Genomic DNA, 72,089 nt, shown 5'->3' on the forward strand with positions numbered 1-72,089 from the left:
TTCCATGTACCATTTAATTAAGTGTGAATTCTTCCACTTCACTTCACAAATTCTGATTTGAGGGAGGCATAGAAGCTTAGAGAGAACATGAATGAGAATGAGGAGGAACAAAGGCCATCTTCCTTGATCTAGAGGATTGCATATGGAATTAGAGAGGAGATCAAACCTAAACAACATCATCAACATGCATGTGTGTGAAACTTAGTGATTATGGAGGAAGGACTATAATCAAGTGTAAGGATCAGCATCATCATCTCTACTCTCAATCAAGCAACTCAGAATCTCCATCAAATTGAGGTGAGTTCCATAGTTAGAACTTGGGTAGGATTTGGGTTTTATGAAATTGCATGATTAAGGGTTTAGATTGTGATCAATACCTTGCATGTTGATTTAATATGTGAAATATGTGTTCTTTTGATGAAATTGTATGCTATGGACTGTTGAAATAAGATGGGATTCGAATTTGGATTGTTGGGGAACTTAAGGATGAGTTAGAACACTATTGGAACTGGTTTTATGCAAGAAAAATGTGATTTTTGCTTCTGGTTCAGTAAGCAATCGATTGCAGGGGTAAAGCAATCGATTGCACTGTGAAAAATTGACTTTCTGCGCTTCTGGTTCAGCGAGCAATCGATTGCACACCAGTGCAAATCGATTGCACCTGACAGAAAATCATCCTTTTACTGTTTCGACCATAACTGGAGTTCCGTAACTCAGAATTGGGCGCCGTCGGAGGCATTGGAAAGCTAACGGAAAGGGATACGAGATGTCTAAGCTTCCACAACCTTAGCATACTCTTAAGTACTAATTAAATCCATGTGAATATCCTTGTATCTTGATTACTAAAGATAATGCTCGGATAATTGATTCGTTGATCATTCTAAAGGCCGTAGTGCCCAAGTGTTCCTTTAAGTAGGTAGTAGGCATGATAGAATGAGCGGTGATGAAAATCAAAGCTAGCCATGTTCACTAAAGAAGTTTAGGTATTATAGCTTGTGGAGCTAAGCAAGTGAACCAAGAGGCGAGGAGGCCTTACAACTTGGCGTAACTTGTGTACGTCGATTAACAAAATATGGATATGGTAAGGTGAACCTTAGGATACCTAAACCAAGAGATATGAATGGATGTTAACCTGATATTCCTTTTCCTATCAAGCGGCTACTTTCGAATCCTACAATCTAATGGTGTAGTAAGTATGAGACGAGGGGTTAGAGAACAGACATAAGGATAGTAACTGCGAGTAGGCATGTTACATATATGTTGGCTATTTCTTGTGAAGTATTTCCAAGGATGCCCATGTGCCACATATATTGCAGGCATTCCTCGAGTGTGTGATCTCAGGAATGGGCCGTGCTCCGTAGTTCAGGAGCTATTCTTCGGGGATGAACTCCCGGAGATGTGGGCCACACCTTCTCCTTTTGTCATCTCCTTGAGGGTGAATTTCTATGTGAGATTCAGGCCCTGGGATATTGGAGGAGTTGAATCGTGTGATACGATTCAATGTCGATTCCATGGTTCTCTATAGTCATATGAGTTACTTACCATGTAGATTGAAAAGGTATGTTTTGGGGTCTTGTTTCGAGAGCAGATAGGCAGGTAAACCCAGAAGACCAGACCTTAAGGGTAGCTCCCGACAAAAGGTTGGCGGGTAAACCCGGAAGACCTATTCTGGAGGAAACATGTACCTAATATCTGAACAAGTGATGTATTCTCAGAATATCTAATCGGGTGGTTAGTGGACATTCAATCGTGGTGCTACGAGTTGACATGCTTTCCTGTACTGGATAGTGAGGAAACCTTAGGATCTGTCAGGGATCTGTAGTTGATGTATGTACCCTGTAGAGCCGAGAGAACCCATAAGATAGGGGAACTCACTGAGATTTAGTAATCTCACCCCATTCATCTTATTATTTTTTTCAGGTACCGTGCAAGATCGAGTTTTGTTAGATGCTTGGATCAAGAGCTTTTGACCTGATGCTGTGAAGACTGTGCCTGATCTTTTCTTCCGCTGTGTATTATTATCATTGTGTAGATATATTCATTGTATCCATCTTCAAGATGATTTTGAAATGTATACATCTTATGTTATTATTCCTGACTTTTGTATGTACTCAGTACCAGTTATTACTATTCTGCTGATATGATTCTAGACACATATTGGTAGGGTATTACAGTTGGTATCAGAGCAGGTCGACCCTCGACCTAGCTGTGAGGCATCATTAGCAAACTTCTTTCTTCCTCACAAGTGTGCGTTGCTGGCTCGATTTTACTGTCATGTTATTCAGTTGTTGAACTTGATCAACTCACCAACTGGGTACATGATAGGCAGGATCACGGCAGAGCCACCACGAGGATGTGTTAGCCCCGAAGTGACTCGTGTGGTAGAAGAGGTCCAGTAAGGAGTTGGGGTGAATTGTCGGACATGGATAATGCTGTATATGCAAGGTGGTTGCAACAGTAGTCTCCACGAGAGAAGTCAAGGGAGTTGGAATTTCCGAACACCTTTTGGGACAAAGAGAACCTTTAAGACGGAGTGTATGTTAGAGGAATTAGTTGAAGTGGTAGAAGTCGGTTAATTTGGGAGAATGTTGGAATTGTCAGACATAAGAGGAAAAATTGTCACAAAATAGTTGACACCCCAACTTTTGTGGTAAGGCCTAAGACGACTAGAGTTCTAAGATTTCGATTGGATGGAGTGAACCTTCTCTGGAATCTATGTAGTAGTAAAGTGAGTCTATGAAGCACCTAAGTAGGAATGATGTATGGGAATTCCATGATGAAGCTGAGCTTGAATCTTTTAAGAATTCGTTACTAGATAATGATGCCAGTAGCAAACATGGATAGAGAAACGGTTGGATGGAAGACTTTGGGAGTTGGACAGAGGTATTGGATCTTTCTAATTACTCATGCCTAGACAGTATTTGGAGGGACAAGATTATTACCTCTGACTCGTTTTGGTGTACCTTAAGATGCGGGTAGTTATCTAGTGAATGGTTGGTAGAACGAGTGGAAGTGGTGATCTCCAAATTGGGAAATCTGAGATGCCGGATAGGGTGGAAGAAACTACTGCATCTCCTTTATTATTCTGAAATGCGTGAGTCCTAGAACTACGCTAGGAGGAAACCGAATGGAGGGATATGCAGAGGGCAACAATCCATGTTTCCTGCTAGTTATGAATCATCTAATCCCGAGTGAAGCCGTCAAGCTACGCTATGCATTTGGTACTTAGGTGAACTACACTAATGGTTGTCTGAAGCATCGGTGAGTTGACTGCAGTGGGTGACTGTTATTTGTGACCATGATATTCCTATATGGTGGGAGTTAACATTGGGAATCTCTTCTGCATGCCATGTGTGAGTGAGTACACACCTAGCATAGGAACTCGAACTAGATTCGTAGCAAGTTGATCCAGTTTGTTGCGTTTAGGGGAGGTAAACCTTGAACGTGTGACTAAAAGGATCTAAGTAGCGATAACCTCAGTTGAGACATGTTCAATTAGTCGTTCGTGGCTATAGGATACAGGTGGAGATCGTTATACGTTACTGGGTAGGTTACTTGAGTGCATGGCCTCGGAGTTGGACCACCATGTTAGTACTACCAGACATGTATGTTGCCACAGTATCGTTATCATGCACGAGGCGTGTGAGTCATTCTTTCTTGACAGATGTGGGACATGTTGATCTGGAACTCAAGGTAGGATGAGATTGGTATTCGTGAGATGCGGATCCATATTCTCATAAGGTATGAGGGATAAGAATCCACATGTTGCACTCGATGATTGAGGATTATGCGAGTAGGCGACGACAAGGTGGATTAAGTTCTGATACTACACTCTGATGAGACCTTGGGTGGTCGTGATCGTGTGAGAATTTTAGATTCTACATCGTGGATGCTCCTTGTTCCGTTGGAGTCAGTGAACCTTTATGCATATTTCTGAGATGGGGATGTGTGTGTAATCATCATACTCCGACCAGCGCATTATGTGACTACTCATTAACATTGGTAATTAATGTTAGAATGGACGAAGTATGTCTTGGGTTACCTCGATGTGAGATGAATCGAGGGGAGTATTTGTAGATCCTAAGAAGTTAAATAAGGTCAGACTCGGTAAGCAGAGGGACTTTCGTTTTGGAGTGTTGTGGAATCTCAAAGGGGAATATCCAAGGCACAAAGTCTAATTCCTTGCATTGTGATATACACTTAACTGCTAGAAACGATGCATTAGAGAATGCGACCGAAGAAGTCAATTTAGTGTCAGTTTCGGAAATGAAAAGGCATTAGATGACATTATAGTTGAATTGCGACTATGAAAGTATTGTTATTTCGGTTAAGCCATATGAATTCTGGGAAGTGTTGTCATGCCAACCGTATGAAGTCGTATGGTTGAGAAGAAACTATGGACAGGTTGACAAAGTTATTGTAGCAGCTATATGATCCGGGAATTAGTAAAGTAACATGAATTCATATTTGGCGAGTATTCAGTTTCAGAAGTTCGGAAAATGAAATGTATGACAAGGGTTGTATTCTAAGGAGAATTTTCCAAGGATGACGGAGTATTTAGTGACTTGATGTTAAGAATGACTCGATCTCGACTAGTAGTGTTGGTGAGTGTGGTTAAAACTCTAGCACGTATTATAATTGGAAGAATGTCGAGAAGGAATTGTTGCTACCAAGGGATTGAGAGCAATAGAGTAATGAAGCCAAGTGGATTATGGACACAATATGGCTTAGAGGGTTCCGTGAATTGTGTGATCGATTGAGATCAGAATAGTGCATCAGACAAGACTGGGATATGCCTGTAATAGGTAGGTATGGGGATACCTTCCGAAGATGAACTCGACAAAGTACTGTTTCGTTCATCGTAGACTCAAGGATCCACCATAATCTTGAGAAACCCGCCGATGGACCGGTATAGAAGGACACTGTGGTCGAGGTATAATCGGAAATTTCATGGGCTAGCTTGTGAATATTGGAAGGAGTATTGTGACCATTAGAGATGCTGGAAGTAAGTAGAGGATTTTACTTGACGAAGTCTTATTTGACTATGTCGGGTAAACTTGTGAGCGTATGTGGAGAATTTGAGCGATGTTGCAGGTCAACCGTTAGATCTTTCTCTTCATTGGAAAGAACTTATGTGAAGTAGTTAGCTATCGAGATAGATAGTCGCAGGAATTATACGCTCTTGTGGATTTTGGAGTCAGTTGTTCCGACCAAGATCGAAGGGAGGATCGAAGTGGGAAAGTGGTTGTTGTACAGTGAAGGTGAACTTGGAATCAATCCTCCTAAGCATTGGGAATTAGAAGTCAAGACCCAAGGACTTAGCAGACACATGTGTGACTCCATATGGATTCGTATAGCTTTGAATCTGGATTATCGTTGCTAGATGTGAAAGTTGTAGCAGTGATTCCTCATATATAGCAGGCATTCTCATTCTTATTAGAAGAAAATGTGAGGAGCTTATTTCTCATGGTGATTGGAAGGAATTCTAGGGCGAATTCTATTTAAGGGGGGGAGAATGTAACATCCTTATTTGTCTTGGCATAATTTTATATACTAGAAGTTGCTAAGAATTAATGGATTAGTTGGAATCAAAAGGAATTGATTAGAATCTAACTAAATGGCAAACTAGTAATTATTGCATGGTTGGAGGGTATAATGGACATTTCCATGTACCATTTAATTAAGTGTGAATTCTTCCACTTCACTTCACAAATTATGATTTGAGGGAGGCATAGAAGCTTAGAGAGAACATGAATGAGAATGAGGAGGAACAAAGGCCATCTTCCTTGATCTAGAGGATTGCATATGGAATTAGAGAGGAGATCAAACCTAAACAACATCATCAACATGCATGTGTGTGAAACTTAGTGATTATGGAGGAAGGACTATAATCAAGTGTAAGGATCAGCATCATCATCTCTACTCTCAATCAAGCAACTCAGAATCTCCATCAAATTGAGGTGAGTTCCATAGTTAGAACTTGGGTAGGATTTGGGTTTTATGAAATTGCATGATTAAGGGTTTAGATTGTGATCAATACCTTGCATGTTGATTTAATATGTGAAATATGTGTTCTTTTGATGAAATTGTATGCTATGGACTGTTGAAATAAGATGGGATTCGAATTTGGATTGTTGGGGAACTTAAGGATGAGTTAGAACACTATTGGAACTGGTTTTATGCAAGAAAAATGTGATTTTTGCTTCTGGTTCAGTAAGCAATCGATTGCAGGGGTAAAGCAATCGATTGCACTGTGAAAAATTGACTTTCTGCGCTTCTGGTTCAGCGAGCAATCGATTGCACACTAGTGCAAATCGATTGCACCTGACAGAAAATCATCCTTTTACTGTTTCGACCATAACTGGAGTTCCGTAACTCAGAATTGGGCGCCGTCGGAGGCATTGGAAAGCTAACGGAAAGGGCTACGAGATGTCTAAGCTTCCACAACCTTAGCATACTCTTAAGTACTAATTAAATCCATGTGAATATCCTTGTATCTTGATTACTAAAGATAATGCTCGGATAATTGATTCGTTGATCATTCTAAAGGCCGTAGTGCCCAAGTGTTCCTTTAAGTAGGTAGTAGGCATCATAGAATGAGCGGTGATGAAAATCAAAGCTAGCCATGTTCACTAAAGAAGTTTAGGTATTATAGCTTGTGGAGCTAAGCAAGTGAACCAAGAGGCGAGGAGGCCTTACAACTTGGCGTAACTTGTGTACGTCGATTAACAAAATATGGATATGGTAAGGTGAACCTTAGGATACCTAAACCAAGAGATATGAATGGATGTTAACCTGATATTCCTTTTCCTATCAAGCGGCTACTTTTGAATCCTACAATCTAATGGTGTAGTAAGTATGAGACGAGGGGTTAGAGAACAGACATAAGGATAGTAACTGCGAGTAGGCATGTTACATATATGTTGGCTATTTCTTGTGAAGTATTTCCAAGGATGCCCCTGTGCCACATATATTGCAGGCATTCCTCGAGTGTGTGATCTCAGGAATGGGCCGTGCTCCGTAGTTCAGGAGCTATTCTTCGGGGATGAACTCCCGGAGATGTGGGCCACACCTTCTCCTTTTGTCATCTCCTTGAGGGTGAATTTCTATGTGAGATGCAGGCCCTGGGATATTGGAGGAGTTGAATCGTGTGATACGATTCAATGTCGATTTCATGGTTCTCTATAGTCATATGAGTTACTTACCATGTAGATTGAAAAGGTATGTTTTGGAGTCTTGTTTCGAGAGCAGATAGGCAGGTAAACCCAGAAGACCAGACCTTAAGGGTAGCTCCCGACAGAAGGTTGGCGGGTAAACCCGGAAGACCTATTCTGGAGGAAACATGTACCTAATATCTGAACATGTGATGTATTCTCAGAATATCTAATCGGGTGGTTAGTGGACATTCAATCGTGGTGCTACGAGTTGACATGCTTTCCTGTACTGGATAGTGAGGAAACCTTAGGATCTGTCAGGGATCTGTAGTTGATGTATGTACCCTGTAGAGCCGAGAGAACCCATAAGATAGGGGAACTCACTGAGATTTAGTAATCTCACCCCATTCATCTTATTATTTTTTTCAGGTACCGTGCAAGATCGAGTTTTGCTAGATGCTTGGATCAAGAGCTTTTGACCTGATGCTGTAAAGACTGTGCCTGATCTTTTCTTCCGCTGTGTATTATTATCATTGTGTAGATATATTCATTGTATCCATCTTCAAGATGATTTTGAAATGTATACATCTTATGTTATTATTCCTGACTTTTGTATGTACTCAGTACCAGTTATTACTATTCTGCTGATATGATTCTAGACACATATTGGTAGGGTATTACAGTTGGTATCAAAGCAGGTCAACCCTTGTTGGTATTCCAGATTTCTGTCTTCGACAAAGGTTTCGTGGATGCAACATTTGTTGAACCACTTACAACTTCATCCTCAAGGGTATACAACCCTTGTTGGTATTCCAGATTTCTGTCTTCGACAAAGGTTTCGTGGATGCAACATTTGTTGAACCACTTACAACTTCAGCCTCAAGGGTATACAACCCTTGTTTCATCACGCCTCTCAAGACTTCCTTCGACCCCTTCATGACTCTTAGGATATTTTTCTCTCCTTGGAAAACATATCCTTTCTTGTCGAATTCTCCAAGAGAAAGTAGATTTCTCTTCAATTCAGGAACATACCTGACTTCAGTCAACAACCTTATTGACTCATCATGGAGTTTGAATCTCACAGATCCAACACCTGCAATTTTGCAAGCTTTATTGTTTCCCAGCAGTACTGATCCACCATCTTGATCACATAATTCCTCGAACAAGTCTTTGTTTGGAGTCATGTTCCAAGTGCAACTTGAATCCATAATCCACTCCTTCCTAGAGTCACTGCTCGAAACCACAAGGACATCAGATGATTCGAAATCATCTTGAACAATGGCTGCATTACCATTATCCTTACCTCCATGATATTTCAGGCGTTCAGGGCACACCTTTCTTGTGTGACCCTCCTTCTTACAATGATAGCATCGAATGCCAGATGCTTCGCCACTGTAAGACTTCGACTGGCTTTTGCCCTTCTTCTTGTCAAACTTACCATCCTTTCGTAAGAGTTTTCCTTTAACGGTCAAACCTTCGCCAACAGTCGAAGGTTTATGCTCCTTTTGTTCGTTCAAGTCTTTAGAATACAAGGCTGATTGAACTTCTTCAAACGTCAGGGACTCCCTTCCATACAAGAGAGTTTCTTTGAAGTGAGCATGTGATCGAGGCAAAGCGCACAATAGTAACAGCGCTTGATCTTCATCATCGATCTTCACATCAATATTTTCAAGATCAAGAATCAGCTTGTTGAACATATCCAACTGCTCAGCCAACACTTTGTCTTCAACCATCTTGAATGAATACAAAGCTTGCTTCAGGTAGAGTCGATTTACCAGCGATTTGGTCATATACAAACTTTCAAGTTTCACCCATAACCCTGATGCCGTCGTCTCCTTTGATACCTGTCTGAGAACCTTATCACCAAGGCTCAACAAAATTGCGCTGTGTGCTTTCTCGATCATATTCGTCTTCTCCGCTGCCGTCAATTCTGCATTCATGGCTGCTTCTCCCTTCAACGCTTCCAAACAACCCTGCTGAACCAGTAGGGCTTTCATCTTCAAGCGCCACAGACCGAAATCATTCACTCCGGTGAACTTTTCAATCTCATACTTTGTTGAAGGCATCTTCTCCACGCTCACCGCACCAATTTGTTGTGAATTCAATGCCAAGAACAAAGTATAAAATAAGGGATGAATAAAGGACAAGGAAGAAGAAGAACACAAGAATTGGTTATAGCTGTTATTCTTTTACTTTCTCTTAAAACAAGATTACAAGTTTACAAGAATAACAAATAACCTCTCTCACCCTAAATTAGGATTTGCAGCTTAGCAATGATGAGAGACTAGTATGCTATTTATAATAAAACCTAACATACTAACTAATGGGCTTTTTCAGCAAGGCCCATTACACAAGCCAACTTAATAAACAAGCTAACTTAACAAATTAGGATTTAAACACTAAAACCTAATTTAACATGCTAACAACCATAGCATCTTCGACATCTGCATGCTAGACCCATCTTCGACTACAGCATGCACACTTCGACACCAGCATGTGAACAATCCTTCGACTTCATGCTTAACTCTGTCGAACTGTCGAACCAAGAAGCTACCCTTCGACCATACTAGAGTTTGATCCAATATCTCACAATTATTTTATAGTGTGTTAGCGCATTATTTGATTAAAATTATGAGTTGTTTAGGATGGTTTTATTTTGTTAGAAGTTAATTAATTAATAATAGTAATATAATGAAATATGAACATTTGGGCCTATTTTGAAGTTAATAGTAAAAATAGTGGGGGTGTTAAGCTAAGCCCATTATGAGAATTAGAAGTTGGTGAGAATAACAAAATAAGAAAAAAGTTAAGAAAATATTAGAATTGCAAATTTTGGAAGAACGTAGAAGAGAGAAGAGCAAAGCGCTAGGGCAACCCCATTGGAAGCTTAAAGCAACCTTCAATTCAAGGTAAGGGTGGGGTTCTTACTCTATAAGGATTGATATGATAATGGGTATGGTAGAGATTAAGTTCCATATTTTTACATCCATGTTTGTGTGAATAATTGGGTTTTTGAATGTGTTTATGTGTGATTTTTGTGAAATTGGTGGGATTGATGGTGTAGATATGAATGATTTCATGATGCTTTTGTTAGACTTGATAAATTGTGACCTATAATGATTTTCTAGTATGAAAAAAAAGGGTTTTTGGAGGAAAAAGATCGTAGGAGAAAAATTGCAGAATTTTGGCTCTGCAATAGTGAAGTAAGTGGTTACCTGGTTTGAGGTAACTGGTTACCTCACTGAAAAATTGGGAATTCGGCCTATGGAACTCCAAGTAACCGGTTACTTAGTATGAGGTAACCGGTTGCCTGGGGCAGATTTTGTGAAACAGTAGCAACGTAGGTTGAGTAACCAGTTATCAGACTTGAAGTAACCGGTTACCCTGTAGCTGATAGCACTTTTGTAAAACTTTAAAAATTCATAACTTTTGACTCAGGTGTCCGTTTGACGCGCCATTTGAACTTTCGAAAAGCTAAAAAAAAATCTATCCAATGAAATTAAATTAAAACCTTTTGAAAATAATTTCTGAAACTCGTGTTTTTCCAGTATTTTGTGACGATGCGAAGTATGAACTTTTTTGTATGATGTTACCAAAACGATGTAATTATAGATTGCAGATTATTACGATGATAATGATGTTGTTGGTGCCACTAACTATTGGTGATAGAGATGGGGGTATTCCTCGTTGTTGTTTAGTTGATATTGTTGTATTTTATGGTGGTGCATTATGTTGTCGCATACATAGCATAAAAGGTTGGAGCTTATGCTCTGATGCCTCTATTTATTGGCAATAATAAGTTGAGGGCTTATGCCTTGTTGTTATCATGAGATTAAAGTGAATGATGAAGATGGACATTATGAGTATTCAGTGATGTCTTTCGGTGTTACTAATGCGCCGGGAGTATTCATGGAATACATGAACCGTATCTTTCATGCTTATTTGGATCGGTTTGTGGTAGTGTTCATTGATGACATTTTGATTTACTCTAAATCAGAAGAAGAGAATCCAGAACACTTGAGATTAGTATTGCAGGTTTTGAAAGAAAAGAAGTTATATGCAAAGTTGTCCAAATGTGAATTTTGGTTAAAGGAGGTTAGTTTTCTTGGTCATGTTATTTCAGGTAAAGGCATTGTTGTGGATTCATATAAAATGGATGTTGTGTTGAAATGGGAAACTCCAAAGTCGGCTACCGAGATTATAAGCTTCTTGGGATTAGATGGTTATTTTAGAAGGTTTATTGAAGGCTTTTCTAAGTTAGCTTTCCCGTTAACTAAGTTGACTTTTAAAGGTAGAGCTTTTGTGTGGGACATTCAATATGAAGAATTTTTTACCGAATTAAAGAAAAGATTGACGACGGCTCCGATTTTGAAATTACCTAATTCGGGAGAACCTTTTGTTGTGTATTGTGATGCTTCTAAATTGGGTTTAGGAGGTGTGCTTTTGTAGAATGATAAGGTAGTGGCTTATGCGTCAAGGTCGTTGAGAATTCATGAAAGAAACTATCATACGCATGATTTAGAGCTTGCTGCAGTTGTTTTTGTGCTGAAGATTTGGAGGCATTATCTTTATGGTTCTAGATTTGAAGTATTTAGTGACCATAAAAGTTTAAAGTATTTATTTGACCAGAAGGAACTGAATATGAGACAACGAAGATGGTTGGAGTTATTAAAAGATTATGATTTCGGTTTGAATTATCATCCAGGTAAAACTAATGTTGTGGCTGATGCTTTATGCTGAAAGAATTTACATATGTTGGCAATGATGGTTAAAGAATTGAAATTAATTAAACAGTTCAGAGATATGAGTTTAGTTTACGAAGTGACACCACAGAGTGTTAGGTTGGGAATGCTGAAGATTAATAATGATTTTCTGGACAATATCAAAGAAGCTCAGAAGTTAGATGTGAAATTAGTAGATTCGATGGTTGGAATCGACCAGTTCGAGAATAATGATTTCAAATTAAATGTGCAAGGTGTGTTGAGATTTTGCAATCGAATTTATATTCCTGATAACGCGGATATGAATAAGATAATTCTTGAGGAAAGTCATAGAAGTAAGTTGAGTATTCATCTAGGAGCTACTAAAATGTATTAGGATTTGAAGAATTTGTTTTGGTGGCCTGGAATGAAACGTGAGGCATCACATTTTGTGTATGCTTGTTTGACTTGTCAGAAGTTAAAGATAGAACATCAGAAGCCTGCGAGATTGATGCAACCGTTAGAAATTCCAAAATAGAAATGGGATAGCATATCGATGGTCTTTGTGACAGGTATTACCGAACACTTCAAGAGGGTATGATACCATTTGGGTGATTGTTGATAGACTTACGAAGTTGACTCATTTTATTCCTATTAACATCAGTTTTCTAATATCAAAGCTGGCAGAGATTTATACTAGAGTAATTGTAAACCTGCAAGGTGTTCCTTTGTGTATTGTTTCGGATAGAGATATGAGGTTTGCTTCTGATTTTTGGAAGAGTTTGCAAGAGGCGTTGGGTTCGAAGTTGAGGTTGAGTTCGGTGTATCACCCTCAGACGGATGGTTAGACGGAGAGGAATATTCAGTCGTTGGAGGATTTGTTGAGAGCATGTGTTCTTGAGGAGGGAGGTTCGTGGGATACTTATCTTCCATTGATAGAGTTCACTTATAATAAAAGTTACCATTCTAGTATTGCAATGGTACCTTTTGAAGTGTTGTATGGACGAAGATGTAGAATTCCTTTATGTTGGCATGAATCTGGGGAAAGTGTGGTGCTTGGACATGAAATTGTTGGAGAGACTACTGAGAAGGTGAAGTTAATTCGAGAAAGGATGAAAACTTCTCAAAGTAGACAGAAGAGTTATCATGACAAGCGAAGGAAAGATTTGGAATTTCAAGCGGGTGACCATATGTTTTTGAGAGTCACGCATGTGACCGGTGTTGGGCGAGCATTGAAGTCTAAGAAGCTCACTCATCGTTTTATTGGTCTGTATCAGATTTTGGACAGAGTTGGAAATGTTGCTTATATAGTGGATTTACCGCCTAATCTTTCAAATTTTCATGATGTGTTTCATGTGTCACAACTCTGAAAATATATTCCAAGTCCATCTCATGTGATTCATATGGATGATGTGCAAATACAGGATAATCTTACTATGGAGACGATGCCTGTACGGATCGCGGATCTTAAACGAAGACTCTAAGAGGAAAGGAGATTGCTTTGGTGAAAGTAGTCTGGTCAGGAGCTTCGGAGAAAGCAAGACGTGGGAATTGGAGAGCAAGATGCGGGAGTCTTATCTCGAGTTGTTTGCATGAGGTAATTTTCGAAGACGAAAATATTCTAAGTGGGGGAGAGTTGTAACGCCCGATTATTTAATTAATTATTTTATAGTGTGTTTGAGAATTATTTTATTAAAATTATGAGTTAATTAGGATGGTGTTATTTTGTTAGAAGTTAATTAATAAATAATAGTAATATAATGAAATATGAACATTTGGGTCTATTTTGACGTTAATAGTAAATATAGTGGGAGTGTGAAGTTAAACCCATTATTAGAATTATAAGTTAGTGAGATTAACAAAATAAGAAAAAAATTAAGAAAAGATTAGAATTGCAAATTTTGGAAGAACATAGAAAAGAGAAGAGCAAAGAGCTAGGGCAACCACATTGGAAGCTTAGAGCAACCTTCAATTTAAGGTAATGGTGGGGTTCTTACTCTATAATGGTTGATATAATAATGGGTATGGTAGATATTAAGTTCCATAATTTTACATCCATGTTTGTGTGAATAATTGGGTTTTTGAATGTGTTTATGATGTTATGGTTTATGTGTAATTTCTATGAAATTGGTGGGATTGATGGTGTAGATATAAATGATTTCATGATGCTTGTGTTAGACTTGATAAATTGTGACCTATAATGATTTTCTGGTATGAAAAAAAATGGTTTTTGAAGGAAAAAAATCGTAGCAGAAAAATTGCAGAATTTTGGCACTACAACAGTGAAGTAACCGGTTATTTTGTTTGTGGTAACCGGTTACCTCACTGAAAAATTGGGAATTTGGCCTCTGGAACTCCAACTAACCTGTTACTTGGTCTGAGGTAACCGGTTACCTGGGGAAGATTTTGTGAAACGGTAGCAACGTAGGTTAAGTAACCGGTTACCAGACTTGAAGTAACCAATTACCCTGTAGTTGACAGCACTTTTGTAAAACTTTAAAAATTTATGACTTTTGACTCGGGTGTCCGTTTGACGCGTCGTTTGAACTTCAGAAAAGCTAAAATTATTTCCTATCCAATAAATTAAAACCTTTTGAAAAAAATTTCTAAAACTCGTGTTTTTCTGGTATTTTGTGATGATGCGAAGTATGAACGTTGTTGTATGATGATATTACCAAAACTATGTAATTATAGATTGCAGATTATTATGATGATAATGATGTTGTTGCTGCCACTAATTATTGGTGATTGAGATGGGGGTATTCCTCGTTGTTGTTTAGTTGATGTTGTTGAATTTTATGATAGTGCATTATGTTGTCGCATACATAACATAAAAGTTGGGAGCTTATGCTCTGTAAGTTGGCCTGGATTGGCAAAAGTTTAAAGTTAAAGGTTTACGCCTTGTTAATGCCTTGTCAATGCTAATGTGTAACGAAGTGGTGAATTATGCTTGAGCTATATTTCCTATATTTATTATCATACATTTATTTATATGATACGAAATCTCACCTCTTCTGTTTGAATGTTACTCCTATGTTGGTAACGTGTAGGTAATCAGGAATGAAGGCTAGTTACCTTCAAGTAGGTTGAGTCGGTGTTGTCGCTCTAATAAGTAGTGTAGCAACCTGCCTAAAAATTATAACTTAGAGAGTCGCCACCTATTCTGAAGGGCGAATAGGAAACCCTACGCAGTATAGAGATCAGGGTAAGATACTATATTCAGGTCGAGGGAAGGTGTTAGGCACCCTCAACCCTTTCCTAAAGGTTAACATTGCAAAGATAAGGGTTATGGCAAAACATAAAGAAAGATGACAGACAGTAAATAGAACTAAAGGCTAATTATTTGAACATGATTAGAGTTTGGAAGAGGGGGACTCGCCTTGTTGCCAAGTGCCTACGTATCTCCTTATGGAGAATCAGAGTCAACGTAGTTCGGGGCACAGGATTGTACGCCTTAGAATTGAATTTGAATGGTTTGAAGTTGTTTGAAGGCTTTTTGAGTTACCTATCGTAGCTTTGAATAAGGATGAAAATCCGTGGTTTGATATTGTAGTTTGAAAGGTTTGAAAAGTGTTTCGAGGTTTGGGCGTACAACCCTGATTTGATTTAGCACTATTAACCGCAACGATCAATAGATTCAATCGCCATAGTTAACAGATTAATGATTTGCACCATTACCAATTCAAATCGATTGATTCGATTATCACTAATAATGAATTAATGTATTTTATTATTTTTGTGAATTTTATTTTGTATTGTTACCCCTCATAACCGATTAATACGATTACAAATAATAACAAATTAAATTTAGAACAAGGGAGGATTAATCATCACAATCAATAAGATAATTGCAACCATTTAATCAAATATAATTGAATTGAATTTTAATTAAATAATCATTTTAATTAAAATTATTGTTGACCATAGCGATTAATCGATTTAATCGGCACGAACAACAAATTAGTATTTTAATATAAATGTCACATAATAATTTATTTATAAAAATAAATTATCATTATTAATAAATATATTAAAAGAATTTAATTAAAACAATTATATTAATTAAAATTAAATTAGTTTATTAGGGTTTTGATTCAGTGTGGCTAGATTAAAGGTGCATATCATGGGGAGCCAGGCTGGGGCGTTAGATCTGAGACTAATGGAGATTGATGGTCTGGATCGTGAGGGTATACAGTGGTCTATGCACAGGCGGGAGTATGTGATCATATAGAAGATTTTTTAGAAAAATATATGTTTGAGGGGAGGCTCGAACCCACGACCTCCCCTTTGCAAGCGTATAGATCAACCACCACACCAAGCGCATTTGTTTGTTAAGCCACCACGCTTAATAGATAATGCATGAAATCAAACAGACACTTTATGAAAACGCGCGCTAATTTGAATAAGCTAATCAGGTGGTGACACCTCATTGTCTTCTCCAAGAAGACACAAAATCTTGTAGCTTTTAGCTACAGATTCGCTACGGTCTTATTCGTAGCAAACATCCCTGCAAGAAATAGAGAATAGCACGTATGGGCATGAAAATAAGGCGCGACCCCTCGATTCACTTCGTCCTCACCTTGCGAATTCAACCCAACCCTTATTAGGACCTAATTTTATCCCTATCAGAAATCCCCAATTTAAACTCACGAACCCTAGTTTAGTCAACAATGGTGATTCGTATAAAACACGCCCAGAAACCCAATTAATTATGCATACACGTTCACGGCATCAAACACAGTCACAATATGCAATCATAAGTCCATGAGAATGCAAGACACGAGCCAATCGACTCAGTTTTCAGAAGCACGTACCTTGATGATTTGGAGAGTGTTCTGGGGTTGCTGATGTCGTGTGATGATCCCAATAGATTCAGAATCCTCCAATGAGCCTTTTGCAACCTTTAATTCTTGCTAAGAGCCGCGAATTCTCTGAAAACGATTTTGAGTTTTTTTGTGAAAAATTTTGGTTCTTGCAAGTTCTTCTTTGGCCAGAGTTGCGTCCCCTATTCCATTGGCTTGTGTTTAGTACTTATAGAAGAACATAATTAGGTTAAAAAAACAATGCCCAAGGTCCTTGAATCCAATCTTTCCAAGTTTGTGGAAATTGACTTTTTCTTTGAATATAATTTTTCTATTTTGGCCAAAACCTCACTTATTCTTTCTCAATCCAATTGTCACGAAAATTGCCATATATTTTGTCATTAATATTAATTGGAAATCACCAAAATATATTTTCCAACAAAATATTTGATTTTCTTTTAATTAACTTATTTTAAATCATTAAAAAATGAAATAAAATTATATATTAATTAAATAGAAAGTAAAATTTGTGGCATGGGGTTTGGGCAACTTGTGGATCGAGTTTGAGTTGTAAAACATGGGCCCATTTGTAAAATTTCTCAATTTGAAACTTCTTTTTTCACATTTGGTCCTCAAAAATCACCCGACTTTGATCGATCACATCTCACTCAATTTTTAAGCTATGAGGGAGTTCTAATACTTTTTGGAAACCTCAAGAGGTCCTCTACAAGCCACTTTGGAACATATTTTTCATTTGGGGCTTTTATCTTGATCATATCCTCTTTGACAAAAAACTGCTTTTGGAGGATGCCTGAAAAGGACCTGTAATCTTTTGCACTGTATCTCTCAAATGAATCATTTCTAGCCCTGGCTTGTGAGAGACAAATTTGTAGATAATCCAATTTCCTTCAACATAGGCTTTGAGTGGGGAATTTTTGATGTTCCATGTGAAAGTTATGCCCAGTCAAAGTTGGGTTGACTTTCTCCTAAGAAACCCTAATTTGAACCTTTGTGTATTTGTTCATCTCTGAGTTTCTATTAATGGAATCATGATCAATCTTTGATCAAATGATGGTTGTACTTCACATACTAGATGTTGACCAAAATTGGGAAGCTTTGACTATGCTCTGGTGATGGTTGACTTTTTAGGTCAAACCAGTTGACTATGGATCATCTTGGACTTTGGAGTGAGTGATCTTTGGGACTGAACCTTGCGCTTTGCATTATTGTGAATGGAATATGGGAGGCAAATTTTGGGGTATGACAAGTAGCACTTGGGGAATGAACACTTGTTTCTTTATTGTTGTCATTACTTCAGTTGTTGAATTTTAAATTGATATTATTAAGTACTTTGTCGTTTTGAAGTTGTTCTTAATTTGACAAAGATGTTATGTCATTTGAGTTGAAATTTGTGATTCCACTGCTTAATTTAAAAGTTATTTTATTTTGAAGGCTAAATGATGTTGTTATCGGTTCATCCGAGTTCAAGTGTTATTTATCTGTTTTACATGCGATTAAATGCCTTTGTTTTTGAGAAGTAAATGTAGCATCCTATTTATATGCTGAAATTTTGTAACTCTGATTTTAATAATATTCGCCGGGTAGAATGGGGTGTTACAATTCACCCTCGTCTGATAGCGAAGGGAAGATACAGTCCGCCAACTTTGAACTAAACTGATGAAGATTTAGAGGTTATGTGGAGTATATTTCGTAGCTATGCATCGAAGAGTCCGATTGAAGTGGATTCCAAGATTGCATGATTCGTCAAATATATTATCAATAGGTTGCAACATCCTCAACTACCAGTTTATAACTATATTTAATGTTAAAATTAATTTAACGACTATCTATGTAATGTTGAGTGTTTTAATTTAACTTCCACAACATTCATCAACGCCAGTTCACGATCCATAACCAAAACCTTCGGTATCAACTTCTCAGAAGAGAACAACTCTTTTAGCTTCTCTAGTGCCCATGTGAAGTATTCCTCCATTTCATGTTCCATATAGGCAAATCCAACCAAAAATGTCAACTTCGTGGATGTAACACCAACAATCTCAAGTAGTGGTAGTTGGTACCTATTTGTTTTATATGTATAATCAATAATCAATAGCTTTCAACACATAATCAAATAAATGAAACTATAAGCAATTGGAATAAGAAGTACTTATTTGTTTTGTATGTGCAATTAAAAATCAACACAAGATGAAACATGTTCAACAACTTCACTGAATGAGGGTGAGTCCAAAATATATCAGCAATAACATTGGAAGAGTCTTTGTTTCTGGTCCAATACATGTATTTATATTCATGAATAAAGTTCAGTAGATGTCTCATTCAAGTAAACATACCTCTCTAGTCGTCTTGCATGTATATTTTTCCTTGTACACCTGGGTAATGCTCGTTAGGTTTTCTAAATCTTTATCTTTCAAAGCAGCAACTATGTATCTAGGAGCCATATTTTATTTGGTCATATCATTCACAAACTTTCTTTCATGATCTTTTAAGCGAACTAATACGTCATGTCCATCTAAGTCCTTAGCTATTATACGATTGTGAAACCTGCACCTAACTGTAACCTTCCAATCACTTCCAGTTGGCACATATCTCACCATAAACGGGAATTTCACTTTCATACTATAAATGAGCATTTCAAATTCATACTATAAGCTCTAGAAGAAAAAAGGATGAAAAAGTGATGAGTAAATTAGGCTTAGGCATAGTGACATGATTCAAATTGGTTTATATAGGAGGGAGGCTTATGACCGCATAATTTTGGTATTGTGTTGTTACGATATCCTTAGTTTGCAAGCAAGCACCTATCGACATAAACTTAGCCGAAGTTGAGTTTGTAGCCTAAAGCGAGTATTTGTATTCTATTGTTTTTCTTACGAGTAGAGTTTTGCTTGAGGACAAGCAAAGGTTCAAGTGTGGGGGAGTTTGATAACATGAAAATACATAGTATATTTCGACTCAATTCATTTTATTTTAAGCTCTTTTAGTTATCATTATGCCATATTATGCTAGTATTATTTGTTTACTTTAGGTTATTGCCAAATAAGAGCATCCGTGCATGAAACCGACAAAAGTGCGAGAATTGAAGAAAATAGGAATAATTGTTGTTTCTAGTACACGGCAACCGCCGTGGGGTGAAGGCGACCACCATGGCCCCCAACTTCCACATCAACCGTGTTTTAAGTATGGCGATCGCCATGGGGTGAGGCGACCGCCATGGACTTCAGAACTAGAAAAATAGCAGAATGTGGATAGTTCTTCCCACTTTTTCCTACTTTATCTCCTACGATTCTCACTTCTTTGGCATCAATTATTTTAGCATCATAAAATTATATATTAGAGTTTTAACGTGGAATTTGGCATCCAAGTTATGAACGGAAGCGTTGTTCATAGTTTTAGGCAGATATTACATTTGTAAAAGTGGTAGTTTCTCACATCGAAAAACTACCACACCATTAGTGTTAGGCCTGTAACACCCCAAATTTTCTAATTTTAATTTAATCAGAAATTAAATTGTTATTTAGAATTATTTAATATTTTGTTGAATTAATTGAAGGAATTATGGAATATTGACCTTTGGGCCAAGTGTGGTATTTAGTAATGAAGGGGGTGTTAAGTGTTCAATCCATTACTAAATTATGTTATGTTTTCATAAAACAAGAAAATAAGGGGAATTTGAGAAATAGAGTAGCAAAACCTAATAGGGGGAGATGGAGAAGTCATGGACAAAAGTATTTTCGTATTCATGGTGCAGCCCTCACAAAATGAGTCATAACTTTCTGCTCGTAACTCCAAATCAAGTAATTCTTGAAGATTCGGATTCTAAACGAAATTTCCTTTGATTTGATATATTAATTAGTGTCAGTGAAGTTATTGATGAGGGAGATAAGCGAGTTTGAAGATTGGGGATTCTTGTTGAAAGTGAAGAAAATAGGCTTACGGGTTTGATGGAGAAGAAGGGGAAAAGTCCAGATTCATGGCTAAGGTAAGGGGAACTCTTCCGGTTAACATCTTTTATCATATTATCGATAATAGGACTAATTTAGATGCATTATTTGTGTCGATTGGTTATATGCTAGATTGGGGTTTTTGGATGATTTTGAGGGGAATTGTATGAATTGATGAATTGCATGATTATATGACTGTTATGATGATTAAATGGTCATCTTTGTGTGTTATATTTGTGTTATAATATGTATGTGGCTGATATTATGGTATTTGAGGTTTATGACATAATTTGATTGGGTGTTGGGGATTTTGGGATGAATCCCGTAATGTTGTCAATCGCTGTGGGATCTCTGAATTTTGCCAGTTCGGGTCGCGAAGGTAGATTGGCGCTGCGAACTGCTTGGCAGAAAGTCAAGAAGTTTTGATTCATTCAGTTCACGCCATGAACCATTTTGCGCCGTGAAGTGCTAGGCAGAATGTCCAAGGAAATTTTGGATTGCTCAGTTCGCGCCGCGAACCATATTTGCGCCGCGTGTTGTGAGTGGCAGCTATTTTTGGAAAAGTTTAAAGATGCATAACTTTTGAACCGTTGGCCTGTTTTAAGTTTCGTTTCGAGCAGGATGAAGCTTATGCAGTATTCTTTATGTTAGAATGATGAAATGAGCAATAGCTCGAAATTATTTTTAAATCACAATTTTGCTTGTTTTGATGAATGTTGTGTTGTAGACATATATGATGAGATGTAACGATACAAGCTATGTTTAAAACATGATTCTTGTGATGATTTGTTTGTTGGTATGATGAAGCTTGTGAGATAGTTTTGTGATGATGTGAGTATTATGTGAATATCCTGTCTGTTGGATGGATGGCGTATTGTTGACATATGTGATGAAATGTGACAATATAAGATGTTGTTTTGAAAAACATTATTATGTGATGATTGTTGAGAATTGCATGATGATGATTGATTTGTTTTGGAATGATATGGATACATGTATGTTCTTTCTTATTGATGATGATGATTGATGCAGATACATGTATGTTGTTTAATGATGATGATGATTGAATTGTAATTGAATGATGCTAATATATATGAACATACTTGATGATGATGATGATGATGATGATGAAGATGATGATGGTATAAGTATGTTATATATGTATGTTGCATTCATTCATAATCATTTGTTGAGGGCTGAATCCTAATGATGTGGGGATTCAGTGAAGGGCATAATTCCCATTGTGCGGAATTTGTGCTGGCAGGGCCGTATCTTGATGATGTTGGATCAGTCGGTGGGTTAATCTCATTGATGATGTTTGGTACCACATGCATGGTGTCAGTTCATTGCATATGCATGATTGTTATGATTTGTTTGGATGAATTATGGTGTTGTCTCTTGGTAATGTATTTTGTTGGTTGTTATTGTTGACGAGTACTTCCTGACAATCTGAATATAATGAAATTGGATGAATAATGTGACTATGAGGTGTTATTGTTTATGATTCGATAACATTTGTTAATTGTGAATGAGACTCGCCCTTACTGTTGATATATTCAGATTGAGGGTGGCGGCTTTCGACTTGGTGAAGATTAGCTCATAAGTCAGTGTGTTATTATAGCGACGGGTGTCATGCTCTGATATTGTAAAACTGGGGGAACGCTAGTTTAGAGTTTATGATGATACTCTATTTTGTTGTTATCGGATTAATTTTATGAGATGTTGCATAGTTGATGTTATGCTTATCCGTTGATTAATGTTCCACTGTGTAGAAACATGATTTTGTTAAATGGATGATTCATTCCTAAGTGAAGCATGACAATTGATTGATGATAAATTGGTTTAAATTGAATTGTGGCACCCTTGTTTTCATGTGTTACTCTGAATTATTTTATTAATTTCCGCGGGGTTTAGAAGGGTGTTACAAGGCCTACAATCTGTGTAATGCTTGAATCAAATCTTACCGCTATTAATAGAAGTTAATTCCAATTTCATTTGTTTCAGCTTTTTCAGGTTTTTATTGCTTTATTATTATTGTCGTTTATCATTGTTAATTTAACTACTATGTTGTTCTTAATTTCATTCGTTATGTTTAATTCGTTTTCATTTAATAGTATGTCTAGATAAATAGTTTAGAGTCCGGTATGTGAGGATCGTCGTTTCTGAAGGGACTCGGTAATAATGTTGGCTTGACTCTTATGGGAAATATTCTATTTTGGTCTTTGTTTTTAAGCTTAATTTAAATAACTTGGTCACGAGAGTGAGAGGTTACTTAACACGATTTCGTCACGAGAGTGAGAAATTCACTAAGGTTCGAACCGGCATTTCGAGTGAGTGGGGATCGAATTAGATAGTAAGAACGGGGCATCGATCCTAAGGAGGGCGAGAGCGCCTTAGGTATCGATTAGGACTTGTTCAGTTTTTAAAACATGTTCTTTAATTGAAATGGACGGGCGAGAGAAAAATATCATGGTTAAGGATCGTGGTTTTATTCAATAGCGCGAGAGTGTGAGGTTTAGTCTTTAAACTGGTATTTTCTACTAAATATGTTTTCAATCTCGGTATAAGTCAACCAGTTACAGAGTCCCCGAGGTACGCGGAATACACATTTCGGTCTCTCTTTTTATATATTTCCTTAATCCTATTTTAGTCTTTATTCTAGTCTTAGTTTCCCTTTAAACAAATATTCATAGTCTTAGCTTTATAAAGCGGCGATAGATTACAGTAGGTTGACTTTGGTATTTGTGAGTTCGACAATCTTTTATATTACTTCGATATTTCCGTACACTTGCGGACGCATTAATTTAGCATAGGAACAACTATGGTTTAGGAGTATAGGAAAATAGCTTTTCCAAATAAGCACGTATTTACATTCAAAGAACCATAATTCAAGTAGTTAATAGATGGTATTATGACTAACATTATAATTTCTAGTATATATGTTCCTAACCACATTGCATTTGGCATACCATGCAACATGCAATTGCATCATTGCATAATAGTAGCTTATTTGAAAAATCACTTCTTGAACAACAACAACCATAATTCAATAATCATTAATAGCAAGTAATCTTTAGATAACAACACCCTCACATGCAAAACAATCAAAACAGTTCTCGTTGAGTACAACTGATGTGATGGGTGCTAATACATTCCCTTGCATAATCAAATCCCGGACTCGAATTTGGTTGTGAGACCATTTTCTTTCACTTTTAGGTGTTTTCTTGATATTGTCTCTTTTTCTTTGGAATAAATAAAGTTCGGTGCCGACTCCGTATTTTTTTGCGGTGCGAGACATACATGCTTTTCGAACTAACATTAAACATTTTTAGTAAGTAATTACAAGAGAAGAGATTACATTAAAGAACTAACCTTGAAACATTTTCCTTCTCTTAAAGTTCATCCTAGAGAACGGGGTTGTACTTCATGCAACTACTTTCATTATCATTGTTTTCATTATGTTATGTTTTTATATCAGGACTTTACATCTAAGATGGATCGTTGTGGCATTGATGTTCTAATTAGATGGCATGGGTTTCACGTGGATCTCTAATGTTTCATGTGGATTAATAAGTTGGCAATATCTTGATCATTGTTACTTTATAAATGGACGACAAACATTCTTACTTAATTAAAATGCGCTAAAAAATAAAAGACGATACTTTTCACCTTGCTTTCCAAATAACTGAGGTAATAGGTTTTAAAAAAAATTAAAAAAATAAAATTTGCTAAAATGCAGTTGTTGGGATTCGAAGAGGTGGTTTATCAAAATCTATTTTTCCCTCGGTTGCCAAAATAATTGAGGTAATAGGTCGTAAAAAATAAAAATAATTAAAATATGCTAAAACGTAGTTGTTGGGATTCAAAGAGGAAGTTGATCAAAACTTTTTACCTCGATTTTCAGCTCAACCGAGGAAATTTGTAGTATTTTTTAAAAATAAAATAAAATGTGGCTTGCCTATAGTTTACACCTCGGTTATTTGTTGTCTGAGGTAAAAGCTTCGTCATAAAAAGTATTATTTATAATAGTGGTTTGAATGTGCATGATTGGCTAAAGCTTAACATGCAAGATAACATTAGCAACCAGAAAGGTAAAAACAAGAAAGCGACATGGGCAACAACATGTCATGCTATCCGGCAATAAAGAAACCAAAGACTATTTGTTGCTGATTTCAACATGCCATAGGATCTAGTCAAAGATATTGAGGAACATGTTCAACAATTTATGATCATCTCACAACTCTTGAAGAAAGTATCTTTAACACGGAGAGAAGTGGAACACATTAGATGGATTTCTCCTGAAAATGATTGGTTGACTCTAAACACTGATGGGGCCGTTTACCAAAATCATAACGCATGTTGTGGTGGAGTTATTAGGGACAGGAGCGGCAAGTGGATTGGGGGTTCACAAAATTGATAGAAAAATGCACTATCATGATTGCAGAATTGTTGAGCATATTGGAAGGAATCAAATTACTTCATAGTAGAGGGATTACGAAATTAATATTTAAAACTGGCTTAAAAGAGGTTCATGATGCCATCACCAAAAATAACTATAATATGGGCATGGGGTTGAGTTTGCTGCGATAATTTCATAAGGAGTTGAGCAAAGGGTTGGAATTTCGTAGGGGCAATTATAGTGTAGGCATCATTTTCTTTGAGTCTTGTCTTATGGAAGGTGTATAATTCATATGTAGTTGACATGTTGGGTACCTCTATTAGGAGGATTGTTTGTAGGTATTTTCTTTTGGGTTTAGGCCCTCTTCACTCAATTTATTTTTCAAATATTCATATTTATGTATGATTTCTGCCTATGCATAAAATCAGTGTTTTAAAAACCGAACCAGACCGGCCGGTCGAACCGAGAACCGGCCAGGTAATCGGTCTGGTTCAATAGTCAGATCTGGTATGCCATCAAACCGGTGGGAACCGGTGAAAACCGGCGGTTTAATTGCTTTTTTTTTTTTTGTTTTTTTTTTAAACTTTTTTAAACTTTAAAAAAAAAAAATTTAAACTTCTTTTTTTAACATTTCTTTTAAACTTTTTTTTTAAACTTTTTTTTTAATATATTTAGTAGTGTATTACTTAAATAGCATTCTCACATAGTTTTTTTCATTAGTGACAAATTAAAAACTTTATTGTCTATTTGTTATCTTTGCTAATAAATTTTCTTAAATAGCATAAACATATTGAATTTTATTTGATTTTCTTTTTAGGAGGATCCTATTTTGAATTAAATTTTGTACACATTGGAGTTATTTTGTTATAAACTATTCAATTAGATTATGTTGTAATTAGACTTTGTTTGCAATTAGATTTGTAATTTTTTACTATTTTGTTATGTGTGATACCTTTGTTTAAAATTTGAATTTAAGTTATGAAATTGTGAATTTATGATATGATATTTTTAAAAAATTTAAAAGCTAGTTATATTTTCTTAGAGACTGAATCATCCTCGACCGGTTTTATACCTATATAATGACAGGTCTATTCAACCAAGTTATCCGATTTAATCCGGTTTAATCCGGTTTGGTCGTGCGGTTCGACCAGTGACCCAGTGGTTCGACCGATAAACCAGTGACCCAGTAACCTCACCGGTTCGATGACCGGTCCGGTTTTTAAAACACTGCATAAAATACTTGTATACTAGGGAAACAGAGAAATTTATGAGGGTTAATGTCTTGAAATTCTAAGTCAACTTGCATTCTCGTCAATGGTTTTGTTAACTAATTATTATGCATATACATCTATGATTACTACTTATCCCCAATAAGTACTTGAGACCTTGAGGGTACGCTAGCACATGTAAATTGAAAATACATACATTCTTCCAAAACATAAATGCCAAATTAAAACCTGACATTGACAATGATATATCATCTCAGTACAGACAAGCCACAGTACTACGTTATACTTTGATTTATATGAACCAAGTTTATGCTTCTATCTTACCCTAGAAGAGATGATAACCACATGATTCTCCCAATGACAAATTCCAATAAATGTTGTCTTCATTTAGTATTGCTACATTTGATTGATATAGTCTTTTTATGTTCCTTTGGTTTAAGAATCCATATGTCATAGTCATTCTGAATAAGCAGTCAATTAGATAAGTAATAGAATGCATCTAAGGGAAATATTTATGGAAATCATTTCATGGGGAATCCCTATCAAATAATGTATTATTTGATTAGAAATTTCATAAATATCTTCAAAACTCACAGAAATTTAATTAGAAATGGCATGAATAACCATAAGTGCAAGACATAAAATACATGTTTATTTTTTCTACTCTAGAAAATTACATCACACATCAATTTCATTAAGATGGAAATCTAAAATATCCTTATTAGCAAGTGCTTCATGCCGTGAAATATATCTTGCAAAGTTCAAGAGCTTGGTTTCAACGTGTTTCCAATATCAATCACGAATCGATATTTCACGTCTGCTTTAATAAGACGCTCCATTGCTGTGTTGATATAATCAATAGGAACGATCTCAATCTCAGGCTTTACATTGTGTTCTGCTGCAAAGTCAATCATTTCTTGGGTCTCTTTTATACCTCCAATTAAACTTCCAGCTACTAACTTTCTCCCTACCAATAATGAGAACATTAAAGTTATGCATATTTAACATTTTGTCCTGAACCATCTTATATAAGAGTATATATGGAAATTTTTTTCATATGCTTACCTCTAAGTAAAGAAGATACAGGAAGCTCTAGCGGCTTTGAAACCCCTCCAACCATAACAAGCTTTCCATGAGATTTCAATATACTAACGAGTGGTAAGATAGGATGACTCGCGGAAACGGTGTCAATGATACCATCCAAAGTACCGATTGCAGCCTACAAAATCATCTTTAATATTAGTTTGAAATATCGATCCGTGTTGCCAACTATTAAATTTGAAGTTCTTACTAAAAAATTGCACAATCAAATGAATTATATATTGTATGTACCTGCATCTGATCTGGATCGCGGCTTATCAGAAATGAGTCAGCTCCTAAGTGTTCTATTGCTTCCTTTTCTTTGTTAGGTGATGTACTAATTACAGTTACATTAGCACCCAACGCTTTTGCGAATTTGACAGCCATATGGCCGAGTCCACCAAGACCAACAACGCCTATATTCATTCCAGGCTTGTCCAGTCCATAATATCTAAGAGGACTATACACAGTGATACCGGCACATAGGAGAGGACCAGCAACATCAAGAGGTAAACTATCAGGAATGCGAATCACATAGTGTTCGTCTGTAACCATTGAGTCGGAGTAACCTCCATATGTGACAGTACCATCACGATATATGCCACCACCTGTGACTGTATATTCGGGACAGTAATTTTCAAGATTGTCATCACAATTTTGGCACGATCGGCATGAATCAACCATGTAGCCCACACCTACTTTGTCTCCAACTTTAAACTTTACTACTTTGTTTCCAACCTCTGTCACTACACCCACAAGCTCGTGCCTGTATTATTATATCAATTAGAACAAAATTGAGCAATTATATGCTAGCTTCTTAATTATTATAAAGACTTTTCTATAATTTTGTTAAATAAACTTTGATCTCACTTTCAAAAGCTAGCTTAAATGATGAATGCTCCCAAATCCATACATACACAAACAATCTCAAAAGCATGTCATCACGGGTTCAATACAACCTTAATGTGAGAATTGAACCCGGAATCCACTTCAGCGTAAGGCTGAGTATTGAGGTTGTATGGAAGTGCAAATTATTAATGTGCCCATGCTGTAAATATGTGTTTGGGAATCTCATCTTATCACTAGTTTTAGTTTTTAGAAGTGAGATCCAAATTCATTTAATAAATTTCATCCAGATCAAGAAAAGTAGATAGTGTATAAAATATGTAGTTATCGAATAGTCCTTTAATTAAAATAGTTTACTGATTACAGGTGATTATGGATCAACAAAGCTGGAATAGCTCAGTTGGTTAGAGCGTGTGGCTGTTAACCACAAGGTCGGAGGTTCAACCCCTCCTTCTAGCGTTTTTGTTTCCTATTTTAGCTTTTATATAAAGCATAACCAGGAACTTTTATTTAAATTTTAGTTTTAGTTTACAATTTTAGCTTTTATTTAAAGCATGCATACCCAGGAACTTTTATTTAAAGCATACCCAGGAACTAGTGGATAGATGGAATTGCCCCATTCACTCCTGGCCATGTGAAGATCAGAGTGACATATCCCACAATACAACACCTTGAATGCTACATCTTTCTCACCTGTTTCCCTACAATTTTGATACACCACATTTCAACTAATTAGTCGCCAAGAACAACAACTATAACTAAATTAACACATCTCATCCAATTCCTTGTTCGAGTTCTGATCAGTGAAAAAAGTAGTTAGAAAAATGCATTAAATTAATGTATTGGTGATAAATGATGTGAACCTTCTAGAGAAATTGAAAGGTGAGAGAACACCAGAAGAATCTCTAGCTGCATAACCAAAGGCCTTCTTAGGATGCTCAAATTCAGGCTCAACCACTTTACCTTCTGTTGCCATCTCAAACTCTATTATAGCTCAATGAGCTGCTCAACTTGAGACTGTGTAGTTATTACACAGTATTTATTAAGAAAAGGTATAAAGGATAAAGGAATAAAGTTGTGGATATTAAGTGATGTGAGGATTGTATCCACACATATGTAGATGATGGAGGTACACTTTATGAAAACATCTATGGTGACTTTTCTTATAATTAGGACCCAAAGAATCTACAATATTTTTTTTATAATAAAGACCATAATTAGTATTTATCCCCCATAAATTATACTAAACTATTTTACGGATTTCTTTTTTTTTTGTTCGATAGATTTTCACAATCTCTTCATTTTTTAGTTAATATATACATGTGATTTGATACGATACAATGACTGAATTAACAGATTTCATACAGATTTCATACAGACTGCTTAGGTTGCCTACATATATTTCATATACTATCATTGTCTTCAACTTAAAATTTTATAAACTTAATCTGACCATAAATTTATGCTGGTTATGCGGAGTTTTTATGATCAACTAATTTGCAGGTTGCAGCTATCAACCAGGAGCAAGCGCATAGTGTTTTCATGCACATTTGGAGTATGTGGGTTGCTCGAAACAATCTGATATGGAAGGAGCAAATGGATGATCACATCTAGAAAAATTGATTTTAGCGTCACTCAAATGCCAATGCTAACAATGATTTAGCATTGGTATGGTGTTGGAGTTGTCACCAATTCCAACATTTATAGCATACTAGTCCATACTAATAAGTGTTGGTTTGACAGACATTACTAGTTAGTATCCACTTTAGCATCAGCTGGCCTACGCTAAAGTAAAACTAAAAGCTCAATCTAATCAACTTTCTCACAAATACTCTAGTTTTAACTCTTTAGAACTAATGTTGTATAGTGTATATCAATACACAATACTAAAACCTTTAACTCCCTTATTTTATAAACTTATTAGTGAAACATAATAACTATATTTAATTATACATAAATGGAACAATCTTAAAAATAATCCTCCACTAACTGGTCTTTCGGGTTTTATAAATTGCAACAACTATAAAAGAAACATGCACATTGAAGGCAAAAACATCAAAACAAGAATTGCAAAAGGTCCCTTGAGATAGTACGAGTGGCAAACGGGCATGCCCACCCAGTTTAGGTCTGTCCCGCAAAAGCCCCCAAAAAAAATAGGTCAGGGCAGAGCGGGCAGTTGAAGGTGTGGGCCTAAACTTTGGTCCGCCCCGCATAAAAATGAGGGAGGGGCGGGAAGGACCCACGGACACTGCACTTCTAAAGCTTAAAAATACAAAAAATTATATTCATATCCGCACTCGCAAAATCCCACAAAAAAACAGGGCCAGGCGCGCGCATTCCTATTGTACGGGTCTAAAAACATCACTCGTCCCGTAAAAAAGTTTGGGCAAAACGAGCATGCTAATCATATAAACATAAAAAACCAAACCAGAGTATCAAAAACTGAATGGGGTACATAGCATTTGACAATTATATAGACATGAACATCTGTAAAATGATGTCAACATAACATATATTATACAACTAAACTTACAAAACCAAATGAGTTTTTTCTATTATGCTATTTTCCAGGAAGGGAAAACGATACATGATAACACAGATAACTTAGCTGATTGAAAATCTCTTAAAATATGAGCAACTAACTTTTTTTCCACGTACCTTAACAAGAATTTTCATGTCAATTTGAGGCATCTTGAACTTTTCCATAAATTTCTTGGTTATCATCAGAGAAACAGCCATTTTGTTTCTATAAAAATACATCAAAATCAAATTAAAATCCTAACCAATAATTGTTGATATCATACTTTTTTTAATGTTCAAAATACAAATGAACTATATAACCTTATATTCAATACCGACTGTAACGCTAAACCCTAAATAAACAAGATGAATAACAAAAATCCTAAACCATTAGACTAAAGTAGATGATTTGGCATGTTTAAAACATGAAAATGAAATATCGTTTGCATTTTTTTCACTTTCACAAACCTTTTACTTTGGTGTTCTTTTGTTTAGCAGTAATGCAATTCTTTAATGTTCTCTGGAGATGAACTTGAGCTGGTGGCGCATAAGAGAGCGCAGCGGCGGCATACGGTGGATGGTTGGTTTTGGCGTCAGAGAAAAAGTTGGAAAGGAACTTGGGAGATGAAAAGTGAGGTGTCAAATTGGAGGGAAAAGAAAGGTTTGCAACTTGTGATCCTTCTTTTTTTTTATGTTTAAATCTATTTTTGGTTTTTTTTTTTAATTTGTGATCCTTCTATTTTAAAAATAGATTATTTTGTTCTTCTATTTTATTTTATTTTTTGAATTTTAATTCACATTTAATTTAAAGACGAGCCTGCTCATACGTCATCGTCGAGGACAAACTATACCGACGCGGATTCTCCATTCCTTTGCTCAAATGCGTCGACGCCACTCAGGCACTCGAAATATTACAGGAACTTCATGAATGAATCAACGGCCAACACCTCGGCGGACACTCCTTGGCAAGAAAAGCCTTACGAGTCGGGTACTACTGGCCGACCATGCAGCAAGATGCCAAAGAACATATCCAAAAGTGCGACAAATGTCAGTGTCACGCCGACATGCACCTAGCTCCTCCGCACGAGCTCAAGTCCCTTTCTTCACCCTGGTCATTCTCCACTTGGGGCATGGACCTCCTCGGATCTTTCCCGGTAGGATCATACCAAAACAAGTATCTGATCGTCGCCGTGGATTACTTTACTAAATGGATAGAAGCCGAAGCACTCGCCAAGATTACCGCCCAAAACGTGCTCCGCTTCTACAAACGAAACGTACTCGCCCGATTTGGGGTACCCCAATCAATAGTAACCGACAACTGCACCTAATTCACTGACAGAAGATTCCAAGAATTTGTGGCCAAACTCGGCACCAAGCAACATTTCATCTCGGTCGAACACCCCCAGACCAACGGGTAAGCCGAAGCCGCGAACCGAGTCATCCTCCAAGGATTGCGAAGCCAAAAGAGGTTGGGTCGAGGAGTTGCACACCATGTTATGGGCGTACAGAACAACACCACACTCGAGCATAGGGGAAACTCCATTTAGACTAACCTACGGAATCGAGGCCGTCATCCCCGTAAAAATCAGGGAGTCATCTCGTCGAACCGAATCACCACTTGAGGAAGAGCTCAACGACGAGGCTATGAGGGAGGAGTTCGACATGGTCGAGGAGATCCGAGCAGGAGCCTCCCTCCGAGAAACAAAATTAAAACAACAGATAGCTTTGCGTCACAACAGATAGCTTTGCGAGTTCGAAATCGGAGCCTTAGTCTTACGCAGAAACATGAAAGACTCCCGCGAAGGCAAACTTGCCCCCAATTGGGAAGGCCCGTACCGAGTCTACGACAAATTTGAAGTTCTTACTAATAAATTGCACAATCAAATGAATCATATATTGTATGTACCTGCATCTGATCTGGATCGCGGCTTATCAGAAATGAGTCAGCTCCTAAGTGTTCAATTGCTTCCTTTTCTTTGTTAGGCAATGTACTAATTACAGTCACATTAGCACCCAAAGCTTTTGCGAATTCGACAGCCATAATATCTAAGAGGAGTATACACATTGATACTGGCACATAGGAGAGGACCAGCAACATCAAGAGGTAAGCTATCAGGAATGCGAATCACATAGTGTTCGTCTGCAACCATTGAGTCGGAGTAACCTCCATATGTGACAATACCATCACGATATATGCCACCACCTGTGACTGTATATTGGGGACAGTAATTCTCAAGATCGTCATCACAATTTTGGCACGATCGGCATGAATCAACCATGTAGCCCACACCTACTTTGTCTCCAACTTTAAACTTTTCTACTTTGTTTCCAACCTCTGTTACTACACCCACAAGCTCATGCCTGTATTATTATTAGAACAATATTGAGTAATTATATGGTAGCTTCTCCCTTTTATTATAAATAGTTTTCTATAATTTAGTTAATAAACTTTGATCTCACTTTCAAAAGCAAGTTCAAATGATGAATGCTCCCAAATCCATACATACACAAACAAACTCAAAAGCATCGTCATCACGGGTTCAATACAACCTTAATGCGAGAATTGAACCGGGAATCCACTTCAGCGTAAGGCTGAGTATTGAAGTTGTATGGAAGTACAAATTATTAATGTGCCCATGCTGTAAATATGTGTTTGGGAATCTCATCTTATCACTAGTTTTTAGTTTTTAGAAGTGAGATCCAAATTCATTTAATAAATTTCATCCAGTTCAAGAAAACTAGATCTAGTTATCAAATAGTCCTTTAACTAGAATAGTTTATTGATTACAGGTGCTTTTAAGCCAACAAAGCTGGAATAGCTCAGTTGGTTAGAGCGTGTGGCTGTTAACCACAAGGTCGGAGGTTCAACCCCTCCTTCTAGCGTTTTTTTCAGGTTTAACCTTATATTTAAAGCGAGTTTTTTTTCTTTCAAGTTTGGCTTATATTTAAAGCATACCCAGGAACTAGTGGATAGATGGAATTGCCCCATTCACTCCTGGCCATACAGTACAACACCTTGAATGCTACATCTTTCTCACCTGTTTCCCTACAATTTTGATGCACCACAGTTCAACTAATTAGTAGCCGACAACATCTCACCCAATTCCTTGTTTGAGTTGTGATCAGTGAAAAAAGTAGTTATAAAAATGCATTAAATTAATGAATTGGTGATAAGTGAAGTGAACCTTCTAGAGAAATTGAAAGGTGAGAGAACACCATAAGAATCTCTAGCTGCCCAGCCAAAGGCCTTCTTAGGATGCTCATGTTCAGACTCAACCACTTTACCTTCTGTTGCCATTTCAAACTATGTTATAACTCAATGAGCTGCTCAACTTGAGACTGTGTAGTTATTACACAGTATTTATTAAGAAAAAGTATGAAGGACAAAGAATAAAGTTGAGGATATTAAGTGATGTGAGGATTGTATCCACACACATGTAGATGATGGAAGTACACTTTATGAAGATGTCTATGGTGATTTTTCTTATAATTAGGAACAAAAACATCTCCAATATTTTTCTTATAATAAAGACCATAATTAGTATTTTATCACCCAAAAATGATGCTAACTATTTTACAAATATTTTTTATTTTTGTTCGATAGATTTTTATGATTCCTTCATTTTTTTTCAGTTATATATACATGTGATTTGATATGATATAATGACTGAATTAACAGATTTCATTTAGAATGCTTAGGTTGCATACGGCATTGGCTAATATGCATAAGGATTTTCCTTATGCACCATGCATAAGTCAATCTAAGCCATTGGATCATATTTTTAATCCAATATTGAGTATTGAGTATTGAGTACTGAGTATTGAGTATTGACTATTGAGTAATGAGTATTGAGTATTGAGTAATAATTATAATTTGATCTAATGATCCAATGGTCAATAATACTCTATGCACGGTGCATAGATTTTTATCTATGCACCGTAACTGCACCCGTTGCATACATATATTTCATTTACTATGATATCCTTCAACTTATAATTTTATAAACTTAATCTGGCCATAAATTTATGTTGGTTATGCTGAGTTATTACTATGAACTAATTTTGCAGGTTGCAGCTATCAACCAGGAGCAAGTGCATAGTTCTTTCGGCACAGTTGGAGTATGTGGGTTACTCGAAACAATCTGATATGAAAGGAGCATAAATGGATTATCACATCTAGAAAAATTGGTTTTAGCGTCACTCAAATGCCAATGCTATCAATGATTTAGCATTGCTATGGTGTTGGAGTTGTCACTGGTTCCAACATTTATGGCATACTAGTCCACACCAATAAGCTTTGGTCCAACATTTATGGCATACTAGTCGGCTACATGGATCAACTTCCGCCATAATGTTCTATCCAAAACCATACTTCTATCTATATCGTAAATGTTGAAAATCTAAAAAATAATTTCCACTAATTGGTCTTACGGGTTTTATAAATTGCGACAATTATAAAAGAAACAAGCACACTTAAAACAGATGAAGGCCAGGTCCCTTGAGACAGTAGAATAGGGTGGCAAACAGGCATGCTCGCCCTGTTAAAGTTCACCCCGCAAAAACCAGCAAAAAAAATAGGACGGGAGGGGCGAAAATAGTGGACATAAAACCTTGATCCAGCCCACGGGCACGGCCCTCTATGCTATTTTCCAGAAAGTAAAAAGGAAAAAACTGTACATAATAACACAGATACCTTAGCTGATTAGCTGATTGAAATCTCTTAACATATGAGCAACTAATAATTTTTCCACGTACCTTAACAAGAATTATCTTGTCACTTTGAGGCATCTTGAACTTTTCCAGAATTTTCTTGGTTATCACTGAGAAACAGCCATTTTGTTTCTAAAATACACATGAACTATAACCTTATATAACCCTAAACCCTAAATAAACAAGATGAATAACAAAAATCCTAAACCATTAGACTAAAGTAGATGATTTGGCATGTTTAAAACATGAAAATGAAATATCGTTTGCATTTTTTTCACTTTCACTAACCTTTTACTTTGGTGTTCTTTTGTTTAGCAGTAATGCAATTCTTTAATGTTCTCTGGAGATGAACTTGAGCTGGTGGCGCATAAGAGAGCGCAGCGGCGGCGTACGGTGGATGGTTGGTTTTGGCGTCAGAGAAAAAGTTGGAAAGGAACTTGGGAGATGAAAAGTGAGGTGTCAAATTGGAGGGAAAAGAAAGGTTTACAACTTGTGATCCTTTTATTTTAAAAATAGTAACGACTTCTCTTTGTTACGCGCATCTGAATATAGGGGTGTTCGCGGTGCGGTTTGGGCGGTTTTGACGAAAAAAATTATCTGAACCACAAGAGAAAAAATTGTGCGGTTTGGTTTGGTTTGGTTGGCTTTTAAAAAAAATTCGAACCAAAGCAAACCAAACTAATGCGGTTTGGTTCGGTTCGGTTGGTTCGGTTTTTTACAAATATTTTATTGAACCATACATATTGTTTACGGTGATTTCCGGTAAACAACCGCTAGTCTTCCAAACTATAATAAATATGATTTGGTTACTTGCAGGATCGACTAGATTGATCCTAGGACACATAGTCAAGAAGATTGTTATCAATGTTTGTTCGAACCATATTCATTATTTGTCTTCTTCAATAAGCGTTGTTGGATTAACAGAACAAATAGTCTTGACAATCACTTTGTTACATATGAATGTGACTTCATCGAAGTGACATGACATAAAAAATTAAAAGGACAATTGAAACGTAAAGAATCTTAAACTGCAGAAATATAAAAGACTTTGAAAGTAAATAGCATGAAAGTAATTCGAAAGTAAATGACGTTAAAGTAAAGATGCAGAAACGTAAATGGCAAGAAATAAACGAAATGCAGTAATTCTGAAAGATAAAAACAAAAAGATAATACACATGTATTAAAATGGTGGTGTCATACGTACATTTTCTCAGCGAACTCTTTCTCTTAACGCTTGATACTTGAGTAAATATGTGAGTGATTTGTACAAAATGAACACACAGAATCCTAACACTAAGACTCCTATTTATACTAGTTTCGACCTTAACGGTCCTATACTAATCTGCTGCCACGTTTCTCATCAGAACTTCTAGCGAAGCCATCTGTTGTTGAACGGTTACGAAACTGTCTTCGAATTTCAAATCTTCCCGCCTGAGTCCATCTTCGACGCGTGGCAGTGTATTAAACAAACACTACTAAAAAACACGCTAAGTAGTAATACTTGAATACATATTCTATGAATTTTGTCTAAGTCCCGAAGACATATGCTTTCATTAATCTTTCAGCGTTCACTTATCTTCATCGAACTTAGAAATCTTTATTTTTCCGAAGCATGACCATCAGTAGCCATTTTTTTAAGGGATGGCCATCAGTAACCATCTTTCCTTCGATTCTCAACTCCTTCGAAGGATGAACAACAAAAAACGAAATCTTCAGCTAACAAATTGCCCCCAATAAATGCCTGTTTCGAGAATCAACAGAAATAGGCGTTTCTTGTTATTATAAGATTTCGTTTTTATGATCCTTGAAAGTCCCAAGACTGCTGACTAGCGTCATAATCACTGATAACACTGTTTCCTAAACGTCTTGTCATTTTCAAAGATGTCTTCTCATAACTTACATTCCCACGTTTTAACCTTACTTCCTGATCATTACTCCTACATACTAGGAGTGAAGCTAACTCATTCGACCGCCGTTGGATTAAATCACCAGCCGCCACGTGTTTCTCGGGTTTTACCCAAAAGATTTAAAAAGGTTTCCGTTAAACCTTTAAATACTTGACCTTGTGTCTCTATACCGCCTTTCATTCATCTTCTTCACCAAAAAATTGAAACGTCCTCACTCTTTTTAGAATCTTGTTCTTTTAATCAAAAATTTCTTCATGGCTTCATCTTCAAATGTTCTTCAACCCGCTTTGAAGCTCCAATCAACGACACGTTCTGGGGAACGAGAGTTCGTTCCAAACCCTAACACTGAAGAGATACGCGCTATTTACGCTTCCCAGGTAATCATTCCCTTTGAACTCCCTGGAAAAACTCTTGCCTTTATGGGTCCGTTACCGAGTGAAAATATCCAATCTGTGAATAAGTTTTTTCCTGCTTACTACAAGACTAGACCATTAGTTAGCAAAGTTAAGATAGATGAAGACGGTCGCTCTCCTTTAGGCAAATCTGCTAATATTGAGGAAACTTCAACCGTAATCCCTTTAGCTTTAAACAAAATTAGGTTAAACTATATGACCAATTCTGTAAAAGTGTTTAGGTCAATCCCTTTAGCCAAAGATCCTGACTTGTACTATGCCTGGCTAGAAAGGGTAGAGAAACAAAAAGGATCCTTCTGGAAAGCATTAGGAATATATGATTTGATTCAACTGTCAAGAACGGGTTTAGAATACAACCAACCCATGCTAGTAGCAGCGGTTCATTTTTGGGATGCTGAAATATATAGGCGCATGTGCTTCTTCCCATTTGGGGGAGATAGAATTGGTGGACAAGTCAAGTATTGCTTTATCTGATCGAAAGCTTCTTGATGTTCAGCACGCCATTCGAATTTTCCTTGCTTAAGCCGAAGTAGAGGTGAGAAAGCTTGCGTGCGTCCACTTAAGTTAGAGATAAATCTTCTTAAGAAATTTATCTTACCCAACAATGATTGTAATTCTTTCTTCGTGGAGGGAGACTTGGTCTCCATAATGGCTTTTGTCTTGTTTTGGTTGATTTCTATCCCTTTTTTGTGGACTACGAAACCCAAGAAATCTCCTGCCTGCACAAAGAAAGCACATTTAAGGGGGTTCATCTTCAAGCCATATTTCCTCATTCTTTCGAATGATTGGCTCAGATGATCAAGATGACTCATACCCGAGGTAGATTTTACCACAATGTCATCTATATACACTTGCATGAATGTTTCTATGAAGTCGTGAAATATAGAATTCATTGCTCTTTGATAAGTTGCCCCTGCGTTTTTTAAACCAAAAGGCATCACAACCCATTCGTAAGTGCCTATTGCTCCTGGGCAACGAAATGCTGTCTTGGATACATCATCTTCTGCTATAAAAATTTGATTGTATCCCGAATATCCATCCAACATGCTCAAATACTCAAAACCTGCGGCCGAGTCTACTAGCATTTCTGCTATAGGCATGGGATACTCGTCTTTCGGAGTAGCTGCATTAAGGTCGCGAAAGTCTATGCATACTCTTAATGAGCCATTCTTTTTAATTACAGGTACTATATTAGCAATCCACTCAACATACCTTGTAGTTCGGATAAATTTGCACCGTAAGAGTCTTTCGACCTCTGCTTTAATCTTCGAGTGAATCTCTGGCGCGAATCTTCTGGGAGTTTGTTTTATTGGCTTCTTCCCTTCTTTTATTGGTAATTTCAATTCGACTAAATCTCTTTCGAGACCAGGCATCTCATCATAATCCCAAGCAAAACAATCTCTATTGTCTTTCAACATTTTGATGACCGTTGCTTTCAATTCTGGTTCTAGTTTCACGCTGATATATGTTATTCTCTTTTGATCATTGTCTCCAAGATTGACTTCTTCAAGTGGATCTTGGGCCAACATCTTTATGTTCGACGCCATCGGGTCTTTTTCAAATCCCAACGGTTCTTCGTCGTATATTGCATCTTACCTTTGACTTGGTTCTTCTCCTATGATTTCTTCAACTGGACCCGTATCTTCAGGGAGTTCGAAACTCGTACGTATTTCCAATTCTGATATTCCTTCTTTGGTTAGGACTGTATTTATCTTTGCATTTGATAGTTCGGCTTCGAGAGCCGTTTTTCTTTTGTTCTCGGCCACATAGGCCAAAATCTTTTCGAAGAACGCAGACTCAGACATGATTAATGTCATCGTCCCAGCCCGTTGGCCGTACTGCTGGATAATTCTCCGATGTTGCTGGATCTGGTGGACCATCCATGATCTCCCTATCCCATTGGAATCCATTTGGGTGTAAAGTCAAATAGTACATTGCATTTTTGTTTGGGGTATACATCTCTTCAGCAGCATGACAAGGGCCTATGCTTGCCAAGTTCCTGTCGAAGTTGTTTTTGTTCACCTGGTTGACTTCAGCCATGTAATAACTCTGATCACCTTCAATATTCTCCACTATACCATCTTCTCTCCAAATTGTCACCCTCTGATGCATGGTTGAGGGTACAGCCGCTACTCCATGAATCCATTCCCTACCAAGCAAAAGGTTGTAGTTTGCCTTTGCTGGTATAACCATGAACATGGTTGGCCTGGTAACTGAGCCTACTGTCAAATTGACTTGAACAACTCCCAGAGTTTGTCCTATTTTGCCTTCGTAGTTGGATAAAACCATGTTATGTGGCCTTATATCCGTATCGAACATACCAATTCTTTTTAGCATGTATTGAGGCATTAGGTTTACTGCTGCTCCCCCATCAACTAGGACTTTATTTATGCCCACGTTCTCAATCTTAGCCCTGATATAGAGTGGCTTCAAATGATTTCGCATACCCTCATTAGGCCTTTCGAAGAAAGCATTCTGTTCTTCTACTGCACCGTTATTCAGCACATAGTAACACACGGGTCTGTGTTTTGCCATTTCTTCGATATCAGCCTCTTCACAGTCTTCTACTTCAGTTTCCTGATTAAACTCGTGAGGGAGTACCGAGACAACATTGCAATTCAAGTTTATAGATGACACTCCATCAGAGTCAAAATCATTTGTCATTCTATCCTCTTCTTTCCAAGAATTTGAACGCATCTTGTCTTCTTCATCCAAGAGTTTTTCAGCTTCGAATAGTCTGCGTTCCACCGGAGGTTTGTTCGACTTTGCCCCCTGGTATGGGACTTGGTTGCTACTAGAGTCTCCAGCTTCTCTTGGCCTGTATTCCTTCTGAGCCTTTTTTATTCTCTGATGCCTTCTCCACTGGGACCGAGACATAGGATTTTTTCCTTTATAATTCTCCAACCGATACACCTCTCGATTTGATCTTTGAAATTGTTTCCTATATGCCATTGCAGTTCTACCACCTTGGTCCCAACTTCGCCATTTGTTGGTTCTTGCATCAGCTTGTACCCACCTATCCCTGGGTGCATTTGCAGGAATTTTGAACGTCACCCTTCGAGTCCTAGGATGTGGGCTATTAGGCCTCTTTGTTGGAGTCCAAATGTCGAAACCGTACAGGTTGGGACGCAACCCCTGAGTTTCTTGACTCATGTAGCAATACACACGTTCAAATGATCGTGCTAGCATTTCGTCATAGACTGCCCCACATCTTGGGCAGAGAGCAACTTCAGTGTTTTCTTTGTGGCATCTGACCAAAAATCCTACCAAGCTTTCCTCCATCTTTGGGTACAGTTGTAGTAGGGGATTTGGCTCTCTTCCTGGGTGTTCCCACCTTTCGCGTCGAACCCTTTCGAAGTTGGCTTCGACCCTTTGATTCAGCATGATCGAACACCTTGGACACATCCATTGCTTACCACCATTTCTCTCGTGGCAATTCCAGAGATATTCTTTGAGGCTTTCAGTTCTTGGAGGAACTTCGATGCCCCCATTTTTCCTTGTCAGCCATGTCTCTAGTTCGCCAAATTCAGACGCTGGTCGTCTGGCGCTAACCATGTTAACCGCTGCTGGAGGAACTTCAGAAATCCGGATTTTCTGGAGTTTCATCCTGAGGTCTTCAGTGGCCTCGCTGTTTTCTTCCTTCGAGGCTTCAGTTATTTCTGCCTTGGAAGATTCTTCAACATCAGTATTGAAGATTATGTCACTATTTAGGCTTTCAGTAGCCTGCTTTCCATTGAACATTGCTTTAGTCTCCTCAACCTCGATTTCAGAAACTTCCACCATGTTGATATCTTCTACCTCGCAGAGGCTGGCGTCAGCAATGTTTAGGGGATTGGTATCGACCCTCATATGACTCTTGGTCTTGTCCGCAAACTTCAACCTTCCATCATTGAGAGCATTTTGAATTAGATCCCTGAAAAGAAAACATTGAGAAGTTTTATGGCCTAAAATCCCATGATATTTACAAAAACCTCTTTTCTTCCGTTGTTCCAACGGAGGAATTTTTGAATTTGGAGGTAGTATCATTTGGCCATCTTTTACCAATAAATCAAATATTTCATCACACTTGGTAATGTCGAATGTATAAGTTTTCTTAGGGAACCTATCATTCTTATCGTTTTCTACTGGATTTTTTCCATTGGCAGGATTTAGCAGTTTGCAAGCATAAGGTGGCGCTTCTTTCAATTCAGCCAAGTCTATTTCGACTTCTTCAGGGCTATATGAGTCATCGAAAGACTCATTCTCAGCATCCTTGGCTTCGACGTATGCCACTCTTTCTTTCTTATAACTTTTATTTGCCCTAGCTTTTTCTGCCTTCAGGCGTTCGACTTGTCGAACCCTATCTGCTAATTGGGCCATGTCCCTAAGGTATTGGGTATCTAGTGAAGGATAGAAAAACACTTAGAAAGGGGGGGTTTGAATAAGTGTAGCTTTAAAAACTTGACCGATAAAAATAAATTGCACAGTTATTTTTATCCTGGTTTGTTGTTAACTAAACTACTCCAGTCCACCCCCGCAGAGATGATTTACCTCAACTGAGGATTTAATCCACTAATCGCACGGATTACAATGGTTCTCCACTTAGTCAGCAACTAAGTCTTCCAGAGTCTTCTGATCACACACTGATCACTCCAGGAACAACTGCTTAGATACCCTCTAAGACTTTCTAGAGTATTCTGATCCACACGATCACTCTAGTTACAACCTGCTTAGATAACCTCTAAGACTTCCTAGAGTATTCTGATCCACACGATCACTCTAGTTCCTTACAACTTAATGTAATCAATTCTAAGAGTATTACAATTGCTTCTTAAAAGCTATAATCACAAACTGTGATATTTCTCTTAACGTTTAAGCTTAATCTCACTAATATATTACAACAGCAATGTAGTGAGCTTTGATGAAGATGAAGATTCTGAGCTTTTAATAGAACAGTGTTTCAGCAAGTTAATATTCACAGAAATTGTGTTTGTTCGTTAACCTTGCTTCTCATCAGAACTTCATATTTATAGGCGTTGGAGAAGATGACCGTTGAGTGCATTTAATGCTTTGCGTGTTCCGTACAGCATCGCATTTAATGTTATACGCTTTTGTCAACTACCTCGAGCCTTGTTCACGCTGTGTCTACTGACGTTGCCTTTAATAGCTTCTAACGTTCCTTTTGTCAGTCAGCGTAGCCTGCCACTTGTACTTCCTTCTGATCTGATGTTTGTGAATACAACGTTTGAATATCATCAGAGTCAAACAGCTTGGTGCAAAGCATCTTCTGATCTTCTGACCTTGAAGTGCTTCTGTGCGTGATACCATCAGAACTTCAGTGCTTCTGATCTCATGTTCTTCTGATGCTTCCATAGACCCATGTTCTGATTCTGCTTCGACCATCTTCTGATGTCTTGCCAGACCATGTTCTGATGTTACATGCTGAACCCTTGAGACAAAGCTTCTGAGCGCTGAATTATGCATACTCTTTATATATTTCCTGAAAAGGAAATTGCATTGGATTACAGTACCATATTATCTTAAGCAAAATTCATATTATTGTTATCATCAAAACTAAGATAATTGATCAGAACAAATCTTGTTCTAACAATCTCCCCCTTTTTGATGATGACAAAAACATATATAAATGATATGAATTTGCGATCAGAAAGAGCAGACGACAAAAGACAAATTACACAGCTATAGCATAAGCATGTGAATATGTCTCCCCCTGAGATTAACAATCTCCCCCTGAGATAAATAATCTCCCCCTGAAATAAATACTCGAAGAACTTTAATAAAAGACTTCCCTGATTATTTCGGTAGAGACGATCACATAAGCTTCTGTCTTCAGAGAATTCATAGCTTCTGACTTCTGCTTCCATTGGACAGCTTCAGAACTTGAATTTCTTTAGATCCCTAGAACACTCATAGCTTCTGATTCCTGCTTCCATTTAGGACAGCTTCAGAACTTGAATTTCTTTGATCATCAGAACATTCACAACTTCTGATTCCTGCTTCCATCTAGGACAGCTTCAGAACTTGAATTTCTTTGATCTTCAGAACATTCACAGCTTCTGATTTATGCTTCCATTTAGGACAGCTTCAGAACTTGAGTTTTCTGGATCTTTAGAACATTCACAGCTTCTGATTTCTGCTTCCCTCGGATAGCTTCAGAGCTTTGAATTTCTACCAACATCACTTCATGCTAGATTTGTATCAGAACATTGTTGAATGTACTAGAGCATCATCAGAGCATCTCTACATCCTGAAATGTTACAGAACAAAACTAAACGACAAAAGTCAGCATGAACGAGTCAGAACATAAAATGTATATTAGAACACATGATATGTATCAGAGCCATATAGGCTAAAATAATGTATCAGAGCAAATAGAATTTTGTCAGAACAAATAGACAAATATGGATCAAATTCTATTATCAGTGCTTCTGATTCTGAAGCTTGACAGCACTCAGCTTGCTTCAGTTTCCATGAGCTTATTCTTTTTACAGAATAACGCTTCTTATGGTTTTGCTTCTTGTGTTTGCTTTGAAGATTTTCTTCACTTCTTTATACCTGCAAAACACTTAAACCATATAGAACTTGCAGTTCTTGTTAGTAAATGTGTGGGAGCTTTACCCAGCAACTGATAGATTAATCAAAACATTTATCATTTATCTTCTCCCCCTTTTTGTCATAACATCAAAAAGAATACTTCAAAGAGATAGGGTTTAACATGAGAAGCCCTATGGTCGGCGTCCCTTCAACTGCACGCGCGCTTATCCATGAACAGTAAAGACAGGTTTACCATCCCGAGATAAAACGTTACAGCTGTTTTGCTTTAAAAGAGGTTCTGAATCAACTTAGACAATGAAACGTTAGTAATAACCGAATCATAATTTCTAAAAGATTTCAATCAGAACTTCTGATTAAAAAAAAAATCCACTTCCATTTCAGAAGATACTCATACATAAGAACTTCTCATCTTCTCATTCTGGGCATAAATCCATACTGATGTTCTTCAGAATGAACTTAAACCTATCTTCAGCCAGGGGTTTTGTAAAGATATCAGCCCATTGATGGTCTGTATCCACAAAGTTTAAAGATAGAACACCCTTCTGAACATAGTCCCTTATGAAATGATGTTTAATCTCAATATGTTTAGCTTTTGAATGAAGAATAGGATTCTTAGATAAACATATAGCAGAAGTATTATCACAGAATATAGGAATGTTACTCTCATATATCTGATAATCTTCTAGCTGACTCTTCATCCAGAGCATCTGTGTACTGCAACCAGCAGCAGCGACATATTCTGCTTCTGTTGTTGATAGAGCAATAGTTGCTTGCTTCTTGCTATACTAGGAGATCAAATGACTTCCAAGAAATTGGCAACTTCCTGAAGTACTCTTTCTTTCAATTCTGTCTCCAGCATAGTCAGCATTGCAGAATCCTACTAAGTTGTATTCTTTAGATTTTCTGTAAACTAAGCCAACATTAGTAGTACCTTTCAGATACCTTAGAATTCTCTTAACAGTAGTTAAATGAGATTCTCTAGGATCTGATTGGAATCTAGCACACAAACAAACACTGAACAGAATGTCAGGTCTAGAAGCAGTCAAATATAGAAGAGATCCAATCATACCTCTGTATAACTTCTGATCTACCTTCTTACTTACCTCATCCTTACCTAGGATGCATGTTGGATGCATAGGAGTTTTGGCTTCTTTGCAGTCTAGAAGATTAAACTTCTTCAGAAGTTCCTTCACATACTTGGTTTGGTGAACATACGTTCCTTCTGATGTTTGATTTATTTGTATTCCAAGGAAATACTTGAGTTCTCCCATCATGCTCATTTCAAACTCAGCCTGCATAGACTCAGCAAACTCCTTTCCAAGTGTAGCATTAGATGTTCCAAAAATAATATCATCTACATATATTTGACAAATTAAAATATCCCTTTTAAAGGTTTTACAAAAGAGAGTAGTGTCCACTTTTCCTCTAGTGAAACCATTATCCAGAAGGAAAGAACTTAAGCGTTCATACCAAGCTCTGGGAGCTTGTTTCAATCCATACAACGATTTCTTTAGTTTAAAAACATGATTAGGAGACATGGAGTCTTCAAAACCAGGAGGTTGATGGACATAAACTTCTTCATCTATATAACCATTTAAGAAGGCACTCTTAACATCCATCTGATAGAGAGTGATGTTATGTTGAGTGGCAAATGAAATTAATAGACGAATAGATTCTAACCTGGCCACTGGTGCAAAGGTTTCTGTATAGTCAATCCCTTCTTGCTGACTATAACCCTGAGCCACCAGTCTGGCTTTGTTCCTTACCACTTCACCTTTCTCACTGAGCTTGTTTCTGAAGACCCATTTTGTACCGATTATATTGAATCCATCTGGTCTAGGAACAAGATCCCAAACATCATTCCTTGTAAACTGATTCAGTTCTTCTTGCATAGCAATTATCCAGTCTGGATCTTCTAGAGCATGATTAACAGAAGTTGGCTCGATCAAAGATACAAGACCTAATTGACAGTCTGCATTGTTCTTAAGGAATGCTCTTGTTCTGATTGGATCATCCTTCTTTCCAAGAATGACATCTTCTGAATAACCAGAAATGAGTCTGGATGATCTTCTGACAGATGGTTCTTCAGAAATGCTTAGATTCTCCAGAGAAGCTGATACTTGATCTTCAGATTCTTTGCTTCTGAGAAGCTCTGCTTCTGATGCGTTGCTTCTTGGCTCAACAACTTCTGATATATCAATATCACAATCTGCAAAATTATCAAACTGCTTTGGTTTTTCAGAACCAAGCTTATCATCAAACCTGATATTGATTGATTCTTCTACAATCAATGTTTCAGTATTGTATACTCTGTAGCCTTTTGAGCGTTCAGAATATCCAAGAAGGAAACATTTTTGTGCTTTGGAATCAAACTTACCAAGATGATCTTTAGTGTTCAGAATAAAGCATACACATCCAAAAGGATGGAAATATGAAATGTTGGGCTTTATATTCTTCCACAATTCATAAGGAGTCTTATTTAGAATAGGTCTGATAGAGATTCTATTCTGAATATAGCATGCAGTGTTTATTGCTTCTGCCCAGAAATGCTTAGCCATATTGGTTTCATTGATCATGGTTCTGGCCATTTCTTGCAGAGTCCTATTCTTTCGTTCTACAACTCCATTTTGCTGTGGAGTTCTAGGACAAGAGAAATCATGGGCAATACCATTTTCTTTGAAGAACTCTTCAAAGAATCTGTTCTCAAATTCACCACCATGATCACTTCTGACCTTTATGATTTTACACTCTTTTTCAGATTGAATCTGAATGCAGAAATCAAAGAACACTGAATGAGACTCATCCTTGTGCTTCAAGAATTTTACCCACGTCCAGCGGCTATAATCATCTACGATGACTAATCCATATTTCTTCCCTCTGACAGATGCTGTTTTGACTGGGCCAAACAGATCAATGTGCAAGAGTTCTAATGGCCTTGAGGTAGAAACAACATTCTTGGACTTGAATGCAGGTTTGGAGAACTTGCCCTTCTGACATGCTTCACAAAGAGCATCTGATTTGAATTTCAGATTAGGGAGTCCTCTGACAAGATCCAGTTTGTTAATCTGAGAAATCTTTCTCAAACTAGCATGACCTAATCTTCTGTGCCAGACCCACTGCTCTTCAGAAACAGACATAAGACAAGTCACCTTCTGACTCATAAGATCTTGCAGATCTGTCTTATAAATGTTGTTCTTCCTCTTGCCTGTAAATAGGATTGAGCCATCCTTCTGATTTACAGCCTTGCAAGACTTTTGATTAAAGATTATATCATAACCATTGTCACTCAATTGACTGATAGATAAGAGGTTATGTGTTAATCCTTCTACAAGAAGTACATTAGAAATGGAAGGAGAGTTACCAGACTTTATAGTTCCAGAGCCAATTATCTTGCCCTTCTGATCTCCTCCAAACTTGACTTCTCCTCCAGACTTAAGCACCAGGTCTTGGAACATAGACCTTCTTCCTGTCATGTGTCGTGAGCATCCAGAGTCCAGGTACCACGACATGTTGTGCTTTGTCCTTTTTGCAGCCAAGGATATCTACAATAGGAATAATCTTATCCTTAGGTACCCACATTTTCTTGGGTCCTTTCTTGTTAGATTTTCTCAAGTTCTGATTGAACTTGGGTTTAACATTGTAAGCAATAGGAGGAACAGCATGATAATTCTTAATGTGAGTTTCATGATATTTCCTAGGTTGTGTCACATGCTTCTTAGTGTGTGTAATGTGAAAACTTTGAGCATGTGAAGTGTGCCTAATATCATGTGAGTGGCCATACTTGAACTGATCATACAATGGCTTGTATGTGATTTTCATCTTATCAACAGGTTCAAGTTTGTATGGGGTTTCACCCTCAAAACCAATGCCAACTCTACTGTTTCCAGACACAGCATATATCATAGAAGCTAGCTGACTTCTGCCAATACTTCTAGATAAGAACTTCCTGAAACTTAAATCATATTCTTTCAGAATATGGTTTAGACTAGGAGTGGATTTTTCTGAATTGGAAGGAGATCCAACATTATTGGATAATTTTAAAACTTTTTCTTTTAATTCAGAATTTTCCAACTCAAGCTTCTTCGTTTCAAATTCAAATAGCTTTTTCAGCTTTTTGTATTTGAGACTAATCTGAGACTTGAATTCCAGAAGTTCTGTTAGACTGGAAACTAACTCATCTCTAGTAAGTTCAGAAAATACCTCTTCAGAATCTGATTCTGATGTAGATTCTGATCCGTCATCTTCTGTCGCCATCAGCGCACAGTTAGCCTGCTCATCTTCAGAGTCTGAATCATCTTCTGACTCATCCCAGGTTGCCATAAGACCTTTCTTCTTATGAAACTTCTTCTTGGGATTTTCTTTCAGAAGTTTTGGACATTCATTCTTGAAGTGTCCAGGCTCATTACATTCATAGCACATGACCTTCTTCTTGTCAAATCTTCTGTCATCAGAAGATTCTCCACGTTCAAATTTCTTTGAACTTCTGACGCCTCTGAACTTCCTTTGCTTGTTCTTCCAGAGTTGATTTAGCCTTCTGGAGATCAAGGACAGTTCATCTTCTTCTTCAGATTCTGATTCTTCAGGATCTTCTTCTCTAGCCTGAAAAGCGTTAGTGCATTTCTTGATATTGGATTTTAATGCAATAGACTTACCTTTCTTTTGAGGCTCGTTTGCATCCAGTTCAATTTCATGACTCCTCAGGGCACTGATCAGCTCTTCCAAAGAGACTTCATTTAGATTCTTCGCAATCTTAAATGCAGTCACCATAGGACCCCATCTTCTGGGTAAGCTTCTGATGATCTTCTTAACGTGATCAGCCTTGGTGTATCCCTTGTCAAGAACTCTCAATCCAGCAGTAAGAGTTTGAAATCTTGAAAACATCTTTTCAATGTCTTCATCATCCTCCATCTTGAAGGCTTCATACTTCTGGATTAAAGCGAGAGCTTTAGTCTCCTTGACTTGAGCATTTCCTTCATGAGTCATTTTCAAGGACTCATATATGTCATAGGCCATTTCCCTGTTAGATATCTTCTCATACTCAGCATGAGAGATAGCATTCAGCAAAACAGTTCTGCATTTATGATGATTCCTGAAAAGCTTCTTCTGATCATCGCTCATTTCTTGCCTTGTCAGCTTTACGCCACTGGCATTTACCGGATGTTTGTAACCATCCATCAGAAGATCCCATAGATCACCATCTAGACCAAGAAAGTAACTTTCCAATTTATCTTTCCAGTATTCAAAGTTTTCACCATCAAATACCGGCGGTCTAGTATAACCATTGTTACCGTTGTGTTGCTCAGCAGAGCCAGATGTAGATGTAGACTTTGCAGTTTCATCAGCCATCTTTTACTGAAGCGTTTTTCTCTTCCTGAATCTTTTCTAAACACGGTTAAGTGCTTGCACCTTAGAACCGGCGCTCTGATGCCAATTGAAGGATAGAAAAACACTTAGAAAGGGGGGGTTTGAATAAGTGTAGCTTTAAAAACTTGACCGATAAAAATAAATTGCACAGTTATTTTTATCCTGGTTCGTTGTTAACTAAACTACTCCAGTCCACCCCCGCAGAGATGATTTACCTCAACTGAGGATTTAATCCACTAATCGCACGGATTACAATGGTTCTCCACTTAGTCAGCAACTAAGTCTTCCAGAGTCTTCTGATCACACACTGATCACTCCAGGAACAACTGCTTAGATACCCTCTAAGACTTTCTAGAGTATTCTGATCCACACGATCACTCTAGTTACAACCTGCTTAGATAACCTCTAAGACTTCCTAGAGTATTCTGATCCACACGATCACTCTAGTTCCTTACAACTTAATGTAATCAATTCTAAGAGTATTACAATTGCTTCTTAAAAGCTATAATCACAAACTGTGATATTTCTCTTAACGTTTAAGCTTAATCTCACTAATATATTACAACAGCAATGTAGTGAGCTTTGATGAAGATGAGGATTCTGAGCTTTTAATAGAACAGTGTTTCAGCAAGTTAATATTCACAGAAATTGTGTTTGTTCGTTAACCTTGCTTCTCATCAGAACTTCATATTTATAGGCGTTGGAGAAGATGACCGTTGAGTGCATTTAATGCTTTGCGTGTTCCGTACAGCATCGCATTTAATGTTATACGCTTTTGTCAACTACCTCGAGCCTTGTTCACGCTGTGTCTACTGACGTTGCCTTTAATAGCTTCTAACGTTCCTTTTGTCAGTCAGCATAGCCTGCCACTTGTACTTCCTTCTGATCTGATGTTTGTGAATACAACGTTTGAATATCATCAGAGTCAAACAGCTTGGTGCAAAGCATCTTCTGATCTTCTGACCTTGAAGTGCTTCTGTGCGTGATACCATCAGAACTTCAGTGCTTCTGATCTCATGTTCTTCTGATGCTTCCATAGACCCATGTTCTGATTCTGCTTCGACCATCTTCTGATGTCTTGCCAGACCATGTTCTGATGTTGCATGCTGAACCCTTGAGACAAAGCTTCTGAGCGCTGAATTATGCATACTCTTTATATATTTCCTGAAAAGGAAATTGCATTGGATTAGAGTACCATATTATCTTAAGCAAAATTCATATTATTGTTATCATCAAAACTAAGATAATTGATCAGAACAAATCTTGTTCTAACATCTAGTTTCTTTCTTATTGAATAATCTAGACCACCTGCAGCCATTTCAACAAGTTCATGCTCTGGGACTGTTGTAAAACACCTTGATTTCAACAGACGGAACCTATTTAAATAATCATCAATTGTTTCTGTGAATTTTCTTTTAACACTGGCCAATTCTTTCAAACTTATCTTAGTTTGGCCCATGTAGAATTGCTCATGGAAAAGTCTTTCCAAGTATGCCCATGCATCTATCGAATTTGGTGGCAAAGTAGTAAACCAAATGAAGGCATTTTTTGTCAGTGAACTAGGGAAATACTTGATCCTTAAATCTTCGTTTCCCGCCAAGTCTCCTGCTTCCGTCAAAGATCTAGCAATATGTTCCACCGTTGACTCGTTCGTTTCGCCTGAAAATTTTGTAAATTTGGGTACCTTGGTGCCCCTAGGCAATTCTCTTTGCATGATATAATCTGATATAGGGGATGTATAGTTTGGACGTCTAAGTCCAGTACTAAGGCCATTGTTGGCCATAACCCTTTCTATCATGGCAGTTAAGTTATTTTCTGTAGCCAGATTTTCTCTTCTGACTCTTTGAACAATCTCATCTGGGTGTTCGTTCCTACCCACAATCCTTAATCTGGGTTGCTCCTCCTCCGTTTCTTGTCGGACGGGGACAGTTCTTTGATTTGAAGCTTCTAAGTTAATTATTGGAGTTCCTTCGAACACCTCTGTTCTTCGTGAGGGGCCTACATCCCTAGTAACCGTCCTAGATGATGGAACTATGTCTTGTACACGTTCTAAAATGGGCCTCTCTTCTTGATTCGAAGGCTGTTTGTCTTTCCTTTTAGGTGGCGTTACTCCCATGAATTCTGCCATTCGATTCATCTGAGATGATATCTTTTGGAAAGTCTCCATGTTTTCTCTATTCGTAGTAGTAACATTTGCCATTAGTGGGCTTAAAACTGAAGTCAATTCTCTGGCCAAAACCCCTACCATATCATGGTTGCTTGCATCCATTTCTTGTCGAAATGCTGCTTGGTTATTTGTGGTAAAGTGAGGCATCTGGGTAGAGAAACCAGTGTTATATGCACTTCGACCCACTGAACTAACATTTGGTGAAAATGTCGCATTGTTAGTTGGGGCATATATATGTCCTGCCCCTCGTACGCCTGTTCCATGTGGGTATGGCATTCCGTATGGATTATTTGGTCTCCATTCGAAAGCGGAGTTCGTGCCTTGACCAAATAAATTGTTTGCAGCATTTGTCGAGGCAAACAATACGTCCTCTGCGCTTGTGGATGAGGGTGCGGTTGTCGACACTGGAACTGGAACAGTCCCTGAGGGTGCTGTATTATTTTCAGGCATATTCTGGGAATTATCTGCAGGTCTCGATCCATTTGGACCCGTTGCATCTCGTGTTTCTTGAGTAGAAGTCGAATTTGCCGCTCCTGATCCTGAACCTTGTGGGGGATCTTGATTACCCCCTGCACTGGCCGTAACGACCATTTTCCTGTTGTACCTTCGTTTGGGAATCGGTTGTGCACTGTTCTTTAATTTACCGTTCCTAAGGTTCATACAAGATCTTGATATTGTCTAGACAAAAATAAAGCAATTGATTAAAACAATCTGCTTGACACTGTCCCACCGGGTGTGCCAATTTGTTTACGGTGATTTCCGGTAAACAACCGCTAGTCTTCCAAACTATAATAAATATGATTTGGTTACTTGCAGGATCGACTAGATTGATCCTAGGACACATAGTCAAGAAGATTGTTATCAATGTTTGTTCGAACCATATTCATTATTTGTCTTCTTCAATAAGCGTTGTTCGATTAACAGAACAAATAGTCTTGACAATCACTTTGTTACATATGAATGTGACTTCATCGAAGTGACATGACATAAAAAATTAAAAGGACAATTGAAACGTAAAGAATCTTAAACTGCAGAAATATAAAAGACTTTGAAAGTAAATAGCATGAAAGTAATTCGAAAGTAAATGACGTTAAAGTAAAGATGCAGAAACGTAAATGGCAAGAAATAAACGAAATGCAGTAATTCTGAAAGATAAAAACAAAAAGATAATACACATGTATTAAAATGGTGGTGTCATACGTACATTTTCTCAGCGAACTCTTTCTCTTAACGCTTGATACTTGAGTAAATATGTGAGTGATTTGTACAAAATGAACACACAGAATCCTAACACTAAGACTCCTATTTATACTAGTTTCGACCTTAACGGTCCTATACTAATCTGCTGCCACGTTTCTCATCAGAACTTCTAGCGAAGCCATCTGTTGTTGAACGGTTACGAAACTGTCTTCGAATTTCAAATCTTCCCGCCTGAGTCCATCTTCGACGCGTGGCAGTGTATTAAACAAACACTACTAAAAAACACGCTAAGTAGTAATACTTGAATACATATTCTATGAATTTTGTCTAAGTCCCGAAGACATATGCTTTCATTAATCTTTCAGCGTTCACTTATCTTCATCGAACTTAGAAATCTTTATTTTTCCGAAGCATGACCATCAGTAGCCATTTTTTTAAGGGATGGCCATCAGTAACCATCTTTCCTTCGATTCTCAACTCCTTCGAAGGATGAACAACAAAAAACGAAATCTTCAGCTAACACATATACATATAGATGACAACATAACTTTGTATTTAGACATTCATACACTATCAGATAACAAAAAAACTCGTCATATTTTGACAACAACTTTCTATTTAATATGTAAAAATTAAATTACTCAAAAGTGGAATAATAAACATAAAATAATAGTATAAAACAATATAAAAATTATTAGAATGAAACAAAAATTAGAAGAGACGAGAGATTAGTGAAGGTGAAAAAGAAAAAACAAAAGAGTGGAGAGATTAGAGAAGAAGATGTGCGATAAAAATGAAATTGAAATAGGGAACATTTGCATAAAAATGAGAATGTGAAAAAGAAAGAATATAAGAGAGTAGAGATTATAGAAAAAGAAGGAAGATGTATGTGACAAAGAAGGCGCGATAATACTATTAAAGATTTGAGAAGATCGGGACTAAAATCATATGTGTAAGGATGAGAAAATTATTCGTAATCATAAGGTTAAGGTATAATAGATTTAAGCTTGGGTTGGATGTGAGTTAAATAAAAGTTAAGTTGTAACATACTGCGGTTTGATTCGGTTTGGTTCGGTTTACAAAGTACAAACCGCAAACCGAACCGAACCGTGCGGTTTTGTTAAAAGATGACCCAAACTAATCTGAACCAAATGAGGTTTTTTGCGGTTTCGGTTTGGTTTGCGGTTTTTTATTGGGTTGGTTTGGTTTTGATCACCTCTATCTGAATATATCATTTATTTAAAAAAAATAATGTTAAAAAAATAAAATAAATAATTAATTATTTTGTATATAAAAATATTTAGATTAATAATAAATTTTTTTCTCGTATATTATTTTTGGATAAAAAATATTTAATCATAAATACCATTTCTTGTATATAAAAATATTTAGATCAATAATAGTTTTTTTTTCCTTATATAGACTTCATTTTTGTTTAGGTATCATTTAAAAAAATATTTGCATCAATAGTAAATTTCGTATATAAAAATATTTAGATCAATAGTAGATTTTTTCTCGTATACCATTTTTGAATAAAGTATATTTGGATCATAAATACCATTTTTCGTAAATAATAGATTTTTTCCGTATACAAATATTATTTTTGTTTATGTATCATTTACAAAAATATTTGGATCAATATTAAATTTCCGTATTTAAAAATATTTAGATCAATAATAAAATTTTTCCCAGATACCATTTTTGGATAAAAAATATTTGATCATAAATACCATTTGTGGTATATAAAAATATTTAGATCAATAATAGATTTTTTCCAGTATACGGATTTCATTTTTGTTTAGGTACCATTTACAAAAATAATTGGACCAATAATAAATTTCGTATATAAAAATATTTAGATAACTAGTAGATTTTTTCGCGTATACCATTTTTGAATAAAAAATATTTGGAACATAAATACCATTTTTCGTATATAAAAATATATAGATCAATAATAGATTTTTTTTCGTATACTAATTTTAATTTGGTTTAGGTATCATTTACAAAAATATTTGGATCAATATTTAGATCAATAAAAGTTTTTTCCCGTGAACAAACTTCATTTTTGTTTAGGTATCATTTACATTGGATCAATAATAAATTTCGTATATAAAAATATTTAGATCAATAGTAGATTTTTTCCCGTATACCAATTTTGAATAAAAAATATTTGGATCATAAATACCATTTTTCGTATATAAAAAATATAGATCAATAATAAATTTTTTTTCGTGTACTAATTTTAATTTGGTTTAGGTATCATTTACAAAAATATTTGGATCAATAGTAAATTTTCGTATATAAAAATATTTAGATGAATTATAGATTTTTTCCAGTATACCATTTTTTAATAAAAATTAATTGGATTATAAATATCATTTTTCGTATATAAAAATATATAGATCAATAATAGATTGTTTCCCGTATAAAATAATTATTTTTGTTTAGGTATCATTTACAAAAATATTTGGTTCAATAGTAAATTTTCGTATCTAAAGTGAACAAAGGTAGAATTAGTAGATTTAAATTCCTTAATTGTGTGACTGAAAGAGAAGATTTTTTGTTACGTACTGCTCAGGTTTGGAACAGGGAGGAAGCTGGCAGACCTATGCACATCCTCTGGAAAAAGTTGAAGAATACCCAGAGAATTATGAAAGAGATGAATAAGCAGGCCCTCTCTCAAGTTAACAGTATCAGGGAGTATAGACATAATATGGAACAGGCTCAAAACAAGTTATATACCGATAAGTTTAATGTGGAGTATGCCAGAGAGGTTTAGGAGTATACCTCACAGCTGATGCAAGCCACTGAGATTGAAGAGCAAATATTACATCAGAAGGCTAAGGTTGAGTGGTTGAAACATGGGGATGGTAACACAACCTATTTTCATGCAACTGTTAGGGGAGAAAATAGAATCACTGGCATATACAACCTGGAGGATTCGAATGGCAGAAGGTTGAGTAATCAACCTGATATTGAGAATGAAGTTATTCATTTTTATGAGAATTTGATTGGAAAATCTACTAGCCAGCTGAAGCACGTGGATATCACTGTACTCAGGAATGGAACTCAACTTGAGGACAAGGATAGAGACACGTTAGTTCAGCCAATAACGGACCAGGAAATTTGGAAAGAACTTGGAAGTATTGGTGATACCAAAGCCCCGGGAGTTGATGGTTTCTCTGAGAAATTTTTCAAGGCTGCTTGGAATGTGGTCGGAGGAGATGTAAAAAGAGCTATTCATGATTTTTTTTTCTCAGGAAAGGATGCACCCTGCCATTAATTATGCCCTGGTTACTCTAATCCCTAAGAAGAGTGATGCAAAGAATATGAAGGATATGCGTCCAATTGCCTGCTGCACGACGATATACAAGAGTATCTCAAAAATCCCAACTTCTAGACTAAACAAAGTGATTCACAAGGTAGTTAATTATAGCCAATCTGCGTTCATTCTTGGAAAAATCATACATGACAACATTATTATTGCACAGGAACTTCTTAGAGGATACAATAGAAAGTATATCTTTCCTAGGTATGCCATTCAAATGGACGTGCAAAAGGCGTACGATACGGTGGAGTGGATAGCTCTTGAAGGAATTATGAGTGAATTGAACTTCCCAACCCAATTTATCCGGTGGACGATGATATGTGTCAGTACTGTATCCTATAGATATATGATAAATGGTCAACAAAGTAGAGTTCTCAAAGCAAGACGCGGCTTACGACAGGGCGATCCAATTTCTCCCTTATTGTTTGTGCTTGTAATGGAATATCTTCACCGATGTTTGGCTAAGCTTCAACACCAACCTCAGTTCAAATACCATCCTAAGTGCGAAAAACTGAGAATCACTAACATTTGTTTTGCCGACGACTTAATTATGTTAGCTTGGGGGGATGATGTCTCCATTTAACTCATGATGGAAGAATTCCATAAATTCTCTGAAGCAACAGGTTTGAGAGTCAATCCTAGTAAGTGTAAAGTTTACTTTGGGGGCGTTCCAATCAATATCCAGCAGCAAATTCTGGTGATCACGAATTTTTCTGCAGGAAGCCTTCCTTTCAAGTACCTGGGCGTACTGATGGCTAGTAGGAAGCTAGCTGTTTTCCAATACGAACAGCTCATTGAGAAAATCGTGGGGAGAATTCGTAACTAGACAGCGAGGTTACTTAGCTACGCCGGCAGACTGCAATTGATAAGAAGCGTTCTTTTTACAACCACAACATATTGGATGCAAGTATTCCCGATCCCAACGAAAATCCTCCATAGAATTGAAGCGATTTGCCGTACTTTTTTATGGACTGGAACAGACATCATCAGCAAGAAGGCTCCTGTTGCTTGGGATAAGGTCTGCTATTCTAAAGAGGCTGGTGGGATGAATCTCACATCTTTGGTGGAATGGAATGTAGCAACTATTAGTAAATTACTATGGAACCTTCAAGCTAAAGAGGATAAGTTGTGGATTAAATGGATGAACACCTACTATATTAAGGGACATCAAATTTTGGAATGGCAGGTAAAAAATAATTGCTCCTGGATGATCAAAAAGATTATGCAATGCCGAGATAAAGTGTGTCATACTGAGTATTGGGCTACAGCTGTGCGAGATCAGAAATTCGTTACTGCCCGTATGTATCGGGAGCTTCGTGGCATCCAAACAGATATTAGTTGGAAGAAAGTGTTGTATCATAATGTGGCTAGACCCCGTGCACGTTTCACTTTGTGGATGACCCTCCTTGGTAGACTTGCAACCAAGGACAGACTGTTAAGGTTTGGTGTCAACATTGATGATGAATGTTGTTGGTGTAAGCAACCCAAATCCATTGATCACTTTTTCTGTGAATGTGGAACCACCCTCATGTTGTGGACGAATCTTCTTGGATGGTTGGGTTACAATAGACATCCGAATGGCTGGAGGAGGGAAAAAGAGTGGATTATCAGTGAAACGAAAAAGAAAGGTTGGAGAAGCCAAATCATTAAGGTTCTTAAGGTTGAAACAATTCATGAGATATGGCGAAGGCGCAATGAACAATCTTTGCCAATAGCTCTAGTGAAAACCTGGTGGAAAGAATCAAAACAAACACTGTGGTGTGTTGTGCTATGCATCGGAAATTAGGGGGGCATGTAAATGTCACTAATCTTAGCATAGAGTAATCCTTTTGTTGCTTGGTTGCCTGGATCCTTGCGATCGGCGTGTAATTAACTGTTCTTTGGTAATAAAATCTTCTTTCATTTCCAAAAAAAAAAAAATTCGTATCCAAAAATATTTACAATGAAAATTATGGAAGAAAGAAGTGAGAAAGTGATGAAAGAGAAGATTTGGTAAGTTTGATAAAATATGAGGGTTGTATTATTTTAATATTAAAATTAAGAACTTTATTGTGTAAAGACCAAATAAAGACAATTTTAATGTGGTGGCAAAGCAAATAACGGTATTGTAGACTTTTCCACAGCCATTAATTTTCTTATATTATAGATAGATTATTTTGTTCTTCTATTTTATTTTATTTTTTGAATTTTAATCCACATCTAATTTAAATTTAATTTTGGTGAATATTCGAGTATCCTTGAATTTAATTGAGTAAAGTTTAACATCAAATCATTTTTTTAAATAAATTAAAATTTTAAAATAATTTATACTATAAAGCACCGGTATTCAACTTAAATTCATAACTACCAAATAATTTACTTTCATTTTTATTTTTTGATGACATGACATCTTAGTTGACGATGTGTAAAAGTCTAACTGAAAAAATAAAACTGTTATTTATTAATTTTTATAATAAAGTAGTTTATTTAAATTAATTTAATAGTATTAAAACAAATAATTTAATTTAAATGTACTGACAATGTAAAAAAAATTTACACTGTTAATTAATTATAGACGTTGGATATTAAAATAAGTTTGTTTTTTATTTTAATCATCTACAAAGTCATATAAATGGATGATGGAGATGAATTAACAGTGTAAAACTTTTTATACTGATAATGCATAGTAGTTAATCTCTTAAACAAAATAACAAAATATTATTAAAAAACCTTAATTTATAGCCCACGTTAACAGTACACTCATTCATATGTCTTTCTAAATTCATCAATGCCTCTTTTTTATTTTCTTAAACTAAACTCTAATTTTAGTTGTTACATGTTCAAATAGATTCAGTCATGTTGAACTTGTTATTAAACATGTGATTGTCTTATTTACTATTTTAATTATTAAGAGTATTCGTGGTTCACATATCTGGTTTAGTTCATAAACCACTTTTATAAAAGTGGTTAATCAAGAAAAGCAATTACATTTCAGTTTAGAACTAATTTAGAACTAGTTCATAATTTTAAATTGGTTTAATTTATTTTAACCAGTTTTGAACTATTTTTTTTTTAAAGAATCGAATATTTTTTAAACCTAATTTTGAATTGATTTTCTTAAATATTTAAAAAATCGATTTTTTGTGATTTTTTTTTTAAAAAAAAATATTGATTTGTGTAACACCCTTCTAAACCCCGCGGAATTTAAATAAAAATTCAGAGTAAACATAAAAACAAGGGTGCCACAATTCAATAAATCAATTTATCATAAGTCAATTGTCATGCTTCACTTAAGAAACATTTCTTTATAATTCATAATTCATAATATATCATGTTGACACAGCGGAATAAATCATCAAAATTAATATCACATCATCGATGCCATAATCCTCAAAATTAATTAAAACAAAGTAGAGTTATTCAATTAAACTCGAAACATTTCGTCCCCCTGTGTTACAATATCAGAGCATGACACCTGACGCTAAACAAAACGATGACTTATGAGCTAATCCTCACCAAGCCGAAAAGCCGCTATCCTCAATCTGAAAAATATAATGTAAGGGTGAGTCTCATTCTCAATTAACAAATATTATTGCATCATAAACAATAATACAATCATAGCTATATTATTCACCCAAACTCATTATATTCACAAATTCACACATCATCAAACCATAACATAAAATACATTCAGTCATGTTATAAAATTCATGCAATATGAATGCAACTGACTCTATGCATGTGGTACCAAACATCATCAATGGGAATGTCCCACCGAACGATCTAACATCATCAAGATACGGCCCTGCCAGCAAAAATTCCACACAATGGGAATTATGCCCTTCACTGAATCCCCTCGTTATTAGGATTCAGCCCTCAATGATGGTTACGAATGAATGCAACATACACAACATACTTATCTCATCATCATCATCATCATCATTAAGTATGTTCATATGTGTCAACATCATTCATCACAAATCAATAATCATCACCATCATTATAGAACATATGTGTTTACACCAATCATCATCATAATCAATAATAAGAATATACCTGTATTCACGTCATTCAACACATCTCACATTGTCACATCTCGTCATATATGTCATCAATATATCATCCATCAAACAAACAAAATACTCACATCATACTCATATTATCCAATGAAATATCTCATGAGCTCCATCACACGAACAAACAAATCATCCTACGAATCATGTTTAAAACATAGCATGTATTGTCACATCTCATCACATATATGTACAATACATCATTCATCATGCAATAAAATCATGATTCAAAATTAATTGAAGTTACACCTCATTTCATCATTTAAACACATAGGTTATCTCATAAGGTTCATCATGCTCGAAACGGCACTAAAAACGGAGTTGCGGATCAAAAGTTACGCATCATTGAACTTTCGAAGAAACTCACAAAAACAGAAAATTTAACACACAGCGGCCATACGCGTATCAACAGCACTGATTTCCCACTAAGATTTCCCATACGCGTATCAACACACTCATACGGGTATGGCCTCATCCCATACTCGTATGACTCCATCCCATAAGCAAAACACCAGTATTTCCCAAAAAAATTTGCAAATCGCACCAGTCCGTTTTCCACTCGTTTTCACATCATAACAGATTGCGATTTGGGTCTCAACACAACACTTAAATATGTTTTAACTCATAGGATTCATTCAACTTCATTAATCTATTACCCTATATTAGTTTTATACATCCAAGACCCAATTTCTCATCAATCAATTAGAACTCATATGTTCAGATTTGGTTTTCTAGAAAGAACAATCACAACACAGCAATTGATACAATACCCACAACATAAACATCAATTAACATACAATTCTATATAGAATTCACATAGGTGTTCATCAATTATTCAACTTCTATTAAAATTATCCCAAAACCCAACTCTGACATATGATCAAATTGACTCAAACAATATCCCTAATCATGCCATATCATTCATAGCACGATAAGAGATGGTAATTGGAAGAGTCTCCCTTTACCTTAGCCAAGTTCTTGATTTGGTCCTCTTCCTCTTTGGTTCCTCTTTCACGTTCTTCAGTTCTCTCCTTCAGCTTCTCTTTTCACGTTCTAACTCCTTTTTCCTTATTTTCCTTTATTTTATGAAAACATAAAATAAGTTAGTAATGGGCTTAACCACTTAACACTCCCTCTTTACTAATTTCAACACTTGGCCCAACTGCCTATAATCCATAATTTTACTGATAAATCCCTTAAAATGCTAAATTCTTAATAATTAATTTAAAATTAAATTAAATTAATAAATAAGAAAATGCGGGTGTTACAATTTGAAGTACATTTTTAATGTTATTTTTTTTAGAAATGGTTTAAATAACATGTTTTGAAGAAAAAAATATTTTAAATAACATTTTTAAAAAAATATAGCAAGCAGTTGTCGAAATATGTTGTTGTCGAAGAAGTGCATTTTGATAAAGTTAGACTTAGCAGTTATTCTGTTTTGTGTATTTGTTGAGTTAGGTAGTTAGAGTTTGCTTAGTGAGCAAGCAAACTCAGTTATAAATAGGGAGGTACCCTATATATTATTGTAAACACAACGAGAAATTGAGAAGTAAAAAGCAGAGAGTTACTCTGCAGATTTAACAACTTCTTCTTCCTTTCTCCCACTATAAAACCCTAATTTCTCTTTTTTTCTTCTCAAATCTCTGTGTAGCGGAATCATCTTGCAACCAAAGTTTGGTTGATTCACTTGGGTGAAGAGTGAAGAACGAGAGGCATAATCAATCAAACAGATTAATTCTTATTCATCAAGATTGATTCAGATTATCTCCAATTTTGGGATTTAATTCCAACATCTGTTATTTAGAGCATTGATTGTGTGATTCTTGGGAAGCATAGCGCGATAAATCATCCAAACGAATATTTTCCAACAAATATCCCAATTTTGAAAGATAAGAATTATGAGAATTGGTGTAAGCAGATGAATGTTGTCTTCTACTATCAAGATCTTTGGGATCTTATAAAGAATTGAGCAACACCAATTGAAGGGAATATTACGGATGTACAAAAGGCCGTACACAAAGATTTGAGGAAGAAAGATTTCAAAGCTCTCTTTATAACTCATCAATGTGTTGATCCAAACAACTTTGAGAAGTTGGTGGTGTAGACTTAGCAAAGGAAGCATGGAACATCCTAGAAAAATCGTTTGGAGGTGCGATGAAGGTGAAAGAGGTGAGGTTACAAACTCACAAAAGAACGTATGAATTACTTCAGATGGAAGAAACTATAAGCATGGCAGATTTCTTCACTAGGGTTACAAAACCGATGAATCAAATCAAGATGTGTGGAGAAGTGTTGACATCAAGATCAGTTGTCAAAAATATATTGAGGTCAATGGCTCCTGAATTCGATCATGTGATAGTAGCCATAAAATAATCGAAAGATTTGTCAAGTGTGACAAAAGAAGGGTGGATGATAACCCCATAGGATTTAAATAATCATCAATCTTCTCAGTCGCTTTGCGCCTAACACTAGCCAATCTTTGAGGCTAATCTTTGACTGTTCCATATAAAATTGTACATTAAACACTTTCTCCAATTGATTCTAATTATGTATGGAGTGAAAGGGGAAGTATAGTGAACCATGTGAAGGCGTTTTTTGTTAGGGAGTTCGGGAAATATCTCATTTTCAAAATTTCATTATTTTCAATATCGTCTGCCTTAGTTTGGTATCGGGAAATATGTTAGACAGTCAACTCACTTGTGTCTCCTGCAAACTTAGTGAATTTATTTACTTTCCAACCTCTAGGAAGTTCAGCTTGCAATACATATTCGAACAGAGGAGACACAAATTTGGCCTATGAAGTCCTACGCTCAGACCATTTTGGGCTAAAATGCTTTTGACCATGTAGGCTAAATTATTTTGCCCCCTTAGGTTATCTTGTCGAACATTCCTGACTACTTGCTTAACATCTTGGTCCCTATGTACCAAAACCACTCATGGGTTAGCCTCACCTCTATGTTCTTCTTTTCCTCTTTGTGTAAGAGGTTCGACGCGCCGCAAACGTATGTGCTGTTGTGGTCTTTGGTTAACAGGGATAAATCTATTGTCAGACATTTCTAATGGCCTGGCTTATATAATTTTGGGAATCGGTTGTGCCTGGGTCTTAGGGGTACCAAAAAAATCGACTATTCATCCCATTTGATTAGCCAATAATTGGTGACTTTTGTTAGTGTTATGAATTAGGGGATTAAACAGTGTACCATTTTGCTGGGTAAGCATATTAACCTTCTCGTGGTTACTTTCATCCATTTGATTCCTTATGAAAATTGAGGAATTTGTAGTTAAAGCAAACATATTTGGAGGGGAAAATCCAATACATCCTAGTTGTGTCATTGGACTAGGGTTACTGATAGCAGACCCTAATGCCACTTACAGATTCAAAGGGGACACTATTGTTGCACTTTTATCTGCAAACGTTGACTCGTGACTCTGTAATTATTCCATCATCGTAGTCGGCATGTCATAAAGAAAACCCCTAGAGACTTTTGGTAATGTAATACTTGGAGCATAAGAAGGCCTAAAGTCTCCTATAGCAGTCTGTCTGCCCTAGGAGTAGTCAGAGTGCTTATTATCATGGGAAATGCAACCACTACTTTTTGTAATGATATCGTATTTGTTATTGGGTTAAGGCTAGGTTCATTGGTTACTGAGGGGTTTGGAGTCCTTTTTGCTACAATCATCGATCCCATAGACTGTTCAATGTCTGTAATGTTATTTTGGAGAAGTGAAGTGTTCCAAGGGAGAACCATTTTGACCTGACTTCTACCACTTTTCAACCGCAAACAAGTCCAGACACATAAAACATTTTTTCAACAAAAAGAATTGACAACAAAAACAACAGTACACCACTTATTAATAAAAAAGAAAAGAAATCACACAACGGTCCCACTGGGCGTGCCAATTCGTTCACCGACGATTTTGGTAAACAATCACTTAGTTTTAAATTTATTGCTTGAAGGACCAAACTATTAAATCCTGGGGCACATTACGGGATTTTTCTAGGAAAAAATGGGCATTAAAGTTTTCGTGAATCTAGTATCAATTATGTTGAAAAATGGTTAAGTAAAAATACAAGTAAAAGTTTAAAGGAAACAAGAATCCGGTTGGGTCGAATTGATAGTTTGATCAGAAAGAAATAAACAAACTTAGAAAGAATGGAAAAACTTTATTTACATAAGTAAAATTGGTAGGCATTTTAATTCATTTCCTTGAGAGACTCGTTTCTCTCTTATGTATGGGTACTTTGAGTGTGTATTGAAGCTTACAGTGATTTTTCCACCCCGAATGCTAATACTAGAATCCCTATTAATAACATTTGTAAAAATAATCATGTACAACGTTCAACTAACCTCCAATCAACACGTCATTCATGCGTGTTTCGCTTGCCTCAGATTGATATCCACGTGTCTCTAGCGCTTTTAGATAAGATAAAAAACGGTTACTTGGTCTGATTTTGAAATTGCCTCATTCGAATCTCCTTCTATTTGTTGAACTAGTCATCTGTAAACTTTTGGAAATTTCACTAAGTACCAAACCAACTCAGTAAGTCAAACATTGACGTTTCGTCTTAATCTTGTCTCTGATCTAAAAGTATAAAATCTTGATTTACGTTTGTGCAGAGGTTTCAACCACTTCCATTTGTCGAGTTAGCATAGTGAAATTTGTTGGTTAATAGGTGTTGCACCCCAAAATTTGCCCTCTTTATCTGAGCTATAAGTTATGGATGATGTTTATTTCGTCAATCAAAAAATGAAAAAATAATAAAGATTTCTCGCGGTCTCAAGGAAGAATGGTGAGAAATTCGTTTTATACAGTGGAAATATAAAAATTTTCAAGTTCCATCTGGAAGGTGCTATGTGTTTGATTCTCGTGTTACTTGGAGATTTTTGCCATTCTCTACATCTTTCGTGTTCGGGCCGAAAATCAATTCATAAAGGAAAGGGACGAAAAGTTTTGTTTTCGATATTTTGGATTTATTGCACTGCAGTCTCTTAGGCGTTCAAAAATTCGTATCTCATGATCCGCTTGTTGGATTTGTTCGAAATTTTAACTGCAACTCCGTGACATTATCCCAGAAATTTCATATGTTTGGACTGAAGACCAATTATGCACCGAAAATTCCCAGCATTTTGAGGATTGTCGTGATTTTTTAGTGAAAAGTGTGGTTTCGGGTATGTCGCGGCGAGTTTGAAAATTCATAACTTCTTCGATTTTTATCGTATGAAGTCCATTCCGGCGGAATTATCTCCGAAATTTCGTCATCTTTGATTCGTCGTCACATACTCAGGTTTAGTTTTTAAGTGGAAAGAAGAGTTTCGTCGCGTTCTTTGGGCGTCACTCATAAAATTCTGCACGTTTACTTCAGATGAACTGGTAAAATTCTCGCTGCTCAGACGCGCGTAATGTTTTCACCATTTATCGTATGACGATGATTCTCGTGGCCACGAGTCACAAATTTAGTCATCTTCGAGTTGGCGTTGGTCCCGTTCCCGATTTTTCCGCCGATTCGCATTTCCTGAAAAAAGCAAAAAAATAATGAAGATAGGGGCATTTTGGATATTTGACCACTCTCACTATATAAATCATTTTCCATCTTTTTCTATCATAACTTCAATTCACCCAAAATTCTAAAAACACTTTCTCTCAATTTTCTTGGATCGAAACTACAATACTCACAAAACCTTCACCAATCTTCATCAATTCAAGATCAAATCACAAGAACAAATGGAGATCAAAGCAAGAATCAAGATCCTTTCCTCCAATTGAAGTGTCACACGCATCTCTCTCTCTCTCCCAAGGCTAGGACGCACCACTCTCTCCCTCTCATCTCTTGGATTTCGTTCCTGTTCGCGTCGTGTTTGCTTCCGTGTTCATCCGATCTTGATCTCTTTGTTTGATCTGGTAAATTCACTATAAACCTTGCTAGATCATTGTTTTTGTTGCTTGATTCGAAATTGATCATGATGATTTTTGATTGTGGATAATGGATCTTGTCATACCTCAAAATTTGCCTCCTTCATTTCATCTACAATGACTCAAAGATTAGGGTTCTATCCAAACCACACTCCCCTAGTCAAGAGTCTCCTAAAGCTAGGGTTTGAGGTTCTCTTGAGGAAATCAACAAGGTAAGATTCTTAATCAAGCCCTCCATGGTCCATGATGATCTAAGACAACTCCATGACAGAAGTCAAGACCCAATTCAAAAAGTTACCTGCTCAAACAACTCAAGGGTTCACAGTCAATTGGTTTGAACCTGAAAGTCAACCATAATCAAAGCATGTTCCAAACCTCTGATCTTTGGTCAAACATCAAGTATAGGAGTATATATCCATCATTTGATCAAAGCTTGATCATGATTTATCAATAGAAACTCAGAAATGAACAAATGCAAAAAGGTTCAAATTAGGGTTTCTTTAGGAGAAAGTCAACTCAACTTTGACTGGCCATAACTTTCACATGGAACATCAAAAATTCCCAACTCAAAGTCTATTTGGAAGGAAATTGGATTCTCTACAACTTTGTCTCTTACAAGTAGGGGTGGAAATAGGCTAGGCTAGGCTAGGCTTTATAAGGCCTGGGCCTGGCCTATGATAAACTTACAAGGCCTGAGCCTGGCCTATGGCCTACTATAGGCTCGTTTTTTTAGCCTGGCCTGGCCTTTTTAAAAGCCTGGCCTGGCCTGAAAGCCTATTTAAAAGCCTCTTTCTTATTAATATTTTCAATTAATTCATATTACTTAAGAAGCCTTATAGATCGCATATATATGAACATTTAGACCGACCTATTTAGCATTTTTTTAATATATATGCATATATAGACCAATCTATTTAACACTTTTTCTAATATATATGCATATATAGGCCAACCTATTTAGACTAATTTTAATATATATGAAAATATAGGCCGGCCTACAAGGCTTTATAGGCTTTTTTAATAGCCTAGGCCTGGTCTATTTTATTAAATAGGCTTTTAAAAAAGCCCAAGCCTGGCCTTTTTATCAAATAGGCCAGGCCTGGCCTGGCCTTAAGTAGGCTAGGCTATAGGCCCCTGTAGGCCGGCCTGGCCTATTCCCACCCCTACTTACAAGCCAAGGCTAGAAATGCTTCATTTGAGAGGTATGATGCAAAAGATTACAGGTCCTTTTCAAGCATTTTTCAAAAGCAGTTTTTTGTCAAAGAGGATATGATCAAGATAAAAGCTCCAAATGAAAAATATGTTCCAAAGTGGCTTATAGAGGACCTCTTGAGGTTTCCAAAAAGTCCTAGAACTCCCTCATAGCTTAAAAATTGGGTGAGATATGCTTTGTTAAAGTTGGGTGATTTTGGAAGCAAAATGTGAAATAAAAGAGGTTCAAATTGGAATTTTTTGCAAGTGGGCCTATATTTTCATGATCCAACCTTGGTCCACAAGTCACTTATGTTACCCAAATCAAGTGCCACGAATTTTATCCTTTTATTTTGATTTTTATATGATTTTTAATTTCATTTAAATGATTTAAAATAATATAATTAAAGAAAATCAAATATTATGTGAAAAAAGATTCACATTGACTAATTCCATTCACAATTATGTCAAAATTATAAAATATTTTCATTCACAAATAACTAGGAAAGAATTGGTACAAAATTTGGGAAAAAAAGAAAGTCTCCATTCAAGTTTCAAATCAAATCTTCAAGCCTTGGCAAGATTGGATTCCTAAAGATTTCTGATTGTTTTAAGTGACCTAATTCACTCCCTATAAGTAGAGGAGTGAGTGCACACGAATAGGGGTTGGGAATTCTGTCCAGAAGTGCACGCATAAAGAGCAAAAAATCACCAAGAAACTCCAATTCGGTTTGGAAGAATTAGAGCATTGCAAGAAGAACAAAAGGTTGCAAAGGATTCCTGAGATCATTCTGAAAGTGTTTGGATCGCTACGCTTCATCAACACCCCAGATTATTCTCCAACAAGCCAAAGTAAGTCATTATAAATCTTGGATCGATTAGCATGATGTGTGTATATTCATGATGTCTTGATCATATATTTTGCTTTGCCTGATTGTTGTGTATGTTTCAGGAACGTTAATTGAATTATTGCGCACTCTAGGGTGATCGGCCATTGGAGGCCGATTCAAGCTTTTTAGGGTTTAAATTGGGCTTTTCTCGTAGGAGTAAAATTAGGGCAAGATAATAACATGGTTAGGTTCGTACGATGAAAATAAGTAGATCAAAGGGGTCGCGCCATATTTATTTATGCATATGTGCTATTCGCTATTTTGGTAGGTCTATTTGCAACGAAGAAAATCGTAGCTAAAGCGTAGCAAAGATTTGCAGGTTTTTGTGTCTTCTTGGGGAAGACGATGAGGTGTCCCCTCACCACTGGTCCATTTAAAAATTGGCGCGCGTGTTATATTGCTTTTTTCAGTTTTTTTTATATATTGATTCAAGCGTGTTTTTATCAGATTGTGTGTTTGGTTGAGTTGGCTGGACGCGTGAGTGTGAGGGAGAGGTCGCAGGTTCGAGCCTCCCCTCCAACATATATTTTTTCTGAATTTTCTTATAAGATCCCATGTGCCTGTATTACCATAGTCCCTCATGCGCCCTCAGATCTGACCCCTTGATTCATTAGTCCCTTAGATCTAATGCCCAGAATTTGTTCCTTATACTATAGTCCCTCATGTCTGCCACGTGGAATCATTCAGCCTCCTTTAATGGGCCAGACTTTTAACTAATAACACCCCCTTTAATTTGGCTATTAAAATTAAATACACCCCCCTTGTCACATAAAAAATAAATAATAAGAATTAATAATTTTTAATTGTTTTTATATAATTATTTTCTCCTCGATCCGATTATTATTATTAGTCGCATTGACGAGAGATGAAAATTAATTAATTTTATTTCATTAATTTAACTTATTAATATTAATTAATATTTACCTTGTTTGAAATTCTCTTATTGATCCGATTGAATCTATTGGTCGTCTTAGATAAGAGATAATAATTAATTCACAAATTAATCTGTCATCGTGTAATAACTGAATCTATCGGTTATGAGAGTTGATGGTAAAAATAACTTGTTAAAACACATTTCATTCGCTGCCCGCGACGATCAAATCTATTGATCAGAGTAACCAGTGATGCGTAACTTTATTCGTTAATTATTATGATCAAACCTATTGATCATCGGACCTAACGAAAACATATATATTAAATCAGGGTTGTACGCCCACAACCTTAAAACACTTCCCAAACTTTCTTTTCAAAACTACGATAAGGCAACTCAAAAGCCTTCAAACCATATCAGATCAAATTCCAATCCTAAGGCGTACAACCCTTTCCCGAACTACGTAGACTCTGATCCTCCATAAGGAGGTACGTAGGCACTTGGTAACAAGGCGAGTCCCCCTCCTCCAAACTCTAATCATGTCAATATAATTAGTTTTTTTTAACCCTATTAAGCTGGCTGTTACCTTTCTTTATCTTTTTGCCACAAACCTTAACTTTACAATGCAAACCTTAGGAAAGGGTTTAGGGTGCCTAACACCTTCCCTCCACCTGAATATAGTATCTTACCCCCGATCTCTAAACTGCGTAGGGTTTCCTATTCGCCCTTCAGAATAGGTGGCGACTCTAAAGGTTAAATTTTAGGGCATGTTGCTACAGCTGGCGACTCTGCTGGGGATGGTGAATACTATGCTCCTATAGGTTTTGGCAGGGTTTAGGTTTGGCAAAATTTTGGGGTTTGGCTAATTTTTGCCATTTTTAGGGTTTGCGTTTGTTTTCTATTTTGTTTTTTATTTTATTTTATTCAATTCGTTTGTTTATTTTTATTTCGTGCCTAAAATGTTCATTTGTTTATATAATATATTTGTATCAATTATATATTTGTTATAATTGCACTGCTGGGATTATAAAATTATTGTTAAGCCTAAGCGTGGGAATTATATTTAAGACCAGAGGGGAATTACATCACCTACGAGTCTTATTATAATTCCATTCAGAGTGGGTTAAATCTCCGGAAAGGTCTGATACGAGGCTTGACCTTGTTGAGGGCTGGACTAGTTATTTAGCTGATCTCTCTGGGAACCTACCCCTAAAATTCGAACCTCATGGATAAAATGAGTTGTTCTAAAATCCAAAGAGACAAAAAGGCTCGGCGGCTACGAACGACCCCATGGTACCTTCTAGAACATACCCATGGGAAGGGTAGGCTCCCCGAGCCGCTACGTCGAACCTATGAGCCTAGGGCCTATGTGATTATGTGCTAAATATATGATTATTATTATTGTTCTTATTTTTGTTTTTTTTTATGTGTATATTTGTTTGCATGCATCATTACATCATATGAATATTCAGGAAAATGAGTGATAAGAAGCCTATTGTCCACCTTGATGTCTCGGTGCCCGACATCAAGAAACTGAGGATAATCAGAGACAAAATGTCATCAAATGGTTTGAACAGGTTTGTGGACCGTTATGGTGATATTCTGGATTTGCTCAAGGTTAAGGTTCAAGAAGAAGCCACCACCGCTTTGATTCAGTTCTATGATCCTCCGCTTAGGTGTTTCACGTTTCAAGATTTTCAGTTAGCTCCTACCTTGGAAGAGATGGATACTATGCTTGGGTTCTCGAGGATTAAAAAAGAATTTTATACAGGTGCTGGGAAGAAAGTTGAGATTTCTGATTTGGCCAAAGCCTTAGAGGTGCCCGTTGCGGATTTAGAACCTAATTATAAAACTGATGGTAATGTACATGGGATTCGGAGAACTTATTTAGAAGCTCAAGCTATGTCTTATGCTCAAAAGAAACAATGGGACATTTGTGGACATTTTCTGGCTCTTTTAATTTTTGGTGTTATTTTGTTGCCAAAGAAGGCGGAATATGTTGATCATGCTGCTATTCATGTTTTTACCTCCTTCTGGAATTCAAATGAGGATCCAACTCCCACCATTCTTGCTAATATTTATTATACCATCCATGATCGATATGAAAAGAAAAGAGGAATGATATTCTGTTGTGTTCATTTATTGTACTCCTGGTTGACTTCTCATCTTTACAAGGCCAACTATTTGATCAAAGATTTGACTAGGCATGAATGGTCTCAGAAATTAAGGGCTCTAAAAGCGGATTTTATCTTTTGGTTTGCAAGAAAATTGAACTCCGAAATAATTATTTACAAATGCGGAGAATTCAACAACGTGCCTTTAATGGGAACCTTAGGTTGTATTAATTATAACCCCGTGCTAGCATTGCGCCAATTGGGTCATTCTATGGATTGTGAGCCTTCCGAACAACAAGTAGAAGAATTAATTTTGCATGATAATGGGAAAGGTAATCCTAGGACATTAAAGAAAATAATTCAAGCTTGGAAGCATGTTCAAACAAAGAATTATGGGCCAAAGAATGTTATTGCTAAGGAACCTTACACTAGATGGGTTCAAGAGAGAGTTGGAAAGATTTTTCTTCCTTTTGGTGTGAATCCCACATACAAGCCCGATTCTCCTAATCCTGTTTCTCTATCCATTGAAGAGATAGAAGGAATCAAGGCTGCCCTAGAGGCGTCTCGTAAGGAAAAGGAAAAATTAGAGCTTGACATACATCGACTTTCCAACGAAAAGAGCCAACTACGCCTCGATCTTAAGGAGAAGAGCCAAGAGCTTCAAGCCGCTAAGGAAGAGAACGATAGACAAAGGAGTAAAAGAAAGCGTGCAACCGAAG

General features: G+C 36.6%; 2 protein-coding genes, 2 non-coding genes and 1 pseudogene across 4 annotated transcripts; 3 read left to right on the forward strand and 2 right to left on the reverse strand.

The window, feature by feature from the left end:
* Positions 1-26,826: 26,826 nt before the first annotated feature.
* LOC131650210 (probable mannitol dehydrogenase) lies at positions 26,827-29,238 on the reverse strand. The gene is made up of 5 exons (XM_058919928.1): positions 29,036-29,238; positions 28,760-28,873; positions 27,579-28,092; positions 27,312-27,465; positions 26,827-27,213 (listed from the first exon to the last, which is right to left on the reverse strand). Exons 1-5 carry the CDS (start codon positions 29,146-29,148, stop codon positions 27,008-27,010), a joined length of 1,101 nt encoding a protein of 366 aa, XP_058775911.1. The 5' UTR covers positions 29,149-29,238; the 3' UTR covers positions 26,827-27,007.
* TRNAN-GUU (transfer RNA asparagine (anticodon GUU)) lies at positions 28,558-28,631 on the forward strand. Its single transcript has one exon. It is a non-coding gene; the product is annotated as a tRNA-Asn (tRNA).
* A 126-nt stretch (positions 29,239-29,364) lies between the features above and the next one.
* LOC131650212 (probable mannitol dehydrogenase) lies at positions 29,365-34,236 on the reverse strand (annotated as a pseudogene).
* TRNAN-GUU (transfer RNA asparagine (anticodon GUU)) lies at positions 33,502-33,575 on the forward strand. Its single transcript has one exon. It is a non-coding gene; the product is annotated as a tRNA-Asn (tRNA).
* Positions 34,237-55,805: 21,569 nt separating the features above from the next.
* Positions 55,806-56,291, forward strand: LOC131648910 (uncharacterized). The gene has a single exon (XM_058918643.1). The coding sequence runs from the start codon at positions 55,806-55,808 to the stop codon at positions 56,289-56,291; it is 486 nt and encodes a 161-aa protein (XP_058774626.1).
* The last annotated feature ends 15,798 nt before the right edge of the window (positions 56,292-72,089 follow it).

The sequence above is a fragment of the Vicia villosa genome, linkage group LG2 (genome assembly GCF_029867415.1).
Source record: "Vicia villosa cultivar HV-30 ecotype Madison, WI linkage group LG2, Vvil1.0, whole genome shotgun sequence".
NCBI classification, from domain to species: domain Eukaryota; kingdom Viridiplantae; phylum Streptophyta; class Magnoliopsida; order Fabales; family Fabaceae; genus Vicia; species Vicia villosa.

What these genes read in the sequence shown, in the direction of transcription:
- LOC131650210 (XM_058919928.1), bottom strand. Translation starts at nt 29,148, where the DNA reads ATGGCAACAGAAGGTAAAGTGGTTGAGCCTGAATTTGAGCATCCTAAG. An exon ending in ATCTATCCACTAGTTCCTGG is followed by an intron (nt 28,093 to 28,759) that starts GTATGCTTTAAA and finishes ATAATAATACAG; the next exon opens with GCACGAGCTTGTGGGTGTAG. An exon ending in GCGATCCAGATCAGATGCAG is followed by an intron (nt 27,466 to 27,578) that starts GTACATACAATA and finishes ATGATTTTGTAG; the next exon opens with GCTGCAATCGGTACTTTGGA.
- LOC131648910 (XM_058918643.1), top strand. Translation starts at nt 55,806, where the DNA reads ATGCAAGCCACTGAGATTGAAGAGCAAATATTACATCAGAAGGCTAAG.